At 43.6% G+C, this 72,089-nt stretch overlaps 8 non-coding genes across 8 annotated transcripts; all 8 read left to right on the forward strand.

Annotated features, from left to right (window-relative positions):
• Nucleotides 1–23,317: 23,317 nt before the first annotated feature.
• Nucleotides 23,318–23,400, forward strand: trnat-ggu (transfer RNA threonine (anticodon GGU)). Its single transcript has one exon. It is a non-coding gene; the product is annotated as a tRNA-Thr (tRNA).
• Nucleotides 23,401–29,253: 5,853 nt separating this feature from the next.
• Nucleotides 29,254–29,336, forward strand: trnal-uaa (transfer RNA leucine (anticodon UAA)). The gene has a single exon. It is a non-coding gene; the product is annotated as a tRNA-Leu (tRNA).
• Nucleotides 29,337–31,645: 2,309 nt separating this feature from the next.
• Nucleotides 31,646–31,728, forward strand: trnal-uaa (transfer RNA leucine (anticodon UAA)). Its single transcript has one exon. It is a non-coding gene; the product is annotated as a tRNA-Leu (tRNA).
• A 2,321-nt stretch (nucleotides 31,729–34,049) lies between these two features.
• trnal-uaa (transfer RNA leucine (anticodon UAA)) lies at nucleotides 34,050–34,132 on the forward strand. The gene has a single exon. It is a non-coding gene; the product is annotated as a tRNA-Leu (tRNA).
• Nucleotides 34,133–36,450: 2,318 nt separating this feature from the next.
• Nucleotides 36,451–36,533, forward strand: trnal-uaa (transfer RNA leucine (anticodon UAA)). Its single transcript has one exon. It is a non-coding gene; the product is annotated as a tRNA-Leu (tRNA).
• Nucleotides 36,534–38,860: 2,327 nt separating this feature from the next.
• On the forward strand, nucleotides 38,861–38,943 carry trnal-uaa (transfer RNA leucine (anticodon UAA)). The gene has a single exon. It is a non-coding gene; the product is annotated as a tRNA-Leu (tRNA).
• A 2,320-nt stretch (nucleotides 38,944–41,263) lies between these two features.
• trnal-uaa (transfer RNA leucine (anticodon UAA)) lies at nucleotides 41,264–41,346 on the forward strand. Its single transcript has one exon. It is a non-coding gene; the product is annotated as a tRNA-Leu (tRNA).
• A 2,326-nt stretch (nucleotides 41,347–43,672) lies between these two features.
• trnal-uaa (transfer RNA leucine (anticodon UAA)) lies at nucleotides 43,673–43,755 on the forward strand. The gene has a single exon. It is a non-coding gene; the product is annotated as a tRNA-Leu (tRNA).
• Nucleotides 43,756–72,089: the final 28,334 nt, after the last annotated feature.

Genomic DNA, 72,089 nt, shown 5'->3' on the forward strand with positions numbered 1-72,089 from the left:
AGACTGGAGTGCATCATTCCAGAGGGAACAGAATTGTAATTTTAATTCATTTGATTTGATTTGACAAATTACCTTTATGTTGAATTGTTAATTTGTGTTTTTGGTTCCCCTCAAAAAAACAAGGGGGCACTTTAATGAAAGTTTCTGGAGTGTGACCCCCGTCCACCCTTTAATCAGGGGGAACCTGATTATTGTTCTACTTAAAATAGTTGTGAACAATGTGGCCCACCCAATGCAGCTGGTCGAGTGTGGTCAGTGCTTCGATGATGGGGATGTTAGCCTGATCGAGGAAACACCAGGACTGGTTTGATGAGAATGACCAGGAGATGCAAGAGCTAATTAATCACAAGCACAGGGTATTTCTGAACCTAAAACAACAACCCAACTCGGGAGCAGCAAATCAGCATTACAGACGGCTTAAGGCCGAGGTCCAAGAAAAAAACCTGTGACCTAAAGCATAGATGGTGGGTGGAGAAATTAAAGGAGGCTCAGCAGCTGGCCGACAGCCATGATGTGCGAGGATTCTTCATCGCAGTCAAGGCCACCTATGGCCCAAGCACCCAAGGCACCACTCCACTGCTGGCCAAGAATGAGGAAACACTCATCAAGGACACTGAGGCCGTCAGGACTCGCTGGAAGGAGCACTTCGAAGATGTCCTGAACCAAGACTCTGCCTCTGATTCGAGTGTCCTCGACTCCATCCAGCAGCATGCTACCCGCCAACATCTCAGCAAAACCTCAGCCCTGCATGAGATAGAAAAGGCCATCCGCCAGCTCAAGAACAACAAGGCAATGGGAGCAGATGGAATCCCCACTGAGGCACTAAAGTATGGTGGAGAGGCAATATTGGCATGAATGCGTGACCTCATCTCTCTCATCTGGAAGGAGGAGAGCAGGCCTGGAGATCTCAGAGATGCAGTAATCGTGACCATCTTTAACAAAGGAGACAAGTCCGACTGTGGCAATTAAAGATAAGTCTCCCTGTTACCAGCCACTGGGAAAGTCATCGCTAGAATCTTCCTCAACCGTCTTCCCCTGTGGCTGAGGAGCTCCTCCTGGAGTCACAATGTGGATTTCGTCCTCTACGGAGTACAACGGACATGGAGTAGATACAGATTAAAGCTCCCTCTACACTGTCCCATCAGACATTCCCAGGGCAAGTACAACATGGGTTATGTTATGTATGCAACCTGATGAAATTAACAATCTACCGCCATCAGAGGGCATATCTGTTGGAGTCCCAAGGGATCCCAGTATCGCTTGGGAGCATTGTATATAAGCAGGCCCCCCATGCTGTACGTGCACTCTGGAGTTAGAAAAAAAGAGACCAAGATCACACATCCTCATGTCTACAGTACTCATTCACATTACTTTATTCTGGACATAACAATTGGCGACGAGATAATGAAACATCATGCAAAAATGCAGAGAACTGTTGGTATCCTGGAGAAATTTTCAGAAGGGGACGATTGGGATGTCTTCATGCAGCGACTCGACTAATACTTCATGACCAACTGGCAGGGAATGTGAATGCTGCCAAACAAAGGGTGATCCTCCTCACTCTCTGCGGGGCAACAACCTATGGCCTCATGAAGAATTTTCTTGCTCCAGTGAAACCAACAACCAAATCGCATGAAGAACTGTGTACGCTGGTCCAGGAGCACCTAAATCCGAAGGAGAGCATTCTGATGGCAAGGTATCGATTTTACATATGTCAACGGTAGAAGGCCAGGAAGTGGCGAGCTACGTCGGCGAAATAAGGCATCTTGCAGGACATTGCGAATTTGATGGATGCCTGGAGTAAATGCTAAGAGATTTTTTTGTGTTTGGCATTGGCCATGAGGATATCCTTCGCAATCTATTGACTGTTGAAACACTGCACCTAAGCAAAGCCATAATGATAGCCGAGGCATTTATGTCCACCAGCGATAACACCAAACAAATTTCGCAGCAATCAGATGTTTCGGCAAGTACTGTACACAAAGTAACATCGTTTTCAGGCAGGAATGCATATGGCAGAATGTACACGCCTGCAGCTGCATGATCTCAGATGACTCAGAGTCTGCCATCAAGCATTAATGCGAGGCAGTTAACAGCTTGTTGGCACTGCGGAGGTGATCATCGAGCCCATCAATGCTGCTTCAAACACTATGCGTGCAAAGGCTGTGGAACAATGGGACACCTCCAGCGAATGTGCAGATGAGCTGCAAATACTGCAAAGCACCATATTGCAGTGGAAGACCGATCCATGGTGGATCAAACTGAACTAGAGACTCAACCCGAGGAGGCAGATGTGTATGGGGTACACACCTTCACCACGAAATGTCCACCGATCATGTTAAATGTTGAACTGAACGGAATTCTGTATCCATAGAATTGGACATGGGTGCGAGTCAGTCCATCATGAGAAAACGGCCTTCGACAGGCCCAAGCTGAGCCCCATTCACACCAAGCTGAAAACGTGCACGAAAGAGCTGATTCCTATAATTGACAGCACAGCATATTAAAAGTCTCTTATGATGGAACAGTACACGAACTACCACCAAGGATCGTGTCAGGAGATGGCCCCACACTGTTCGGCAGAAGCTGGCTGAGAAAATTACGCTGGAACTGGGATGATATCCGAGCGCTTTCATCCATCGATGACGCCTCATGTGCCCAGGTTATGAGCAAGTTTCCATCATTGTTTGAGCCAGGGATCGGAAGTTTCTTGAGGGCGAAGGTGCAGATCCATTTGATTCCCGGTACATGACCCATCCATCACAAGGCACGGGCAGTGACATATATGATGCGAGAGAAAGTGGAGATCGAGTTAGACAGGCTGCAATGAGAGGACATCATCGCACTGGTGGAGTTCAACGAGTGGGATAGTCAGATTGTTCTGGTTTTCAAGGGTGATGTCACGGTCAGCATATGCGGGACTATAAATTAACGATTAAGCATTTTTCGCTGCAGGACCAGTACCAGCAACCCAAGGCAGACAATATATTTGCGACACTGGCAGGAGGAAAGATATTTACCAAGTTTGACCTGACCTCGGCCTACATGACGCAGGAGCTGGCGGAATCTTAAAAAGGCCTCACCTGCATCAACACGCACAAAGGTCTGTTCATCGACATTAGATGCCCGTTTGGAATTCGATCGATCGCGGCTATTTTTCAAAGGGACATGGAGAGTCTGCTAAAGTCGGTGCTGCACATCGTGGTTTTCCAGGATGATATACTGGTCACAGGTCGGGACACCATCGAGCACATGCAGAACGTGGAAGAGGTTCCAAATCGGCTAGATCATGTGGGACTCAGGTTGACACGCTCGAAGTGTGCTTTCCGGGCGCCAAAGGTCGAGTTCTTAGGCAGAAGAATCGTGGCAGATGGCACCAGGCGCACTGACGCCAAGACAGAGGCCATCAAGAACGCACCGAGACCACAGAACGTGACGGAGCTGCGGTCGTTCCTGGGCTCCTCAATTATTTTGGTAATTTCCTACTCGGGTTGAGCACCTTGCTAGAACCTCTACATATATGGCTGCACAAGGGAGATTATTAGGCATGGGGGAGATCAAAAGAGAATGCTTTTGAGAAAGCCCGAAATCTGTTATGTTCCAACAAACTGCTTGTCCTGTATGATCCATGTAAACGTTTAGTGCTAGCTTGCGATGCATCTTTGTACGGGGTCGGGCGTATGTTACAATAAGCAAACGAATTGGGAACATTGCAACCGGTCGCCTATGCGTCCAGGTGTTTGTCCAAGGCCGAAAGAACCGACAGCATGATTGAAAAAGAAGCTCTGGCATACGTTTACGGGATGAAAAAATACACCAGTATCTGTTTGGGCTTTAGTTCGATTTAGAAACTCACCATAAGCCGCTCATATCGCTATTCACAGAGAGCAAAGGTATTAAAACCAATGTTTCTGCTCGCATCGAAAGATGGGTGCTCACGCTGTATGCATATAAGTATGTAATTCATCACTGGCCAGGCACAGAGAACTGCACTGATGCCTTCAGTCGGCTACTTTTCCCACCACCGGGGTGGAAATGGCACAGCCTGCAGACTTGCTCTTGGTGAAGGATGCAGTTGAAAATGAAAAGTCACCCGTTACGGCCGCCAGATGAGGACCTGGACCAGCCAGGGTCCTTTACTGTCCCTTGTAAAAACTGTATCCTCCATGGGAGCTGGTCCAGCATCCCAGCGGAGATGCATGAAGAGATCAAGCTGTTCCAGCAGCGTAAAGACGAAATGTCCATACAGGTGGCCCGATATCGACTCAGATTTGGAGTCTTGCGTGTGCCAATGCACCACTTGCTCGTAACTGAGCAATGCACCCAGGGCACCCAAGTTTTTGGTCATGGCCCTCCAAACCGTGGTCTAGGATCCACGCTGACTTTGCTGGCCCATTTCTAGGCAAAATGTTCTTCGTTCTTGTGGATTTCTATTCCAACTGGATTGAGTGTGTAATAATGTCTGTAAGCACGTCCACTGCCACCCTCGAAAACCTACGAGCCACGCACGGCCAGCCTGATGTCCTTGTCAGCGACACGGGCCGTGCTTCACCAGCGCTGAATCCAAGGAATTCATGACACACAATGGGATCAAGCACATCACAACTGCCCCGTTCAAGCCCGCATCCAATGACCAGACAGAACGTGCAGTCCAAACCATCAAACAAAGCTTGAAACACCTGTCAAAAGAATCCCTGCAGACCCACCTGTCCCGAGTCCTGCTCAGCCACTGCACCAGACACCATTCTTTCACCGGGGTTCCCCAGCTGAGCTGCTCCTGAAAAGGGTGCTCAAAACAAGGCTTTCTCTCGTTCACCCTGATCTCCATGATCAAGTCGAGGGCAGGCGGCATCAATAAAGCATGTACCGTGATCGCACAAATTTGTAACGCAATATTGAAGTCAATGACCCTGTATTTGTACTCAACTATGGACATGGTCCCAAATAGCTTGCTGTAACTGCCATAGCCAAAGAAGGGAGGAGGGTGTTTCAGGTCAAACTCGCAAATGGAATAACTTGCAGAAAGCAAACCAAACTGCGATTCACAGACAGCCACAAGCAACCAACTTCGACCCTCCGACGCACACACAAGTGGCAGCCAACATCATGGTAGACCACGAAGCTGAACTCATCATCCCTAGCAGCCCAGCAAGGTCATCTGCGCAGCAGTCTAGCGAAGAACCAACCAACTCACCTGCACCTGTATTTGTACTGAGACGATCGACTCAGGAGCGAAAAGCCCCAGATCATCTCAGCTTGCAAATAAGTATACGATTGACTTTGGGAGGGAGTGATGTTATGTGTGCAACCCTATGTAACCAGAATTCTACCACCACAATAGGCCGTATCTGTTGGAGTCCCAAGGGATCCCAGCGTCCCTTGGGAGCACTGTTTATAAGCAGACCTTCCATGTTGTACGTGCACTCTGAAGTTAGAATAAAGAGACAGGTCACAATTACTCACGTCTACAGTACTCAATCACATTACTTTTTCTGAACTGAACAGGTTAAATATAGAATAAAACTCACTCTATACTGTTACACCAAACGTTTCCAGTGCAAGTACAGCACAGGTTAGACACAGACTACATCTCCCTCTAACTTGTCTCAGCCATTCCAGGGCCGATACAGATCTGTTAGATCTAGAGAAAATATCCCTCTATTCTGTTCCAGCGGATATTCGCGGTACAGGTGCAGCACGGGTGAGATACAGAGTAAAGCTCCATCTACACTGTCCCACTGTAATAAAAAGGCAAGCATGAAAGCTCGGTGCCTCAATGCGTGGAGTATTCGGAACCAAGAGAGGGCTCTGAGCTAGTTAGAGTGGGGGAGAGCTCAGATGAACAGGACCCCAAGAAAGAATGCAAAAGGCAGGAGGCAACAGAGCAGAGCAGCACTGGGGTAAGAGTAAACCACAAGGTGATAGGAAGGGACAATATTTATAAATATAAAGGGCTGCAGGAGGGGTCAAAACTAAAAATTATGGTTCAAAAACTAGTATTAAAACACTCTACCTAAACGCATACAGCATTCGAAATAAAATAAATGAGTTGACGGCACAAATCATTACAAATGGGGATGATTTGGTGGCCATTACAGAAACGTGGTTGCAGGGGGTCCAAGACTGGGAATTAAACATACAGGGGTATCTGACAATTCGGAAAGATAGACAAGAAGTGAAAGGAGCTGGGGTAGCTCTGTTAATAAAGGATGATATCAGGCCAGTTGTGAGAGACGATATTGGCTCTCATGAACAAAATGTTGAATCATTGTGGGTGGAGATTAGAGATAGTAAGGGGAAAAAAAGTCACTGGTGTGCGTAGTTCATAGGCCCGCAAATAATAACTTCATGGTCGGGCGGACAATAATCAAGGGAATAATGGAGGCATGTGAAAAAGGAACGGCAGTAATCATGGAGATTTTAACCTACATATCGATTGGTCAAATCAAATCGCACAGGGTAGCCTTGAGGAGGAATTCATAGAATGCATACGGGATTTCTTCTCGGAACAGTATGTTCCAGAACCTGCAAGGGAGCAAGCTATCTTAGTTCTGGTCCTGTGTAATGAGACAGGAATAATAAACGATCTCCTCGTAACAGATCCTCTCGGAATGAGTGATCACAGTATGGTTCTATTTGTAATACAGATTGAGGGTGAGGAAGTAGTGTCTCAAACAAGCGTAATATGCTTAAACAAAGGGGACTACAGTGGGATGAGGGCAGAGTTGGCTAAAGTAGACTGGAAACACAGCTGAGTGGCACAATTGAGGAACAGTGGAGGACTTTTAAGGAGCTATTTCATAGTGCTCAGCAAAATTATATTCCAGTGAAAAAGAAGGGCGGAAAGAGAAGGGATAACCAGCCATGGATAGCCAAGGAAATAAAGGAGAGTATCAAATTAAAAACCAATGCTTATAAGGTGGCCAAGGTTAGTGGGAAACTAGAAGATTGGGAACAGTTTAAACGACAGCAAAGAATGACTAAGAAAGCAATAAATAAAGGAAAGATAGATTACGAAAGTAAACTTGCACAAAACATATAAACGGATAGTAAAAGCTTTTACCGATATATAAAACGGAAAAGAGTGACTAAAGTAAATGTTGGTCCATTCGAAGATGAGAAGGGGATTTAATAATGGGAAATGTGGAAATGGCTGAGATCTGAAACAATTATTTTGCTTCGGTTTTCACACTGGAAGACACAAAAACCATGCCAAAAATTGCTGGTCACGGGAATGTGGGAAGGGAGGACCTTGAGATAATCTCTATCACTAAGAGGGTAGTGCTGGACAGGCTAATGGGACTCAAGGTAGACAAGTCCCCTGGTCCTGATGAAATGCATCCCAGGGTATTAAAAGAGATGGCGGAAGTTACAGCAGGTGCATTCGTTATAATCTACCAAAATTATCTGGGCTCTGGGGAGGTACCAGCGGATTGGAAAGCAGCAAATGTAACGCCTCTGTTTAAGAAAGGGGGCAGAGAAAAGGCAGGTAACTATAGGCCGGTTAATTTAACATCTGTAGTGGGGAAAATGCTTGAAGCTATCATTAAGGAAGAAATAGCGGGACATCTAGACAGGAATAGTGCAATCAAGCAGATGCAACATGGATTCATGAAGGGGAAATCATGTTTAACTAATCTACTATAATTATTTGGGGATATAACGGGCATGGTGGATAGAGGTGTACCGATGGATGTGGTATATCTAGATTTCCAAAAGGATAAGGTGTCACACAAAAGGTGACTGCAGAAGATAGAGGTACACGGAGTCAGAGGAAATGTATTCGCATGGATCAAGAATTGGCTGGCGAACAGAAAGCAGAGAGTCGGGATAAATGGGTCCTTTTCGGGTTGGAAATCGGTGGTTAGTGCTGTGCCACAGGGATCGGTGCTGGGATCACAACTGTTTACAATATACATAGATGGCCTGGAAGAGTGGACAGAGTGTAGTGTAACAAAATTTGCAGATGACACAAAGATTAGTGGGAAAGCGGGTTGTGTAGACGACACAGAGAGGCTGCAAAGAGATTTAGATAGGTTAAGCGAATGGGCTAAGGTTTGGCAGATGGAATACAATGTCGGAAAATGTGAGGTCATCCATCTTGGGAAAAAAAACAGTAAAAGTGAATATTATTTGAATGGGGAGAAATTACAACATGCTACGGTGCAAAGGGACCTGGGGGTCCATGTGCATGAATCCCCAAAAAGTTAGTTTGCAGGTGCAGCAGGTAATCAGGAAGTCGAATGGAATGTTGGCCTTCATTGCGAGAGGGATGGAGTACAAAAGCAGGGAGGTCATGCTGCAACTGTATCGAGTATTGGTGAGGCCGTACCAGGAGTACAGCGTGCAGTTTTGGTCACCTTACTTAAGGAAGGATATACTAGCTTTGGAGGGGGTACAGAGACGATTCACTAGGCTGATTCTGGAGATAAGGGGTTTACCTTATGATGATAGATTGAGTAGACTGGGTCTTTACTCGTTGGAGTTCAGAAGGATGAGGGATGATCTTATAGAAACATTTAAAATCATGAAAGGGATAGACAAGATAGAGGCAGAGAGGTTGTTTCCACTGGTCGGGGAGACGAGAACTAGGGGGCACAGCCTCAAAATACGGGGGAGCCAATTTAAAACCGAGTTGAGAAGGAATTGTTTCTCACAGAGGTTTGTGAATCTGTGGAAGTCTTTGATCAAGGAAGCAGTTGAGGCTAGCTCATTGAATGTATTCAAATCACAGATAGATAGATTTTTAACCAATAAGGGAATTAAGAGTTATGGGGAGCGGGCGGGTAAGTGGAGCTGAGTCCACGGCCAGATCAGCCATGATCTTGTTGAATGGCGGAGCAGGCTCGAGGGGCTAGATGGCCTACTCCTGTTCCTAATTCTTATGTTCTTATGTTCTTATCAAACACTCCCAGAACAGATACAGCGTGGGTTGGAGACAGAGTAAAGTTTCCTCTTCACTGTCTCATTAACCATTCCCTGGGCAGGTACAACCAAGCTCATGGTCTACAGGGCTGTCGTAATACCCGCCCTCCTGTATGTCTCAGAGGCATGGACAATGTATAGTAGACACATTTTCTCGCTGGAGATATACCACCAACAATGTCCCCGCAAAATCCTACAAATCACCTGGCAGTACAGGCACACCAACATCAGCGTCCTAGACCAGGCTAACGTCCCCAGCATTGAAGCACTGACCACACTCGATTAGCTCCGCTACGCAGACCACATAGTTCGCATGCCAGACACGAGACTCGCAAAGCAAGTGGTCTATGCGGAACTTCTTCACGGAAAATGAGCCAAAGGTGGGCAGCGGATACGTTACAAGGACACCCTCAAAGCCTCCCTGATAAATTGTGAGATCACCACTGATATCCCTGGCCAGGGAGTCCCTGGCCAAAGACCACCCTAAGTGAAGGAAGTGTATCCGGGAGTTTAATCGCCAAGAGCATGCAGAAAACAAGTGCAAGCAGAGGAAAGAGCGTGCTGCAAATCGGTCCCACCCACCCCTTCCTTCAACAACTATCTGTCCCACCTGCGACAGAGTCTGTGGCTCTCGTATTAGACTGTTCAGCCCCAATTAACTCACTTAAGGTGTGGAAGCAAGTCTTCATCGATTCTGAGGGACTGCCTATGATGATGATGATGATAACACATGTTAGATGCAGAGTAAAACTCCCTCTACAATGTCTCACCAGACATTCCCAGGCAGATACAGCTTTGTTTATTGAAGGTTAGATCTCCCTCTTGTCTGTCCCAAACACTCCCAGGGTATGTACAACATTGGTTAGATACAGAGTTAATCTCCCTCTACACTGTCCCATCAAACACTCGCACAATAGGCACAGCAGGGGTTAGTCAGAGAGTAAAGCTCCCCATAGACTGATCCATCAAATACTCGCATCGCAGTTACGTCATGGATTAGATAGAGAGTACAACTCTTGCAACACTGCCCCATCAAACACTCCCAGCGCAGGTATAGCACGGGTTACTAACAATGTAAAGCTCCCCCAACACTATCCATCAAACACACCCAGGGGAGGAACAACACGGGTTAGATACTGAGTAAAGCTCACCCTACACTCTCCTATCAAACACTCCGTGGAAAGATGCAACACGGAGTAGATGGAGAGAAAAGCTTGCTGTACACTATCCAATCAAGAACTGCCAGGGCAGATACAGCACGGGTTAGACAGAAATGTTTAGGTTGGGTTTTCCAGAACTTGGGGACTTGGCAACAGAAGGCACAGCCACCAAAGCCATCAATGGTTGAACAAGTATAATCAGGGATGCTCAGGAAGACAGATATCTCATGGGTGGGCGGGGGGCGGGGCGGTGTGGTGCTGGTTGGGGCTGGAGCAGTTTACAGAGCTAGGGAGGGGCGAGGCCATGGAGAGTTTTGAAAATTTATTAGAATTTTGAAAGCAAGGCGTTGCTGAACGAGAAGCCAATGTAGTTCAGCGAGCACAGGGCTGATGGGTGAGCTGGACTTGGTGAGAGTTAGGGCATGGGCAACCGAATTTTGGATCAACTCAAGTTTATGCAGGTGAGAATGTGGCAGGAATGCGTTGGAATAGTCAAGTCCAGAAGTAACAAAGGCAGGGATGACGGGTCAGCAGCGGATGAGCTGAGGCAACGGCGATGTTACAGAAGTGGAAATATGTATTCATAATTATGCTGTGGATATGTGGTCAAAAACATACTTCAGGGTTAAGTATGGCACCAAGGTTGCAAACAGTCCGGTTCAGGCACAGACACAAGTTGGGGAGAGGGATTGAGTCGGTGGCAAGAGAGCTGAGTTTGTGGCAATGACAATTACAAATATCAGAATATTTCACAGGCTATCACGTGCAAAATGTGTGGATGCATTTTAAAATTCAATCGGTTCCAAAACCAGGTTACAGAAAGTTACGGATTTCAAATCTTATGCAAGACAGTTCAATAAAGGGGCGGTTCAAAGGATTTCAGCTGAGTTTAAACTGCAGTTAAGTCTATTACAACGACAACTCGTGTACTCAAACGGAACACGTTTGGGGTTTGATATAATAGAAGGTGAACTAGGTGAGAAGTGATGTAAGTTAGATTAAGAAAAAGCACTAAAATGGAACAGTCGGTAACAGAACATCAATTAGTCTCGTCTGATCATGGAGCAATCAAAAAGTCGACACACTGTTTTTGAAACGAAGATAATTTGTTCAACATTTATACAAGATATTAATCTCCAGCCCATATATAGGGGTTATTAAGATAATCGGAAACAAACAAGAGCAGCCAGAATGAACATGGTTCAGTGCCCAAAGCAACCCCAGTAAATCCTGTTCTATTTACAAATGCAGCTTTTCTCCTCAGACCATTTAAAACTAAAATGAGGAGGAATTTCTTCTCTCAGAGGGTTGTAATCTGTGGAATTCTCTGCCCCAGAGAGCTGTGGAGGCTGGGTCATTGAATATATTTAAGGCTGAGGTAGACAGGTTTAACAGAGTTGTTCACAATCAGGAAGGCTTTAGATTGAGTCAGGGAACAGAGTAGTTCTGCTCACACAATCAAAGAATGATTACAGCACGAAAGACCATTCGGCTCGTCGAGCCCTTGCCGGCTCCCAACAAGTCTCACTGCCCCGCCCTTTCCCACCGGTCCTGCAAATGTTTTCTTTCAGATGCTTATCCAATTCCCTTTTTAAAGCTGTGATTGAGTCTGCCTCCACCACCCTTTCAGGCGGTGCATTCCAGATCCTAACGACTCACTGCATAAAATAGATTTTTCTTCCATTGTCTTTGGTTCTTCTTCTCATCCACTTTAAATCCGACTCCTCTGGTTCTCGACCCCTCCACCAATGGGAACAGTATCTCTCAATCTACTCTGTCCGGACCCCTCATGATTTTGAACACCTCGATCAATTCTCCTCGCAACCTTCTCTGCTCCAAGGAGAACAACCCCAGCTTCTCCAGTCAATCCACGGAACTGAAGTCCCTAATCTCGTGAATCATTCTTGTCAATCTTTTCTGCACCCTCTCTAAGGCCATCACATCCGAATCTGCGGTGCCCAGAATTGGACACAATGATCCAGTTGAGACCGAACCAGTGTTTTACAAATGATCATCACAACCTCCTTGCTTTTGGACTCTGTGATGCCCAGGATCCTGCAAGCTTTTTTAACTGCTTTCCCAACCTGTCCTGCCACCTTCAGCGATTTGTCCACATATACCCGCAGGTCTCACTGTTCATACATCCCCTTTTGGATTGTACCCTTTCGTTTATATTGTCTCTCCTTGTTCATTTAATCATGCTTTTCTAATTTTATTTCTTAACTCAGATTCACGGCCTCATTTTATTTCTTCCTCCGAACCCCACAACTTAATCTGGCAGCGTAATGTTGGCGAGTGGTGATTGATTGCCCTGGGAACCAACAGGAAGAGATGTCAGAGGCCGGAGGGCAGAGGGTGCAGCGTGTTCTGCAACAAATCACGGTGCTTGAGGGGTGGATCCTGAGTCGGCCCATCGGGTAAGTATGTTTCAACATCTGTTAAACAATTTATCTTTAAAAGTTAAATTGAGATTTCCTTTGTCAACAAAACAGTTTAACATCTGTCAGTATTTTATTTCCATTTATGAGTTCCTATTATGAGTTTCAGACACTTCAGTTCCAAGTGTACCAGGTATTTAAAGGTCATTCATTCCCTCTTTTCATGTCGCTGTTAGTTAAAGGGACAGAGATTGATTTCCTCTCATTATGCATTTGTTGTAGTAAAAGTAACATCCTTCCTGTTGGTAGTGATTTACATTCTGTGCTGGGCGAGATGACTGGTGGCATCAACCTTTAAAATACACATTCTCGTGTTCAAATCTCTCCAGGGTCTCACCCATACCTATCTCTGTAACCTTCTCCAGCCCACCAATCCTCTTAACAGAGGAGGCTGAGTGCAGACGTTAATGAGGTGCAGAAAATTATGAGGGACCTAGATAGAGTGGCTAGGAAGGACCTATTTCCCTTCGCAGAGGGGTCAGCAACTAGCTGAACCTTTTAACCAGTATGTAGCAAGCCCAGCAAGAGAGGGGGAAGTTCTGGACTTTGTATTAGGGATTGAAGCTGGGCAGGTGGAAGGGGTATCAGTGGGAGAGCATTGGTGCTATTGATCGTAATTCTCTTAGATTTAGGGTAGTTATGGAAAAGGACAAAGATAGACCAGGAATAAAAGTTCTCAATTGGGGGAAAGCCAATTTTACTGAACTGAGATGTGGTTTAGCCAAAGTGGACAGGAAACAGCTACTTGAAATGGTGAGAGATTGGGAAATGTTGGTGTTCAGAGGGACCTTGGTGTCCTTGTACACGAATCACTGAAAGTTAACATGCAGGCACAGCAAGCAATTAAGAAAACAAATGGTATGTCGGCCTTTATTACAAGAGGAGTTGAGGATAATAGTAAACATAAGAACAGGAACATAAGAAATAGGAACTGGAGTAGGCCATACGGCCCCTCGAGCCTGCTCCGCCATTCAATGAGATCATGGCTGATCTGATCATAGACTCAGCTCCACTTACCCGCGAGCACTCCATAACCCCTTATCCCCTTATCATTTAAAAAACTATTTCTGTCTCAAGTTTATTCAATATCCCAGCTTCCACAGTTCTCTGAGGCAGCGAGTTCGACAGGTTTACAACCGTCTGAGAGAAGAAATTCCTCCTCATCTGTTTTAAATGGGCAGCCCCTTCTTCTAAGATCATGCCCTCTAGTTCCAGTCTCCCCCCATCTTATACGTTTCGGTAAGATCACCTCTCATTCTTCTGAATTCCAATGAGTAGAGGCCAAAACTACTCAACCTTTCCTCATAATTCAACCTGCTGATCCCTTATATCAACCTAGTGAACCTTCTCTGAACTGCCTCCAAAGCAATTATATTCTTTCCTAAATATGGAAACCAAAACTGCATTCAGTATTCCAGGTGTGGCCTCACCAAAACCTTCTATAGCTGCAGCAAGACTTCCCCGCTTTTATACTCCATCCCCTTTGCAAAAAAGGTCAAAAATCAATTGGCCTTCCTGATCACTTGCTGTACCTGCATACTCTCCTTTAGTGTTTCATGCACAAGTAACCCCAGGGCCTGCTGTTTTGCGGCACATTGCAATCTTTCTCCATTTAAATAATAACTTGCTCCGAGATATCTTACTGCAATTATATAGGACCCTGCTGAGACGACACCTGGAGTATTGTGTACAGTTATGATTGCATACCTAAGGAAGGATGTACTTACCATTGAGGATGGCAACGAAGGTTCGCCAGACTGATACCTGGGATGGAGGGATTGTCCTGTGAGGAGAGATTGAGTAGACTAGGCCTATATTCTGTACAGGTTAGAGGAATGAGAGGTGATCTCAATTTAAAACATAAAAATTCTTACAGGGTTTGACAGTATAGATCAGGGGTGTCAAACATACGGCCCGCGGGCCGAACACGGTCCCGCAAGCCTCTTCCTCCGGCCCACCACGTGTTTTAATTTATATGAACCCTCCCCTCCCCCCCGCCCCGATCTTTTGCTTGCTGACTGGAACACAACTTGAATTTGACGGCCGTCACGGAACAGGAGGAGGGTGGCGGAGGAACGGGAAAGGTCAGTCGGTGTCCACGGGGCGCAATTCTGGGACAACGAGGGCACTCACATGGACTGTCAATGGGAGATAAGTTTTGAGTGAGGCAGTGAGTAGATAAACACCAAGAGAGAGGGGGAGGAGTGTCGCTGGAACTCCAGGTGATGTAACAGATGATGGGGGTTAGTGCAGGGTAGGTAGTGAGGGGGTTGTGTTCTTGCACTTCTCCCCCCTCCTCAGCCCCAGTGAGGCGCTGATTTTAAAATTCTCAGCTTCCTGTTCAAACCCCTCGATGGCCCCGCCCCTCCCTATCTCTGTAACCTCCTCCAGCCCCTACAACTTTCCCTCTCTCTGTAACCTTCTCCAGTCCCGACACCCCTCCCTATCTCTGTAACCTCCTCCAGCCCCTACTCCCTCCCTATTTCTGTAACCTCCTCCAGTCCCTACACCCCTACCTATCTCTGTAACCTCCTCTAGACCCTACACCCGTCCCTATCTCTGTAACATCCTCCAGCCCTACACCCCTCCCTATCTCTCTAACCTCCTTGAGCCCATATACCTCTCCCTATCTTTGTAACCTCCTCCAGCCCTACACCCTTCCCTATCTCTGTAACCTCCTCCAGCCCTACACCCGTCCCTCTCTCTCTAACCTCTTCGAGCCCCTCCACCTCTCCCGATCTCTCTAACGTTGTTAGGGTTAACTTCAACCCACCACTAGGATTCTGATAGCCTTAAAGTAAATGCAGGTTTTATTAATACAAGCCGGCAGGGGAGCTATCCTTGAAGGAATGCTCGAAGATAGAGCCAGAGACATATTACTTTATACAGTTTCAGATTATAGCATTAAGTAAATACGCAAGTTCGAATTAATAAATGCTGATTGATTAATACATGATTGGTACAGCGCTTCCTCCAATCTGGCTTCTATATGCCTTAATTGGCAATTCCAAATACATGTTGTTATGATTCTTTTTAATTAACTCTTATCTTGCTATACAATTCAAATTCTATGTTATATGTGTCTGTGCCCAGCTCCCAAGGCCTTTGGTCTATGAATTGGAACATCTGCTCCTCTGTGGAAGGCATCCCACACATGGTTCCCACAGTCTGAAAACAGGCTGTGGGATCCATTTTAAAAACCTCTTAACTCCATTTTAAAACATCGCAATTGTTATTATTAATTGTAATTTCAATTTGTAATCTGCCCTTTCAGTCCCTCCTGTTGATCCCTGAGTATTTCTAAATAATCAGCTGACCACATATATGTTCTGAGCAATCTGCTGGAAATGGTGTTATCAAGTCCATATTCCTGGGATCGCTCGTAGTTCCATCTTTTGCGGAGTCTTTACACACTACCCCTGACCATTCCCCTGGGATATTGGCACGCCATTTATATTTCTTTTTGTACATACAGTGCATAAGCTCGGGGGTCTTGGTTGTTTCCCTAACGCGTTACAAAATCATTCGCCTCCCTATCATGCCTACATTACATAATTAACAAGGCTGTTTGATGTTCGGCTAGAACCACGTGGTTGTATATCTCTCTGATCTGACACATCAGATATAGTTGGATCACGATACATGTCCCTTCCACTACCCTTATTATCTCAATTAAATGCCACATCAATTTGAGGACTGCGTAGGCTTCAGGTGACCAGACCTTAAAAATATCCCACCATGAACAACAATCTTCCTTTCCCTGCCTTATCCTAACCTGATTCCTATGTCTCCCGCCTCGGTTTCGTTGATCAGGCGATAGGATTGGGACACTCACGACTCAGATCAGGTGTTCATGCCGTTTTTTTTTGTTTGATTAACCCTCTTTGGATCTAGCAAAGGCTTTCTGCGTTCTTGGTTACGGGCCTTGGCCAACCTCTTCTTCCTGCATCTCTTGTATCTGCCTGTGCAGTCTCCCAGGAGCATCAACACCACTATCAGCTGCACTAGGACTAACACATGGGATATAATTCGAATCCCTATCTTGTAACTTTACTCGGGTAAGCCTCGCCTGTCTTTGCACTTGTTACATAACATCACCAACCAACTCAAGGCTATTACTATCTTTACTGCCACTAGGGTATGGGAAAGGATCCTTATCCAGGATTGTATAATCTCAAGTACCAAGGCGGGTTTTTCAGGTTATCCTTTATTTCACTGTCCAGTTCTTCAGCTTTCTCCTTCAGCTCTTAATATCTTTTAATGTTATTTCTTGAGCTCAGTTAAATCTTCAAGTAACAGGTGAATTGATTGTGCTTGCTCTTCCATGTAAACATCCATGCCTTGCTTAATCTCATCACTTATATTTCATGTCATTGTCTTCCTGGCATGTCATGTTTGCTCTTCCCACTGCCACCGACAGTCTTGGAGTAACGTAAGTTCCCAGGCTAGTTACCACACAATATTCTCCTCGCCCATGATAGGTGTAATGTGTGGGTTCGGTTCGGGCAGGGTTTATTCCCATGACACGTCCTTCCGTAGTATTGTCAAACCCGCAGCTATCCTTGCTCCCGTCTCCCACTGGGTGAGGGCATATAGTTAGACTCCCTTCTCTCCGGAACATGGATAAAGATATTCCCCTTATATTTCCATTATTTTTGATCTCATACTGGTCCATCGCGGATGCACTCTTCCCCTCGTATTATGTTTGTTTCCCCTCACATCCTCCTGTAACCGCATACACCCTTGTCATTCCTTTTAAAAAGGGCCACATTACAGCAAAAGTCTAAAGGGACAAAGTGTGTTAAAATGACAAGCCTGAAGGCTCTGTGCCTCCATGTGAGGAATATTCGTAATAAGGTGGACGAATTAACTGCACAGGCACCAATTAATGAATATGATATAATTGGCACCACGGAGACATGGCTTTCCTAAGGCTGTGTCCCCTGGTTCTGGACTTCCCCAAAATCGGGAACAAGCTACCCGCATCTAACCTGTCCCGTCCCGACAGAATCCTTATGTTTCTATGAAATCCCCTCTCATCCTTCTCAACTCCAATATATAAAAATCCAGTTGATCCAGTCTCTCCTCATATGATAGTCCAGCCATCCCGGGAATCAGTCTGGTGAACCTTCGCTGCACTCCCTCAATAGCAAGAACGTCCTTCCTCAGATTATGAGACCAAAACTGAACACAATATTCCATGTGAGGCCTTACCAAGGCCCTGTACAACTGCCGTAAGAATCTGTTGAATCTGCATTTTACTGTAACTCTATGACATTCTGAACCGATAAAGAAATCGAATCGTGAAATGTATCTGTGTCACTCAGTCTCTGCCTCACTCTCTACCTCTGTCTCATTAGAGATCTGTGCATGTGTTTGCGTGTTTGAGTCTTTGTCTCCCTCACGCTGCCTCTCTCTGACTCACTCTGTCTTTCCCTGTTTTTCTGTTTGTCTCGATCTCTCAATCTGCCCGTGTCTTTCTCACAGTGTCCAGTTCTGTTCCAAAGGGATTCTCACAGTCTCTCCGTCTGACTGTCTCTCTCTTTCCCATCATCACTGTCTGTCGATGTCTCTGCCTGTCTGTCTCTCTTTGCCTGTCTCTGTTCGACCCTGTCTCTAACCTGTTGAGTATTTCCATCATTTTCTGTTTTTATCTCTGTCTCTCGCTCTCACCTCTCACTATCTCTCTCTCTCTCTCTTTGACGCTCCCTTTTTCCATGACTTTGTCTTTGTCTCTGGCTTTTCTGTACTCTTTGCCTCCCTCTCTTTATGGAGCACACACACACACATATCTGTGTATGTGTGTGTTTGAGTCTTTGTTTCACTCAGTCTGCCTATCCCTCTCAGTCTCACACTTGCTCTCTCTCTATTTCTCTAGCTCGCTCTCTGTCTCTCCCTGTTCCTGTTTTTGTATCTGTCTCTCAATGTGTCTGTCTCTTTCTCATGGTGTCTAGTTCTTTTCACAGCTCGATTCCTGCTGTCTCAAAATCTACACCCGTCAGTACCTCGTTAGTATAGTCGTGAGTATCCCCACCTGTCATGCGGGAGGAAGCATTTTCGAAATGTAGAATTGTACTTCTGTTATTCGGTATAGATTCATATTAAAAGTTCCAGAGCAACATAGAAGAGTAAAAATACAGCAAGACGATATTGGCTCTTCCAGATTTTTAGGAAACGGAGACTTTTTCAGGACTCTGTGGTGTTCTGATGCAGAGAGATGGATGATTGAGTTATATCTTAGTAACATTTAAGAACACACAGACGCAGTAATCGTGGCCGAGTGGTTAAGGCGATGGACTAGATATCCATTGGAGTTTACCCGCGCAGATTCGAATCCTGCCGAATACGGATGTCAGCATTTTTCATTCAATTTCAGACTTTAACCAGGTTCCTGCAAAACGGATCCTGAGTTGGATGGAATAACGTCCCACACCTTTCAACACTGACATGTTATTCTCATTTTCATTAATCTGCAATATTTACGATACATACGGATAGAAAAACGCAAAAATCAGCTAAATTAGCGACAGTGATTCAGCCTGTCTATCCCTCTATATGTCTAAGGCACTCTGTGTATGTCCATTGGTGCATCTATATTTTTGGTTATGTATGCGTGTGTGTCTCTGTGTCTGTCTATCTGTGTGTGTGTCTCTGTGTCTGTCTATCTGTGTATATGTCTCTGTGCATGCGCAACTGTCTGCGGATATCATCACCATGAATTTGGTATGTCCTGGAACTTTTAAAAAAGATTTGGGGAAAATAATACGGTTGTGACATTTGATATCGGCTTTGCTTCAGCGACAGCATTTTCGACTTCAAGTCCCACTCCTGAGACTTGAGCATATAATCTTGGTTGACACTCAAGTGCAGTACTTGGGGAATTTTGCATTGTTGAAGATGTTGACTTTCGGATGAAATGTTAAATTGAAGCTCCATCTGCTCTCTCGGGTGAATGTGAATGTTCCGACAGCATTATTCGATAAAGAGTACTGAGTTGCCCCCATGTCACTTTTATATAAATATTCTGAAATGCTCACTGAAAACCTGTGTGTATGCGTGTGTCTGTGAGGGTGGAGCTCAAGCCCAGATTCTCACAGAGACAGAATGTGAAGGTTCACAAGTCCAGAATGGCCGAGTGTATAAGTCGTTGCATTTAAGATCCAATGGGTTTATAGTCACGTGGGTTCGAACCCCACTCCTGGTAACTCTTGAATTTAACACCGATTTTCTCCCATCCTGCTCAGTGATACCCTAATGCCTTCTGTTGAAACTGTAACTCTGTCACATTCTCAACTGACAAAGAAATGGGATTGTGAAGTGCCTCTCACTCTATGTCTTTAGAGAGCTCTGTATATCTTTACGTGTTTGAGTCTCTGACTCAATGTGTCTGAGGACCAACAAGCTGAATTCAGGGAGCTAGGAGTTAAATTAAAAAGTAGGATTTCAAAGGTCGCAAACTCATAATTGCTACCAGCGCCACCTGCTAGTCGGAGCAGGAATCGCAGGATAGCTCAGATGAATACGTGGCTTGAAGTGTGGTGCAGATGGGAGGGATTCAAGTTCTGGGACTTTGGAACCGGTTCTGCGGGAGGTGGGACCAGAACGAAACCGGACGGTCTGCACCTGGGCAGGACCAGAACCAATGTTCAAGGGGGAGTGCATGCTAGCGTTTCTGGGGAGGGTTTAAAGTAATATGGCAGGGCGACGGTAGACAGAGGGAAGTAGAATGGGCGCAGAAGTGAAAGAATAAAAGTAAAGGTGGAGGGCAGAGAAACCCACGGCAAAAATCAAATAGGGCCACTTTACAGCAAAATTCTAAAGGGTCAACGTGTGTTAAAATAACAAGCCTGGAGGTTCTGTGCCTCATTGCGAGGAGTATTCGTAATATGCTGGACGAATTAACTGCACAAGCAGCAATTACTGAATATGAAATAATTGACATCACGGAGACATGGCTCCAGGGTGACCAAGGCTGGGAATTCAACATTCAGGAAGCATAGACAGAAATGAAAAGGTGGTAGGGTAGCGTTGCTGGTTAAAGAGGAAATTAAGGCAATAGTGAGGAAATTAAGGCAATAGTAAGGAACGACATTAGCTTGGATGATGTGGAATATGAATGGGTGGAGCTGCGGAATACCGAAGGGAAGAAAACGCAAGTGGAGTTGTGTACAGATCAGCAGACAGTAGTAGTGAGGTTGGGGACAGCATCAAACAAGAAATTAGGGATGCGTGCCATAAAGATACAGCTATTATCAAGGGCGACTTTACTTTACATGTAGATTGGGCTAACCAAACAGGTAGCAATATGGTGGAGGAGTATTTCCTCGAGCGTATTAGGGATGGTTTTCTCACTCAGTATATCGAGGAATCATCTAGAGGGCTGGCCATCCTAGACTGGGTGATGTGTAATGAGAAAGGACCAATTAGCAATCATGTTGTGCGAGGCCCCTTGGGAAAGAGTGACCATAATAAGGTAGAATTCTTTATTAAGGTGGCGAGTGACACAGTTAATTCAGAGACTAGGGTCCTGAATTTAAGGAAAGATAACTTCGATGGTATGAGGCGTGAATTTGCTAGAATAGACTGGCGAATGATACTTAAAGGGTTGAAGGTGGATAGGCCATTGCAAACATTTAAAGATCAAATGGATGAACTTCAACAATTGTATTTCCCTGACTGGAGTAAAAATAAAACGGGGAATGTGGCTCAACCGTGGCTAACAAAGGAAATTAAGGATAGTGTTAAATCCAGGGAAGAGGCATATAAATTGGCCAGCAAAAGCTTCAACCTGAGGACTGGGAGGAATTTAGAATTCGGCAGAGGAGGACAAAGGGTTTAATTAGGAGGGGGAACATAGATTATGAGAGGAATCTTGCTGGGAACATAATAAAGTTCGATAGATATGTGAAGACACAAAGATTAGAGAAGACAAACGTAGGTCCCTTGCAATCAGATTCAGGTGAATTTATAATGGGGAAGAAGGCAATTGTAGACCAGTTGAACAATCACTTTGGTTCTGTCTTCACGAAGGAAGAAACGCATAACCTTCCAGAAATACTAGGGCACCAAGGATCTAGCGAGAAGGAGGAACTGAAGGAAATCCTTATCAGTCAGGTAATTGTGTTCGGGAAATTGATGGGATTGAAGGCCGATAAATCCCCGGGGCCTGATAGTCTGCATTGGAAAGTACTTAAGGAAGTGGCCCTAGAAATAGCGGATGATCATTTTCGAACAGTCTATCGACTCTAGATCAGTTCATATGAACTGAAGGGTAAATAATGTAACACCACATTTTAAAAAAGGAGGGAGATAGAAAGCGGATAATTACAGACCGGTTAGCCTGACATCAGTAGTGGGGAAAATGTACGAATCGATTTATTAAAGATGAAATAGCAGCGCATTGGGAAAGCAGTGACAGGATCGGTCCAAGCTGCATGAATATATGAATGGGAAATCAAGCTCGACAAAACTTCTGGAATTATTTGAGGATGTAGCTAGTATAATGGACAAGGGCAACCAGTGGATGTTGTGTATTTGGACTTTCAAAAGGCTTTCAACAAGGTCCCACACACGTATTGGTGTTCAAAGTTAAAGCACATGGTATTGGGGGTAATGTACTGACGTGGATAGAGAACTGGTTGGCAGACAGAAAGCAGAGAGTCGGGATAAACGGTCCTTTTCAGAAAAGCAGGCAGTGACTTGTGGGGTGCCACAGCGCTCAGTGCTGGGATCCCAGCTATTTACAATATACATTAATGATTTAGATGAAGAAATTGAGTGTAATATCTTCAAGTTTGCAGATGATACTAACAGGGTGGCGGTGTGAGCTGTGAGGAGGACGCTAAGAACTGCAGTGTGACTTGGACCGGTTAGGTGAGAGGGCAAATGCATGGCAGATGCAGTATAATGTGGATAAATATGAGGTTATCCACTTTAGTGGCAAAAACACGAAGGCAGAATATTATCTTTATGGCAGCAGATTTGGAAAACGGGAGCTGCAACGAGACCTGGGTGTCATCGTACATCAGTCATTGAAAGCTGGCATGCAGTTCCAGCAGGCAGTGAAGAAGGCAAATGGTATGTTGGCCTTCATAACTAGGGGATTTGAGTATCGGCGCAGGGAGGTCTTACTGCAGTTGTACAGGACCTTTGTGAGACCTCACCTGGAATATTGTGTTCAGTTTTGGTCTCGTAATCTGAGGAAGGTCTTTCTTGCTATTGAGGGAGTGCAGCAAAGGTTTACCTGACTGATTCCCGGGATGGCAGGACTGACATATGAGGAGAGATTGAATCGACTGTGTCTCTGTGTCTGTCTATCTGTATATATGTCTCTGTGTATGTGCAACTGTCTGTGGAAATCATCACCGTGAACTTGGTATGTCCTGGAACTTAAAAAAAAAGACTTGGGGAAAGTAATACGGCTGTGAACTTTTGTCTCAGCTTTGGTTCAGTGGCAACATTCTCGACTGAATCAGGAGTTTGTGTGTTCAAGTCGCACTCCTGAGACTTGAGCATATAATCTTTGCTAACACTCAACTGCAGGACTTGGGGAATTTTGCTGTTTTGAAGCTGTTGACATTCGGATGAAATGTTAAATTGAAGCTCCGTCTGCGCACTCGGGTGGATGTGAGAGGTCCCAGAGCATTACTTCAAAAAGAACAGGAGAGTTGCCCCCGTGTCAATATTGCTAAAAATGATCGGAAATGCTCCCTGAAACCCGATGTGCATGTGTGTGGCTGTGGGGGTGGAGATGAAGCCCAGATTCTCACAGAGACAGAATCCAATTGTGACGGGACCAGGATGGCCGAGTGGTTAAGGCGTTGGGCTGGTGATCCAATGGGTTTTCACGCTCGTGGGTTCGTATCCCAGTCCTGGTGATTGCTTAATTAAACAAAGATTCTTTTCCCATCCTGCTCAGTGATACCCGAATTTCATCTGTTGCATTTGCATTTTTCTGTAACTCGGTGACACTCTGAGCAGATAATGAAATGAAATTGTGCAATGTATCTGTGTCGCTAAGTCTCTGCCTCTCTCTCCCTTTAGAGAGCTGTGTATGTGTTTGTGTATTTGAATCTTTGTCTCTCTCAGTCTGCCTCTCTCTGATTCACTCTGTCTGTCCCTTTTACTTTGTTTGTCTCTGTCTCTCAATCTGTCTCTTTCTCACGGTGTCAAGTTCTGTTCCAAAGGGATTCTCTCAGACTATCTGTCTGACTGTCTCTCTCTTTCCATCATCTCTGTCTGTCCATGTCTTTGCCTGTCTCTATTACTCCCTGCCTCTAACCTGATGAGTATTTCCATCATTTTCTGTTTTTGCCTCTTTGTCTCTCTCTCTATCTCTCTTTTTCTCCATCTGTCTCCCTCTTTGTCTCTCTCTTTGTCCCTGGCTTTTTCTTTTCATTCCATCACTATTTGACTCCCTCTCATTTTGGAGCACGCAAACACATCTCTGTGTATGTATGTTTTCAAGTCTTTGTCTCACTCAGTCTGACCCTCCGTCTCAGTCTCAAACTTTCTGTCTCTCTCTGTCTGTATCTCACTTTCTGTCACTCCCTGTTTCCCTGTTTGTCTCTGTTTCTCAATGTGTCTCTCTCTTTCTCACGGTGTCCAGTTCTGTTCCAATCGGATTCTCTCAGTCTCTCTTTCTGACTATCTCACTCTTTCCCATCATCTCTGTCTGTCTATGTCTCTGCCTGTCTGTCTCTCTTTGTCTGTCTCTGTTAGTCCCTGTCTCTAACCTGATAAGAGTTTCCATCATTTTCTGCTTTTGTTTCTATCTCTCTCTCTCTATCTGTATCTCTCCTTGTCACTGTATTTATCATTGTCTTTCTCTCATTCTATCCCTCTCTCTCTTAATAGATCACACACACAGACCTCTGTATATGTATGTGTTTGAGTCTTTTTCTCACTCAGTCTGCCTCTCGTTTTCAGTCTCACACTTGCTGTCTCTCGTTGTCTCTATCTCGCTGTCTGTCTCTCCCTGTTTGTCGGTTTGCCTCTGTCTCTCAATGTGTCTGTCGACTTTTCATGGTGTCCAGTTCGACTCACAACTCGATTCCTGTTCTGACAGAACTGATGCTCGTCAGTTTCTCGTTTGTATAGTGGTGAGTATTCCCGCCTGTCATGAGGAGTCCGGGGATCAATTCCCCGATGGGGAGGCAGTTGTTTCAAAATGTTGAATTTTACTTCTGTTTCTTGGAAGAGATTCATATTAAAAAGTTCCTGAGCAATATAGAACTGTAAAAATACAGGTAGAGGAGATTGCCTCTTCCTGATTTTGAGCAAACGGAGACTTTTTCATGATTCTTTGGCCGTCTGCTGCACAGAGATGGATGACTGAGTTGTTTCTGCGTAAAGTTCAAGGAGGCAGAAATGCATTAGTCGTGGCCGAGTGGTTAAGGCGATGAACTCGAAATCCATTGAGTTTTCCCCATGCAGGTTCGAATCCTGCAGACTTCGATAACCAGCAGTTTTCATTGCATTTCACAATTTAACCATGTCTCTACAAAACTGATCCTGAGATAGGTGGAATAACATTCAACACTGACATCTCTTTCTGATTTTTATTAATCTGCAATATTAAAGATACACACGGATAGAAAAACGCAAAAAGCTGTCAAATTTTCTGCAGTGATTCAGACTGCCTATCCTTCTATATGTCTAATGCATCGGTGCATCTCCGCTGGTGCGTGTAACTGTCTGTGGAAATCACCACCATGAATTTGGTATGTCCTGGAACTTATAAAAAAGAATTGGGAAAAATAATACAGTTGTGAACTTTGGTATCGGCTTTGTTGCAGTGGCAGCAGTCTCGACTGAATCAGGAGTTTGTGTGTTCAATTCCCACTCCTGAGACTTAAGCATATAATCTTGGCTAACACTCTAGTGCAGCACTTGGGGAATTTTGCATTGTTGAAGCTGTTGACGTTCGGATGAAATGTTAAATTGAAGCTCCGTCTGCACCCTCGTATGGATGTGAAACATCCCAGAGCATTACTCGAAAAAGAATAAGAGAGTTGCCCCCGTGTCAATATTACTAAAAATGTTCGTAAATGCTCACTGAAAAACGATGTGTATGTGTGTGTCTGTGGGAGTGGGGTTGAATCCAGATTCTCGCAGAGACAGAATCCAGATTGTGACAGGACCAGGATGGCCGCGTGGTTAAGGCGGTGGCTTTAAAATTCAATGGACTTTTCCCGCGTGGGTTTGCACCCCACTCCTGGTATCTCTTTAATTTAACACGGATTTCCTCCCATTCCGATCAGTGATACCGGATTTTCATCTGTTGAATCTGCAATTTTCTGTACCTATGTGACACTCTGAGCCGATAATGAAATGAAATTGTGAAATGTATCTGTGTCGCTCGGTCTCTGCCTCTCTCTCTCTTTCGAGAGCTGTGTATGCGTTTGTATGTTTGAGTCTTTGTCTCAATCTATCTGTCCCTGTTTCTCGATTTGTCTCTGTCTCTCAATCTGTCTCTTTCTCACGGTGTCCACGTATGTCCCAATTGGATTCTCTCAGACTCTTTGTCTGATTGGCTCTCTCTTTCCCATCATTTCTGTCTGACCATGTCTTTGCCTGCCTCTGTTCGTCCCTGTCTCTAACCTGATAAGTATTTCCATCATTTTCATTTTTTGTCTCTATCTCTCTCTCGCTATCTGTCTCTCTCCTTGTCACTGTCTTTATCATTGTCTTTCTCTCACTCTTTCCCTCTCTTTCTTTATAAATCACACACACACATCTCTGTATATGTTTGTATTTGAGTCTTTTTCTCACTCAGTCTGCCTCAGACTCATACTTTCTGTCTCTCGTTGTCTCTATCTCGTTGTCTGTCTCTCCCTGTTTGTCGGTTTGTCTCTGTCTCTCAATACGTCGGTCGGCTTCTCATGGTGTCCAGTTCTGTTCACATCTCGATTCCAGGTCTGACAGAGCCACTATCTGTCAGTTCCTCGTTAGTATAGTGGTGAGTATCCCTGCCTGTCATGCGGGAGACTGGGGTTCAATTCGCCGACGAGGAGGCAGTTGTTTCAAATATACAAAGTTTTACTTTTGTTTCTTGGTATCGACTCATGTTAAAAAGTTCCAGAGTATATAGAACATTAAAAATACAGCAAGATCAGATTGCTACTTCCAGATTTTTAGCAAACGAAGACTGTTTCAGGATTCTGTGGCCGTCTGCTGCACAGAAATGGATGACTGAGTTTTATCTGAGTAACATTTAAAGAGGCAGCGGACCAGTAGTTGTGGCCGAGTGGTTAAGACGATGGACTGAAAATCCATTGGGGTTTCCCCGTGCAGATTTGATTCCGGCCGACTGCGTTTCTCAGCATATTTCATTCTGTTTGATAATTTAACCAGGTTCATGCAAAACTGATTCTGAGATAGATGGAACAAAAGCCAGCCAAAGTAGCGACAGTGAACCTGCCTGTCTATCCATCTATTTGTATAAGGCACTCTGTGTATATCTTGATCTGGGTGTCATGGTACATCAGTCATTGAAAGTTGGCACGCAGGTGCAGCAGGCGGTGAAGCAGGCAAATGGCATGTTCGCCTTCATAGCTGGGTGATTTGAGTACAGGAGCAGGGAGGTCTGACTGCAGTTGTACAGAGCCTTGGTGGGGTCACACCTGGAATATTGTGTTTAGTTTTGTTCTCACAATCTGAGGAAGGACGTCCTTGCTATTGAGGGAGTACAGCGAAGATTCACCAGCTTGATTCCCGGGATGGTAGGACTGACATATGAGGAGAGACTGGATCAACTGGGCTGGTATCCACTGGAGTTTAGAAGAATGAGAGGCGCTCCCATAGAAATATATAAAATTCCGACGAGATTGGACAGGTTAGAGGCGGGTAGAATGTTCCCATTGCTGTGGAATTCGAGAACCAATGGTGACAGTGTAAGATTAAGTGGTAAGGTATTTAGGACCGAAATGAGGAGAAACTTCTTCACTCTGGCATTCTCTACCGCAGAAAGTTGTTGAGGCCAGATCGTTAGATATATTCAAAACGGAGTTAGATATGGCCCTTACGGCTAAAGGGATCAAGGGGTATGGAGAGAAAGCAGGAAAGGGGTACTGAGGTTGAATGATCAGCCATGATCTTATTGAATGATGGTGCAGGCTCGAAGGGCCGAATGGCCTACTCCTGCAACTAATTTATTTGTTTCTATGTTTCTATGTTGATGCGTGTATATTTTTGGTTATTGTGTATGTGTGTGTCTGTGTATGTCTGTCTGTATGCATGTCTCTGTGTATGTGCAACTGTCTATGGAAATCATCACCATGAATTTGGTGCGTCCTGGAAATTTTAAAAAGCTTCGGGAAAATAATACGGTTGTGATCTTTGGTATCGGCTTTTTTTCAGTGGCTCCATTCTCGACTGAATCAGGAGGTTGTGTGTGTCAGTCGCACTCCTGAGACTTGAGCACGTCATCTTGGCTGACACTCAAATGCAGTGCTTGGGGAATTTTGCATTGTTGAAGCTGTTGACATTCGGATGAAATGTTAAATTGAAGCTTCATCTGCACACTCGGGTGGATGTGAAAGGTCCCATAGCATTCTCATGGTGTCCAGTTCTATTCACAGCTCGAATATTGCTTTGACAAAACCCATGCGCATCAATTCCTCGTGGGAAAGTGGTGAATATCCCCGCCTGTCACACGGGAGACCACGGTTCAATTTCCTAACGGGGAGGCTGCATTTTACAAAAGGCAGAATTTTGCTTCTGTTTCTTGGTATCGATTCATATTAAAAAGTTCCAGAGCAATATAGAGCAGCAAAAATACAGCCTCTTCCAGATTTTTCGCAAACGGTGACTTTTTCACTATTCTGTGGCCGTCTGCTGCACAGAGATGGATGGTTGAGTTTTAACTGAGTAACATTTAAAAAGGCAACGAGCCAGTAGTCGTGGCCCATTGGTTAAGGCCATAGATTAAAAATCCATTCGGGTTTCCCCGCATAGATTTGAATCCTGCCGACTCCGTTTCTCAGCATATTTCATTCTGTTTGACAATTTAACCAGGTCCCTGCAAAACTGATTCTGAGATAGACGGAACAACGTCCCACACCTTTCAATGCCGCCGCTATTTTCTTTCTTTCATTAATCTGCAATATTCACGATACATACGGATAGAAAATCGCAAAAATCAGCCAAAGTTGCGACAGTGATTCAGCATGTCTATCCCTCGAGATGTATAAGGCATCTGTGCATGTCCGTTGGTGCGTGTAAATTTTTGTGTGTGTGTCTCTGTGTCTGTCTATCTGTAAAAATGTCTATGTGTATGTGCAACTGTCTGTGGAAATCATCACCATGAATTTGGTATGTCCCGGAACTTAAAAAAACCCTTGGGAAAGTAATATGGCTGTGAACTTTTGTCTCAGCTTTGGTTCAGTGGCAGCATTCTTGACTGAATCAGGAGTTTGTGTGTACAAGTCGCACTCCTGAGACTTGAGCATATAACCTTGGCTAACACTCAACTGCAGCATTGGGGAATTTTGCATTGTTGAAACTGTTGACTTTCGGATGAAATCTTAAATTGAAGCTCCGTCTGCGCACTCGGGTGGTTGTGAGAGGTCACAGAGCATTGCTCGAAAAAGAATAGGAGAGTTGCCCCCGTATCAATATTCCGAAAAATGTTCGGAAATACTCCCTGAAACCCGATGTGTTTGTGTGTGTCTGTGGAGGTGGAGTTGAAGCCCAGATTCTCACATAGACAGAATCGAATCGCTGACAGCACCAGGATGGCCGAGTGGTTAAGGCGTTGGGCTTAAAATCCAATGGGTTTATACCCGCGTTGGTTCGAGCCCCACTCCTGGTAATTACTTAATTAAACAGTGATTTTTCCCATTCTGCTCAGTGATAACTGATTTTCATCTGTTGCATTTGCATTTTTCTGCAGCTCATTGTCAATCTGAGCAGATAATGAAACGAAATTGTGAAATGTGTCTGTATCGCTCAGTCTCTGTCTTTAGAGAGCTGTATATGTATTTATGTGTTTGAGTCTTTGTCTCTCTCAGTCTGCCTCTCTCAGATTCACTCTGTCTGTCCCTGTTTCAATGTTTGTCTCTGTCTCTCAATCTGTCTCCTTCACACGGTATCCAGTTCTGTTCCAATGGGATTCTGTCATACTCTCTTTCTGACTGTCTCGTTCTTTTCCACCATCTCTATCTTTGCCTGTCTCTGCTCGTCCGTGTCTCTAACCTGAAGAGTATTTCCATCATTTTCTATTTCTGTCTCGATGTCTCTCTCTCTCTATATATCTTTCTCTCTATCTGTCTCCCTCTTTGTCTCTCTCCTTGTCCCTGTCTTTCCCTCACTCTTTCCCTCCCTCTCTTTATAAATCAGACAAACACATCTCTGTATATGTATGTGTTTGAGTCTTTGCCTCACTCAGTCTGACTCTAACTCTCAGTCTCAAACTTTCTGTCTCTCTCTGTCTCTACCTCGCTGTCAGTTTCTCCCTGTTTTGCTGTTTGTCTCTCTGTCTCTCAATGTGCCTGTCTCTTTCTCACGGTGTCCAGTTGTGTTCCAATGGGATTCTCTCAGTCTCTGTCTGACTGTTTCACTCTTTCCCATCATCTCTGTCTATCTATGTCTCTGCCTGCCTGTCTCTCTTTGCCTGTCGCTGGTACTTCATGTCTCTAACCTGCTGAGAATTTCCAACATTTTCTTTTTATTTCTTTGTCTCTCTGTCTATCTGTCGCTCTCTCTCCATCTGTCTCTCTCCTTGTCACTTTCTTTATGATTGTCTTTCTCTCACTCTTTCCCTCTTTCTCTTTATAGATCACACACACAGATCTCTTTAGATGTATGTGTTTGAGAGTCTTTTTCTCACTCAGTCTGCCTCTCGTTTTCAGTCTCACACTTGCTGTCTCTCGTTGTCTCGATCTCGCTGTCTGTCTCTCCCTGTTTGTCGGTTTGTCTCTGTCTCGCAATGTGTCTGTCGACTTCTCATGGTGTCCAGTTCTATTCACAGCTCGAATATTGCTTTGACAAAACCCATGCGCATCAATTCCTCGTGAGAAAGTGGTGAATATGCCCGCCTGTCACACGGGAGACCACGGTTCAATTTCCTAATGGGGAGGCTGCATTTTACAAAAGGCAGAACTTTGCTTCTGTTTCTTGGTATAGATTCATATTAAAAAGTTCCAGAGCAATATAGAGCAGCAAAAATACAGCCTCTTCCAGATTTTTAGCAAACGGTGACTTTTTCACTATTCTGTGGCCGTCTGCTGCACAGAGATGGATGGTTGAGTTTTAACTGAGTAACATTTAAAAAGGCAACAAGCCAGTAGTCGTGGCCCATTGGTTCAGGCCATAGACTAAAAATCCATTCGGGTTTCCCCGCATAGATTTGAATCCTGCCGACTCCGTTTCTCAGCATATTTCATTCTGTTTGACAATTTAACCAGGTCCCTGCAAAACTGATTCTGAGATAGACGGAACAACGTCCCACACCTTTCAATGCCGCCGCTATTTTATTTATTTCATTAATCTGCAATATTCACGATACATACGGATAGAAAATCGCAAAAATCAGCCAAAGTTGCGACAGTGATTCAGCATGTCTATCCCTCGAGATGTCTAAGGCATCTGTGCATGTCCGTTGGTGCATGTAAATTTTTGTGTGTGTGTCTCTGTGTCTGTCTATCTGTAAAAATGTCTATGTGTATGTGCAACTGTCTGTGGAAATCATCACCATGAATTTGGTATGTCCCGGAACTGAAAAAAAAGACTTGGGAAAGTAATATGGCTGTGAACTTTTGTCTCAGCTTTGGTTCAGTGGCAGCATTCTTGACTGAATCAGGTGTTTGTGTGTACAAGTCGCACTCCTGAGACTTGAGCATATAACCTTAGCTAACACTCAACTGCAGCATTTGGGGAATTTTGCATTGTTGAAACTGTTGACTTTCGGATGAAATGGTAAATTGAAGCTCCGTCTACGCACTCGGGTGGTTGTGAGAGGTCCCAGAGCATTACTCGAAAAAGAATAGGAGAGTTGCCCCCGTGTCAATATTCCGAAAATTGTTCGCAAATACTCCCTGAAACCCGATATGTTTGTGTGTGTCTGTGGAGGTGGAGTTGAAGCCCAGATTCTCACAGAGACAGAATCCAATAGCTGACGGCACCAGGATGGCCGAGTGGTTAAGGCGTTGGGCTTAAGATCCAATGGGTTTATACCCGCGTGGATTCGAACCCCACTCCTTGTAATTACTTAATTAAACAGTGATTTCTCCCATTCTGCTCAGTGATAACTGATTTTCATCTGTTGCATTTGCATTTTTCTGCAGCTCGGTGACAATCTGAGCCGATAATGAAATGAAATTGTGAAATGTATCTGTATCGCTCAGAGTCTGCCTCTCGCTCTGTCTTTAGAGAGCTGTATATGTATTTATGTGTTTGAGTCTTTGTCTCTCTCAGTCTGCCTCTCTCAGATTCACTCTGTCTGTCCCTGTTTCAATGTTTGTCTCTGTCTCTCAATCTGTCTCCTTCACACGGTATCCAGTTCTGTTCCAATGGGATTCTGTCATACTCTCTGTCTGACTGTCTCGTTCTTTCCCATCATCTCGGTCTTTGCCTGTCTCTGCTCGTCCCTGTCTCTAACCTTTGAGTATTTCCATCATTTTCTGTTGTTGTCTCGATGTCTCTCTCTCTCAATTTATCTTTCTCTCTATCTGTCTCCCTCTTTGTCGCTCTCTATGTCCCTGTCTTTCTCGCACTCTTTCCCTCCCTCTCTTTATAAATCACACAAACACATCTCTGTATATGTATGTGTTTGAGCCTTTGCCTCACTCAGTCTGACCCTAACTCTCAGTCTCAAACTTTCTGTCTCTCTCTGTCTCTACCTCGCTGTCAGTTTCTCCCTGTTTTGCTGTTTGTCTCTGTCTCTCAATGTGCCTGTCTCTTTCTCACGGTGTCCAGTTGTGTTCCAATGGGATTCTCTCAGTCTCTGTCTGACTGTCTCACTCTTTCCCATCATCTCTGTCTATCTATGTCTCTGCCTGCCTGTCTCTCTTTGCCTGTCGCTGGTAGTTCCAGTCTCTAACCTGCTGAGAATTTCCAACATTTTCTTTTTATTTCTTTGTCTCTCTGTCTATCTGTCGCTCTCTCTCTCCATCTGTCTCTCTCCTTGTCACTTTCTTTATGATTGTCTTTCTCTCACTCTTTCCCTCTTTCTCTTTATAGATCACACACACAGATCTCTTTAGATGTATGTGTTTGAGAGTCATTTTCTCACTCAATCTGCCTCTCGTTTTCAGTCTCACACTTGCTGTCTCTCGTTGTCTCGATCTCGCTGTCTGTCTCTCCCTGTTTGTCGGTTTGTCTCTGTCGCGCAATGTGTCTGTCGACTTCTCATGGTGTCCAGTTCTGTTCACAGCTCGAATATTGCTTTTGACAAAATCCATGCGCATCAATTCCTCGTGGGAAAGTGGTGAATATCCCCGCCTTTCACACGGGAGACCACTGTTCAATTCCCTAACGGGGAGGCTGCATTTCACAAAAGGCAGAATTTTGCTTCTGTTTCTTGGTATAGATACATTTTAAAAAGTTCCAGGGCAATATAGATCAGCAAAAATACAGCCTCTTCCAGATTTTTAGCAAACGGTGACTTTTTCACTATTCTGTGTCCGTCTGCTGCACAGAGATGGATGGTTGAGTTTTAACTGAGTAACATTAAAAAAGGCAACGAGCCCGCAGTCGTGGCCCATTGGTTAAGGCCATAGACTAAAAATCCATTCGGGTTTCCCTGCATAGATTTGAATCCTGCCGACTCCGTTTCTCAGCATATTTCATTCTGTTTGACAATTTAACCAGGTCCCTGCAAAACTGATTCTGAGATAGACGGAACAACGTCCCACACCTTTCAATGCCGCCGCTATTTTCTTTCTTTCATTAATCTGCAATATTCACGATACATACGGATAGAAAATCGCAAAAATCAGCCAAAGTTGCGACAGTGATTCAGCCTGTCTATCCCTCGAGATGTCTAAGGCATCTGTGCATGTCCGTTGGTGCGTGTAAATTTTTGTGTGTGTGTCTCTGTGTCTGTCTATCTGTAAAAATGTCTATGTGTATGTGCAACTGTCTGAGGAAATCATTACCATGAATTTGGTATGTCCTGGAACTTAAAAAAAAGACTTGGGAAAGTAATATGGCTGTGAACTTTTGTCTCAGCTTTGGTTCAGTGGCAGCATTCTTGACTGAATCAGGAGTTTGTGTGTTCAAGTCGCACTCCTGAGACTTGAGCATGCAATCTTGGTTAACACTCAACTAGAGCATTTGGGGAATTTTGCATTGTTGAAACTGTTGACTTTCGGATGAAATGTTAAATTGAAGCTCCGTCTGCGCACTCGGGTGGTTGTGAGAGGTCCCAGAGCATTACTCGAAAAAGAATAGGAGAGTTGCCCCCGTGTCAATATTCCGAAAAATGTTCGGAAATACTCCCTGAAACCCGATGTGTTTGTGTGTGTCTGTGGAGGTGGAGTTGAAGCCCAGATTCTCACATAGACAGAATCCAATAGCTGACGGCACCAGGATGGCCGAGTGGTTAAGGCGTTGGGCTTAAGATCCAATGGGTTTATACCCGCGTGGGTTCGAACCCCACTCCTGGTAATTACTTAATTAAACAGTGATTTCTCCCATTCTGCTCAGTGATAACTGATTTTCATCTGTTGCATTTGCATTTTTCTGCAGCTCGGTGACATTCTGAGCAGATAATGAAATGAAATTGTGAAATGTATCTGTATCGCTCAGTCTCTGCCTCTCGCTCTCTCTTTAGAGAGCTGTATATGTATTTGTGTGTTTGAGTCTTTGACTCTCTCAGTCTGCCTCTCTCTGATTCACTCTGTCTGTCCCTGTTTCTCTGTTTGTCTCTATCTCTCAATCTGTCTCCTTCACACGGTATCCAGTTCTGTTCCAATGGGATTCTGTCATACTCTCTGTCTGACTGTCTCGTTCTTTCCCATCATCTCTGTCTTTGCCTGTCTCTGCTCGTCCCTGTCTCTCACCTGATGAGTATTTCCATCATTTTCTGTTGTTGTCTCGATGTCTCTCTCTCTCTATTTATCTTTCTCTCTATCTGTCTCCCTCTTTGTCGCTCTCCTTGTCCCTGTCTTTCTCTCACTCTTTCCCTCCCTCTCTTTATAAATCACACAAACTCATCTCTGTATATGTATGTGTTTGAGTCTTTGCCTCACTCAGTCTGACCCGAACTCTCAGTCTCAAACTTTCTGTCTCTCTCTGTCTCTACCTCGCTGTCAGTTTCTCCCTGTTTTGCTGTTTGTCACTGTCTCTCAATGTGCCTGTCTCTTTCTCACGATGTCCAGTTGTGTTCCAATGGGATTCTCTCAGTCTCTGTCTGACTGTTTCACTCTTTCCCATCATCTCTGTCTATCTATGTCTCTGCCTGCCTGTCTCTCTTTGCCTGTCGCTGGTAGTTCCAGTCTCTAACCTGCTGAGAAATTCCAACATTTTCTTTTTATTTCTTTGTCTCTCTGTCTATCTGTCGCTCTCTCTCCATCTGTCTCTCTCCTTGTCACTTTCTTTATGATTGTCTTTCTCTCACTCTTTCCCTCTTTCTCTTTATAGATCACACACACAGATCTCTTTAGATGTATGTGTTTGAGAGTCTTTTTCTCACTCAGTCTGCCTCTCGTTTTCAGTCTCACACTTGCTGTCTCTCGTTGTCTCGATCTCGCTGTCTGTCTCTCCCTGTTTGTCGGTTTGTCTCTGTCTCGCAATGTGTCTGTCGACTTCTCATTGTGTCCAGTTCTATTAACAGCTCGAATATTGCTTTGACAAAACCCATGCGCATCAATTCCTCGTGGGAAAGTGGTGAATATCCCCGCCTGTTACACGGGAGACCACGGTTCAGTTCCCTAACGGGAAGCCTGCATTTTACAAGAGGCAGAATTTTGCTTCTGTTTCTTGGTATAGATTCATATTAAAAAGTTCCAGAGCAATATAGAGCAGCAAAAATACAGCCTCTTCCAGATTTTTAGCAAACGGTGACTTTTTCACGATTCTGTGGCCGTCTGCTGCACAGAGATGATTGGTTGAGTTTTAACTGAGTATCATTTAAAAAGGCAGCAAGCCAGTCGTCGTGGCCCAGTGGTTAAGGCAATAGATTAAAAATCCATTCGGGTTTCCCCGCATAGATTTGAATCCTGCCGACTACGTTTCTCAGCATATTTCATTCTGTTTGACAATTTAACGAGGGCCCTGCAAAACTGATTCTGAGATAGACGGAACAACGTCCCACACCTTTCAATGCCGCCGCTGTTTTCTTTCTTTCATTAATCTGCAATATTCACGATACTTACGGATAGAAAATCGCAAAAATCAGCCAAAGTTGCGACAGTGATTCAGCCTGTCGATCCCTCGAGATGTCTAAGGCATCTGTGCATGTCCGTTGGTGCGTGTAAATTTGTGTGTGTGTCTCTGTGTCTGTCTCTCTATAAAAATGTCTATGTGTATGTGCAACTGTCTGTGGAAATCATCACCATGAATTTGGTATGTCCTGGAACTTAAAAAAAAGACTTGGGGAAAGTAATATGGCTGTGAACTTTTGTCTCAGCTTTGGTTCAGTGGCAGCATTCTTGACTGAATCAGGAGTTTGTGTGTTCAAGTCGCACTCCTGAGACTTCAGCATATAATCTTGGCTAACACTCAACTGCAGCATTTGGGGAATTTTGCATTGTTGAAACTGTTGACTTTCGGATGAAATGTTAAATTGCATCTCCGTCTGCGCACTCGGGTGGTTGTGAGAGGTCCTTGAGCATTACTCGAAAAAGAATAGGAGAGTTGCCCCCGTGTCAATATTCCGAAAAATGTTCGGAAATGCTCCCTGAAACCCGATGTGTTTGTTTGTGTCTGTGGAGGTGGAGTTGAAGCCCAGATTCTCACATAAACAGAATCCAATGGCTGACGGCACCAGGATGGCCGAGTGGTTAAGGCGTTGGACTTAAGATCCAATGACTTTATACCTGCGTGGGTTCGAACCTCACTCCTGGTAATTACTTAATTAAACAGTGATATCTCCCATTCTGCTCAGTGATAACTGATTTTCATCTGTTGCATTTGCATTTTTCTGTAGCTCCGTGACAATCTGAGAGGATAATGAAATGAAATTGTGAAATGTATCTATATCGCTCAGTCTCTGCCTCGCGCTCTGTCTTTAGAGAGCTGTATATGTATTTGTGTGTTTGAGTCTTTGTCTCTCTCAGTCTGCCTCTCTCTGATTCACTCTGTCTGTCCCTGTTTCTCTGTTTGTCTCTGTCTCTCAATCTGTCTCCTTCACACTGTATCCAGTTCTGTTCCAATGGGATTCTGTCATACTCTCTGTCTGACTGTCTCGTTCTTTCCCATCATCTATGTCTGTCCATGTCTTTGCCTGTCTCTGCTCGTCCCTGTCTCTAACCTGATGAATATTTCCATCATTTTCTGTTTTTGTCTCGATGTCTCTCTCTATTTATCTTTCTCTCTATCTGTCTCCCTCTTTGTCTCTCTCCTTGTCCCTGTTTTTCTCTCACTCTTTCCCTCCCTCTCTTTATAAATCACACAAACACATCTCTGTATATGTATGTGTTTGAGTCTTTGCCTCACTCAGTCTGACCCTCCCTCTCAGTCTCAAACTTTCTGTCTCTCTCTCTCTCTACCTCGCTGTCTGTTTCGCCCTGTTTCGCTGTTTGTCTCTGTCTCTCAATGTGCCTGTCTCTTTCTCACGGTGTCCAGTTGTGTTCCAATGGGATTCTCTCACTCTCTCTGTCTGACTGTCTCACTCTTTCCCATCATCTCTGTCTATCTATGTCTCTGCCTGCCTGTCTCTCTTTGCCTGTCGCTGGTAGTTTCTGTCTCTAACCTGCTGAGAATTTCCAACATTTTCTTTTTATTTCTTTGTCTCTCTGTCTATCTGTCGCTCTCTCTCCATCTGTCTCTCTCCTTGTCACTTTCTTTATGATTGTCTTTCTCTCACTCTTTCTCTCTTTCTCTTTATAGATCACACACACAGATCTCTTTAGATGTATGTGTTTGAGAGTCTTTTTCTCACTCAGTCTGCCTCTCGTTTTCAGTCTCACACTTGCTGTCTCTCGTTGTCTCGATCTCGCTGTCTGTCTCTCCCTGTTTGCCAGGTTGTCTCTGTCTCGCAATGTGGCTGTCGACTTCTCATGGTGTGCAGTTCTATTCACAGCTCGAATATTGCTTTTGACAAAATCCATGCGGATCAATTCCTCGTGGGAAAATGGTGAATATCCCCGCCTGTCACACGGGAGACCACGGTTGAATTCCCTAACGGGGAGGCTGCATTTTACAAAAGGCAGAATTTTGCTTCTGTTTCATGGTATAGATTCATATTAAAACGTTCCAGACCAATATAGAGCAGCAAAAATACAGCCTCTTCCATATTTTTAGCAAACGGTGACTTTGTCACTATTCTGTGGCGTCTGCTGCACAGAGATGGATGGTTGAGTTTTAACTGAGTAACATTTAAAAAGGCAGCGAGCCAGTAGTCGTGGCCCATTGGTTAAGGCCATAGACTAAAAATCCATTCGGGTTTCCCCGCATAGATTTGAATCCTGCCGACTCCGTTTCTCAGCATATTTCATTCTGTTTGACAATTTAACCAGGTCCCTGCAAAACTGATTCTGAGATAGACGGAACAACGTCCCACACCTTTCAATGCCGCCGCTATTTTCTTTCTTTCATTAATCTGCAATATTCACGATCCATACGGATAGAAAATCGCAAAAATCAGCCAAAGTTGCGACAGTGATTCAGCCTGTCTATCCCTCGAGATGTCTAAGGCATCTGTGTATGTCCGTTGGTGCGTGTAAATTTTTGTGTGTGTGTCTCTGTGTCTGTCTATCTGTAAATATGTCTATGTGTATGTGCAACTGTCTGTGGAAATCATCACCATGAATTTGGTATGTCCTGGAACTTAAAAAAAAGACTTGGGAAAGTAATATGGCTGTGAACTTTTGTCTCAGCTTTGGTTCAGTGGCAGCATTCTTGACTGAATCAGGAGTTTGTGTGTTCAAGTCGCACTCCTGAGACTTCAGCATATAATCTTGGCTAACACTCAACTGCAGCATTTGGGGAATTTTGCAGTGTTGAAACTGTTAACTTTCGGATGAAATGTTAAATTGAAGCTCCGTCTGCGCACTCGGGTGGTTGTGAGAGGTCCCAGAGCATTACTCGAAAAAGAATAGGAGAGTTGCCCCCGTGTCAATATTCCGAAAAATGTTCGGAAATGATCCCTGAAACCCGATGATTTTGTGTGTGTCTGTGGAGATGGAGTTGAAGCCCAGATTCTCACATAGACAGAATCCAATAGCTAACGGCACCAGGATGGCCGAGTGGTTAAGGCGTTGGACTTAAGATCCAATGGGTTGATACCTGCGTGGGTTCGAACCCCACGCCTGGTAATTACTTAATTAAACAGTGATATATCCCATTCTGCTCAGTGATAACTGATTTTCATCTGTTGCATTTGCATTTTTCTGCAGCTCGGTGACAATCTGAGCAGATAATGAAATGAAATTGTGAAATGTATCTGTATCGCTCAGTCTCTGCCTCTCGCTATGTCTTTAGAGAGCTGTATATGTATTTGTGTGTTTGAGTCTTTCTCTCTCTCAGTCTGCCTCTCTCTGATTCACTCTGTCTGTCCCTGTTTCTCTGTTTGTCTCTGTCTCTCAATCTGTCTCCTTCACACGGTATCCAGTTCTGTTCCAATGGGATTCTGTCATACTCTCTGTCTGACTGTCTCGTTCTTTCCCATCATCTCTGTCTTTGCCTGTATCTGCTCGTCCCTGTCTCTAACCTGATGAGTATTTCCATCATTTTCTGTTTTTGTCTCGATGTCTCTCTCTCTCTATTTATCTTTCTCTCTATCTGTCTCCCTCTTTGTATCTCTCCTTGTCCCTGTCTTTCTCACACTCTTTCCCTCCCTCTCTTTATAAATCACACAAACACATCTCTGTATATGTGTGTGTTTGAGTCTTTGCCTCACTCAGTCTGACCCTAACTCTCAGTCTCAAACTTTCTGTCTCTCTCTGTCTCTACCTCGCTGTCTGTTTCTCCCTGTTTTGCTGTTTGTCTCTGTCTCTCAATGTGCCTGTCTCTTTCTCACGGTGTCCAGTTGTGTTCCAATGGGATTCTCTCACTCTCTCTGTCTGACTGTCTCACTCTTTCCCATCATCTCTGTCTATCTATGTCTCTGCCTGCCTGTCTCTCTTTGCCTGTCGCTGGTAGTTTCTGTCTCTAACCTGCTGAGAATTTCCAACATTTTCTTTTTATTTCTTTGTCTCTCTGTCTATCTGTCGCTCTCTCTCCATCTGTCTCTCTCCTTGTCACTTTCTTTATGATTGTCTTTCTCTCACTCTTTCTCTCTTTCTCTTTATAGATCACACACACAGATCTCTTTAGATGTATGTGTTTGAGAGTCTTTTTCTCACTCAGTCTGCCTCTCGTTTTCAGTCTCACACTTGCTGACTCTCGTTGTCTCGATCTCGCTGTCTGTCTCTCCCTGTTTGTCGGTTTGTCTCTGTCTCGCAATGTGTCTGTCGACTTCTCATGGTGTCCAGTTCTATTAACTGCTCGAATATTGCTTTGACAAAACCCATGCGCATCAATTCCTCGTGGGAAAGTGGTGAATATCCCCGCCTGTTACACGGGAGACCACGGTTCAGTTCCCTAACGGGAAGCCTGCATTTTACAAGAGGCAGAATTTTGCTTCTGTTTCTTGGTATAGATTCATATTAAAAAGTTCCAGAGCAATATAGAGCAGCAAAAATACAGCCTCTTCCAGATTTTTAGCAAACGGTGACTTTTTCACGATTCTGTGGCCGTCTGCTGCACAGAGATGATTGGTTGAGTTTTAACTGAGTATCATTTAAAAAGGCAGCAAGCCAGTAGTCGTGGCCCAGTGGTTAAGGCAGTAGATTAAAAATCCATTCGGGTTTCCCCGCATAGATTTGAATCCTGCCGACTACGTTTCTCAGCATATTTCATTCTGTTTGACAATTTAACGAGGGCCCTGCAAAACTGATTCTGAGATAGACGGAACAACGTCCCACACCTTTCAATGCCGCCGCTGTTTTCTTTCTTTCATTAATCTGCAATATTCACGATACTTACGGATAGAAAATCGCAAAAATCAGCCAAAGTTGCGACAGTGATTCAGCCTGTCGATCCCTCGAGATGTCTAAGGCATCTGTGCATGTCCGTTGGTGCGTGTAAATTTGTGTGTGTGTCTCTGTGTCTGTCTCTCTATAAAAATGTCTATGTGTATGTGCAACTGTCTGTGGAAATCATCACCATGAATTTGGTATGTCCTGGAACTTAAAAAAAAGACTTGGGGAAAGTAATATGGCTGTGAACTTTTGTCTCAGCTTTGGTTCAGTGGCAGCATTCTTGACTGAATCAGGAGTTTGTGTGTTCAAGTCGCACTCCTGAGACTTGAGCATTAAATCTTGGCTAACACTCAACTGCAGCATTTGGGGAATTTTGCATTGTTGAAACTGTTGACTTTCGGATGAAATGTTAAATTGCATCTCCGTCTGCGCACTCGGGTGGTTGTGAGAGGTCCTTGAGCATTACTCGAAAAAGAATAGGAGAGTTGCCCCAGTGTCAATATTCCGAAAAATGTTCGGAAATGCTCCCTGAAACCCGATGTGTTTGTGTGTGTCTGTGGAGGTGGAGTTGAAGCCCAGATTCTCACATAAACAGAATCCAATGGCTGACGGCACCAGGATGGCCGAGTGGTTAAGGTGTTGGACTTAAGATCCAATGGGTTTATACCTGCGTGGGTTCGAACCCCACTCCTGGTAATTACTTAATTAAACAGTGATATCTCCCATTCTGCTCAGTGATAACTGATTTTCATCTGTTGCATTTGCATTTTTCTGTAGCTCGGTGACAATCTGAGAGGATAATGAAATGAAATTGTGAAATGTATCTATATCGCTCAGTCTCTGCCTCGCGCTCTGTCTTTAGAGAGCTGTATATGTATTTGTGTGTTTGAGTCTTTGTCTCTCTCAGTCTGCCTCTCTCTGATTCACTCTGTCTGTCCCTGTTTCTCTGTTTGTCTCTGTCTCTCAATCTGTCTCCTTCACACTGTATCCAGTTCTGTTCCAATGGGATTCTGTCATACTCTCTGTCTGACTGTCTCGTTCTTTCCCATCATCTATGTCTGTCCATGTCTTTGCCTGTCTCTGCTCGTCCCTGTCTCTAACCTGATGAATATTTCCATCATTTTCTGTTTTTGTCTCGATGTCTCTCTCTATTTATCTTTCTCTCTATCTGTCTCCCTCTTTGTCTCTCTCCTTGTCCCTGCTTTTCTCTCACTCTTTCCCTCCCTCTCTTTATAAATCACACAAACACATCTCTGTATATGTATGTGTTTGAGTCTTTGCCTCACTCAGTCTGACCCTCCCTCTCAGTCTCAAACTTTCTGTCTCTCTCTGTCTCTACCTCGCTGTCTGTTTCGCCCTGTTTCGCTGTTTGTCTCTGTCTCTCAATGTGCCTGTCTCTTTCTCACGGTGTCCAGTTGTGTTCCAATGGGATTCTCTCACTCTCTCTGTCTGACTGTCTCACTCTTTCCCATCATCTCTGTCTATCTATGTCTCTGCCTGCCTGTCTCTCTTTGCCTCTCGCTGGTAGTTTCTGTCTCTAACCTGCTGAGAATTTCCAACATTTTATTTTTATTTCTTTGTCTCTCTGTCTATCTGTCGCTCTCTCTCCATCTGTCTCTCTCCTTGTCACTTTCTTTATGATTGTCTTTCTCTCACTCTTTCTCTCTTTCTCTTTATAGATCACACACACAGATCTCTTTAGATGTATGTGTTTGAGAGTCTTTTTCTCACTCAGTCTGCCTCTCGTTTTCAGTCTCACACTTGCTGTCTCTCGTTGTCTCGATCTCGCTGTCTGTCTCTCCCTGTTTGTCGGTTTGTCTCTGTCTCGCAATGTGTCTGTCGACTTCTCATGGTGTCCAGTTCTATTAACAGCTCGAATATTGCTTTGACGAAACCCATGCGCATCAATTCCTCGTGGGAAAGTGGTGAATATCCCCGCCTGTTACACGGGAGACCACGGTTCAGTTCCCTAACGGGAAGCCTGCATTTTACAAGAGGCAGAATTTTGCTTCTGTTTCTTGGTATAGATTCATATTAAAAAGTTCCAGAGCAATATAGAGCAGCAAAAATACAGCCTCTTCCAGATTTTTAGCAAATGGTGACTTTTTCACGATTCTGTGGCCGTCTGCTGCACAGAGATGATTGGTTGAGTTTTAACTGAGTAACATTTAAAAAGGCAGCAAGCCAGTAGTCGTGGCCCAGTGGTTAAGGCAATAGATTAAAAATCTATTCGGGTTTCCCCGCATAGATTTGAATCCTGCCGACTCCGTTTCTCAGCATATTTCATTCTGTTTGACAATTTAACGAGGGCCCTGCAAAACTGATTCTGAGATAGACGGAACAACGTCCCACACCTTTCAATGCCGCCGCTGTTTTCTTTCTTTCATTAATCTGCAATATTCACGATACTTACGGATAGAAAATCGCAAAAATCAGCCCAAGTTGCGACAGTGATTCAGCCTGTCGATCCCTCGAGATGTCTAAGGCATCTGTGCATGTCCGTTGGTGCGTGTAAATTTGTGTGTGTGTCTCTGTGTCTGTCTCTCTATAAAAATGTCTATGTGTATGTGCAACTGTCTGTGGAAATCATCACCATGAATTTGGTATATCCTGGAACTTAAAAAAAAGACTTGGGGAAAGTAATATGGCTGTGAACTTTTGTCTCAGCTTTGGTTCAGTGGCAGCATTCTTGACTGAATCAGGAGTTTGTGTGTTCAAGGCGCACTCCTGAGACTTGAGCATATAATCTTGGCTAACACTCAACTGCAGCATTTGGGGAATTTTGCAGTGTTGAAACTGTTGACTGTCGGATGAAATGTTAAATTTCATCTCCGTCTGCGCACTCGGGTGGTTGTGAGAAGTCCTTGAGCATTACTCGAAAAAGAATAGGAGAGTGGCCCCCGTGTCAATATTCCGAAAAATGTTCGGAAATGCTCCCTGAAACCCGATGTGTTTGTGTGTGTCTGTGGAGGTGGAGTTGAAGCCCAGATTCTCACATCGACAGAATCCAATCGCTGACGGCACCAGGATGGCCGAGTGGTTAAGGCGTTGGACTTAAGATCCAATGGGTTTATACCTGCGTGGGTTCGAACCCCACTCCTGGTAATTACTTAATTAAACAGTGATATCTCCCATTCTGCTCAGTGATAACTGATTTTCATCTGTTGCATTTGCATTTTTCTGTAGCTCGGTGACAATCTGAGCAGATAATGAAATGAAATTGTGAAATGTATCTGTATCGCTCAGTCTCTGCCTCGCGCTCTGTCTTTAGAGAGCTGTATATGTATTTGTGTGTTTGAGTCTTTGTCTCTCTCAGTCTGCCTCTCTCTGATTCACTCTCTCTGTCCCTGTTTCTCTGTTTGTCTCTGTCTCTCAATCTGTCTCCTTCACACTGTATCCAGTTCTGTTCCAATGGGATTCTGTCATACTCTCTGTCTGACTGTCTCGTTCTTTCCCATCATCTATGTCTGTCCATGTCTTTGCCTGTCTCTGCTCGTCCCTGTCTCTAACCTGATGAATATTTCCATCATTTTCTGTTTTTGTCTCGATGTCTCTCTCTATTTATCTTTCTCTCTATCTGTCTCCCTCTTTGTCTCTCTCCTTGTCCCTGTTTTTCTCTCACTCTTTCCCTCCCTCTCTTTATAAATCAGACAAACACATCTCTGTATATGTATGTGTTTGAGTCTTTGCCTCACTCAGTCTGACCCTCCCTCTCAGTCTCAAACTTTCTTTCTCTCTCTGTCTCTACCTCGCTGTCTGTTTCGCCCTGTTTCGCTGTTTGTCTCTGTCTCTCAATGTGCCTGTCTCTTTCTCACGGTGTCCAGTTTTGTTCCAATGGGATTCTCTCAGTCTCTCTGTCTGACTGTCTCACTCTTTCCCATCATCTCTGTCTATCTATGTCTCTGCCTGCCTGTCTCTCTTTGCCTGTCGCTGGTAGTTCCTGTCTGTAACCTGCTGAGAATTTCCAACATTTTATTTTAATTTCTTTGTCTCTCTGTCTATCTGTCGCTCTCTTTCTCCATCTGTCTCTCTCCTTGTCACTGTCTTTATCATTGTCTTTCTCTCACTCTTTCCCTCTTTCTCTTTATAGATCACACACACAGATCTCTTTAGATGTATGTGTTTGAGAGTCTTTTTCTCATTCAGTCTGCCTCTCGTTATCAGTCTCACACTTGCTGTCTCTCGTTGTCTCGATCTCGCTGTCGATCTCTTCAAGTTTGTCGGTTTGTCTCTGTCTCTCAATCTGTCTGTCGACTTCTCATGATGTCCAGTTCTATTCACAGCTCGAATATTGCGTTGACAAAACCCATGAGCATCAATTCATCGTGGGAAAGTGGTGAAAATCCCCGCCTCTCACACGGGACACCACGGTTCATTTCCCTAATGGGGAGGCTGCATTTTACAAAATGCAGAATTTTGCTTCTGTTTCTTGGTATAGATTCATATAAAAAAGTTCCAGAGCAATATAGAGCAGCAAAAATACAGCCTCTTCCAGATTTTTAGCAAACGGTGACTTTTTCACGATTCTGTGGCCGTCTGCTGCACAGAGATGGATGGTTGAGTTTTCACTGAGTAACATTTAAAAAGACAGCGAGCCAGTAGTCGTGGCCCAGTTGTTAAGGCCATAGATTAAAAATTCATTCGGGTTTCCCCGCATAGATTTGAATCCTGCCGACTCCGTTTCTCAGCATATTTCATTCTGTTTGACAATTTAACCAGGTCCCTGCAAAACTGATTCTGAGATAGACGGAACAACGTCCCACACCTTTCAATGCCGCCGCTGTTTTCTTTCTTTCATTAATCTGCAATATTCACGATACATACGGATAGTAAATCACAAAAATCAGCCAAAGTTGCGACAGTGATTCAGTCTGTCTATCCCTCGAGATGTCTAAGGCATCTGTGCATGTCCGTTGGTGCGTGTAAATTTTTGTGTGTGCGTCTCTGTGTCTGTCTATCTCTAAAAATGTCTATGTGTATGTGCAACTGTCTGTGGAAATCATCACCATGAATTTGGTATGTCCTGGAACTTAAAAAAAAGACTTGGAGAAAGTAATATGGCTGGGAACCTTTGTCTCAGCTTTGGTTCAGTGGCAGCATTCTTGACTGAATCAGGAGGAATCATTTTTGATGCAGCGTGTTGTTGTGATCTGGAATGCAATGCTTGAAAGGGTGGTGGAGGCAGATTCAATAGTAACTTTCTAAAGGGAATTCGATAAGTACTCTAAGATGGAAATAGCACGGTTCCGAGAGGAGAACAGGGGATAGCTCTGTCAAAGAGCCTGCACAGGCACGATGGGCCGAATGGTTTCCTTCTGTGCTGTATCATTCTCTGCTTGGCCCTCGGCCTCCTACTTCAGATTCGAGCAACCCCTTCGTCATTTTACTGGAGCCGGTCAACCAGTGGCTCATTTGCTCCTCCAGGATATTTCCGTGTAACTTCTCATCCCATCTTCAAACCGGGAGCCAAAATACAAATTTAACCCGACCGTTCGTCATCCCTTGTGGAATGGTCCACATTCACCACCTCTGAAATGATTCACAACATTTAACGTGTCTTTTACAATCTGCTTCTTGTTGCATGTCCGATTCTGAATGGGTGGCTCCCATTAAGCTCTCCGTCACCACCTATCCCGCAGGCTATAAGCTCATCCACGACTGTCACTTAGTGGCTCCCATTAAACGCTCCCTCAACACGTTTCACGCAGGTTCTAGACAGATACTGGCTTTCACTGAGTGGCTGCCATTAAACGCTCCCTCACCAACTATGCCGCAGGTTATAAGCTCACCCCCGGCTGTCACTGAATGACTCACATTAAAGGCACCCTCACCACCTATCAAATGAGTTATAGACTCACCCCCAGCTCTCACTGAGTGGCTCACACTACACGCTCCCTCACTACCTATCCCACAAGTTATGGACTAACACCCGTCGCTCACTGACTGGCTCACACTAAACGCTCCCTCACTACCTATCCCACAAGTTATGGACTCACCCCCGGCTCTCATTGAGTGGCTCCCATTAAACACTCCCTCACCACCTATCCCACAGGTTATGGACTCACCCACGGCTCTCACGGAGTGGCTCACACAATACTCTCCATCACCTTCTATCCCACAGGTTATGGACTCACCCCCAGCTCTCATTAAGTGGCTCTCATTAAACGCTCCCTCACCACATATCCCGCAGTTTATAGGCTCACCCCCGGCTCTCAAGGAGTAGCTTACACTATACGCTCCCTCACCACCTATCCCGCAGTTTATAGGCTCATCCCCGGCTCTCAAGGAGTGCTTATACTATACGCTCCATGACCACCTATGCCACAAGTTATAGACTCACCCCCGGTTCTCACTGAGTGGTTCCCATTAAACACTCCCTCACCACCTATCCCGTAGGTTATAGACTCATCCCTGGCTGTCACTGAGTAGCTCTCATTAAACGCTCCCTCACCACCTAACCCACAGGTTGTGGACACACCCCCGGCTGTCACTGAGTGGCTCATGTTAAACGCTCCCTGAACACGTATCACGCATATTATAGACTGACCACGGCTCTCACTGAGTGGCTCCCATTAAACGCACCCTCATCAAGTATTCATCAGGTTATAAACTCACCACCGGCGGTCACTGAATGGCTCCCAATAAACGTGCCCTCACCACCTATCCAATGGGTTATAGACTCACCCCCAGCTCTCACTGACTGGCTGAGACTAAACGCTCCCTCACCACCTATCCCGCAGTTTATAAACTCACCTCAGCTCTCATGGAGTGGCTCACACTATATGCTCCCTCACCACCTATCCCACAGTTTATAGGCTCAATCCCGGCTCTCACTGAGTGGTTCCCATTAAACGCTCCCTCACCACCTGTCCAATGGGTTATAGACTCACCACCAGCTCTCACTGAGTGGCTCACACTAAATGCTCCCTCACCACTTTTCCCGCATTTTATAGACTCACCCCCGGCACTCATTGAGTGACTCCCATTAAACTCTCCCTCACCACCTATCCCGCAGTTTATAGACTCACCTCGGCTCTCATGGAGTGGCTCACACTATACGCTCCCTCACCAGCTATCCCACAGTTTATAGGCTCACCCCCGGCTCTCACTGAGTGCTTCACATTAAATGCACCCTCACCACCAATCCCACAGATTATGTACTCGCACCGGGCGCTCACTGACTGGCTCCCATTAAACGCTCCCTCACCACCTATCCCACAGGTTATGGACTCACCCCCGGCTCTCACTGAGTGGCTCCGATTAAACACTCTCTCACCACTTATCGCGCAATTTATAGACTCACCCCCAGCTCTCAAGAAGTGGCTCACACTATACGCTCCCTCACCTTCTATCTCACAGGTTATGGACTCACCTCTGGCTCTCACTGAGTGGCTCCCATACAACGCTCCCTCACCACTTATCCTGCAGTTTATAGGCTCAACCCAGCTGTCACTGACAGGTTCTCTGCAGTGCCGCCATTACAGTGATACTGGATACCATGACACTGTCTAATGGTCAAGGAACAACTGGACCGAGTGCTGGGAGTTGTGCCCTGACCAACATTTGTCCCTCAAACAATATCACAAAGGTGCAGTTTGCTGGTCAATGATCACATTGCCTTTTTTCACCGCCCATTAGCAGAATGGCTGCTCCATTAACCAGATAGCAACAATCGTAATTGGAGTCATTCCATATGGGAATTTTACGATTCTCCTGAGGTGTAAATAGCAGTCGATCGCACTCTTTCTACCATCAATTTTCAAGGTGACATTATGTTTAGCTTGTCCTATTTAATGTTGGGATACATTATTCATTAACTATTAGTTTATGTCTGTTCTTTACTATGGTCAGTTTCGCTCTCCTTCTCTTTTTGTGCCGAGTTCAGGCGATTATAGCTTCAAGTCTATCGAGCAAAACGCTTTCCCTGCGATTCCATATTGTTCCGTATTTAGTAAAGCTCTGCTGATCTGGCAAATTGATTGGTTTCCATCAACTGATCAGGTAATGAACTCAGAAACCAAGTCCAGTCAAACTAAGACTTTGAATGGCTATGGAGGCTGGGTCACTGAAGATAATTAAGGCGGAGATAAACAGATTTTTGAGCGATAAGTGAAAGAAGGTTTCGGGGGGTTCGGCAAGGAAGTGGAGCTGATCCATGATCAAATCAGCCATGATCTTATTAAATGGCGGAGCAGGCCCGGGGGAGGGGGGTGCGGTGGGAGGCAAATTGCCTACTCCTGCTCCTATTTCATATGTGCTTATGTTCTTATGATGGTAGTCTGATGTGTAATTTCCATTTTGCTCCTTTTTGCAGCGAACATCGCGGCGATTGTGATCCTGTCCCGAGGAAGGTGCGGTGTCTCCACGTGTATCACTCGGTACCTGGTGTTCATGGCGGTGACCGATCTCCTGGTCATTATCACCGCTGTGATATTGAATAGAATTGGTGGTATCTATTTCCGGAATAGCATTCTGTCCACCACACCAGCGTGCAGCATCAGCACTGTGCTCATTTATTCATCAAGTGACAGTTCTGTCTGGTTAACGGTCGCGTTCACCTTTGATCGATTTGTGGCCATTTGTTGCCAGAAGCTGAAAACAAAATACTGCACCGAGACAACGGCGGCTGTGGTGATAGGAGCGGTCTGTGCCCTGAGTTGTTTAAAAAACATCCCTTTCTACTTCACGTATGAGCCATTATTTACTATTAATAAGGTGGCCTGGTACTGCAACATAAAACTTACCTTGAATGTTTCACCCGCTTGGACAGCGTTTGACTGCCTGGACCGTATTCTAACCCCGTGTGCACCGTTCCTCCTGATGTTACTGCTCAATGCTGTGACCGTCAGATACATTCTAGTAGGGTCCCCAGGAGACTCCGGGCCCAAAACAATGGAGCGAGTCAGAGTGATCCAGAGATGGAGAGCCGGCGAAAGTCCATAATTTTACTCTTCACCATCTCGGGAAGTTTCATCCTGTTGTGGTTGACGTATGTTATCAATTTTCTCTATGTCCGAATTGAAAACAATAATTATTTCAATGACCCCAAATTTATTCTGCAGGAAAGTGGAAATATGCTTCAGCTCCTAAGCTGCTGCACTAACACGTTTATTTATACAGTGACTCAGAGTAACTTCAGACAGCGGTTAAAGAACGCGCTGAAATATCCATTGAATCTAGTTGTTAAATTACTTCTATAACGAAACTAGCTATTCCAGCACTCAACCTCCATTAAGCTCTGCACTGTAGTCTTTCGTTCCAATTCTCCAAACCCGCTGGTCATTCCTATTCTCCACAGTGGAAACATACACTTTATCACCCAATTTAATGTTGTAAACTGATTTAATTTATTTCCAAGTGACCCGTCATGTCCTATGGATGCTGACACTTACCTTAGTGCAGTAAGTCAGTTGTATCTTTAGGAATAACTTGGTTTTTGAGGTGGATGCACTCAGCCGTGGTAGCCCTCTTGCACCTCAGTTAGAATAATGTGAGTTCAAGTCCCATTACAGGCTGACCCGCCAGTGCAGTACTGATGGAATGCTTCTTTGTCAGATGGTGCTGTCTTTCAAGTGAGACTTTAAACGAGGTTCCGTCTTCTCTCTCAGGTGGATGCCAAGGATCTGAGTGTATTATTTTCAAGAAGTGAGTAAATGTTCTGCCGATGCCCTGACCAATGCTTATCGCTCAACAAATATCACCAAAACTGATTATCTGCGCCTGTATTTATTTCTCGGTAGGTGGAACTTTGCTGAGTGCAAATCCGCTGCCACGTTTCCCTGCATTACAACAGTGACTACACTTCAATATAAAGCACCTTGGAACCTCCCTGGGTGTGAAGCTCCATGGAACCTTCTTGGGAGTACATCGCCTTGGATCCTCCCTGGGAGTAAAACACTTTGGAACCTTCCTGGGTGTAAAAAATTTTGGATCCTCCCTGGGTCTGAAATACTTTGGAACCTCCCTGGGAGAAAAACAATTTGGAACCTCCCTGGGTGTAAAACACTTTGGAACCTCACTGGGTGTAAAGCTCCAGGGAACCTCCCTGGGTGTAAATCGCCTTCGAACCTCCTTTGGTGTAAAACATTTTGAAACCTCCCTGTGGGTGTCAAACACTTTGGAACCACCCCCCATCCCGGGTGTAATGCTCTTTGGAACCTCCCTGGGTGTAAAACACTTTGGAACCTCCCTAGGTGTAAAACACTTTGGAACCTCCCTGGGAGTAAAACACTTTGGAACCTCCCTGGGTGTAAAACACTTTGGAACCTCCCTGGGTGTAAAACACTTTGGAACCTCCCTGGGTGTAATGCTCTTTGGAACCTCCCTGGGTGTAATGCCCTTTGGAACCTCCCTGGGTGTAATGCGCTTTGGAACCTCCCTGGGTGAAATGTTCTTTGGAACCTCCCTGGTTGTAAAACACTTTGGAACCTCTCTGCATGAAAACACTTTGGAACCACCCTGGGTGTAAAACACTTTGGAACTTGCCTGGCTGTGAAACACTTTGGAACCTCCGGGTGTAAAACACTTTGGAACCTTGCTGGGGTTTAAGTATCTTTGGAAACTCCCTGGGTATAAATCTCTTTGGAAGCTCCCTGCGTGTAAAACACTTTCGATCCTCCCTGGGGATACATCTCTTTGGAAACTCCCTGAGTGTGAAGCACTTTGGAACCTCACTGGGTATGAAACACTTTGGAACCTCCCTGAGTGTAAATATCTTTGGAAACTCCCTGGGTGTAAATATCCATGGAACATCTCTTGGTGTAAAGCACTTTGGAACCTCCCTCGCTGTAAAGCTCCATTGAACCTCCCTGGGTATAAAGCCCTTTGGAACCTTTCTAGGTGTAAAGCACTTTGGAACGTCTCTGGGTGTAAAGCCCTTTGGAACCTCCCTGGGTGTAAAGCGCTTTGGAACCTCCATGGTTGTAAAGTTATTTGGTACCTTCCTGCATGTCACACTCTTTTGGTCAACCCTCGCTGCAACGCCCTTTGGAGTCTCCCGATAGGTTGGACAGACAAGTTCATTACTGCTCCCAGATGAGAACAGCTTCGTTGTTCTATCCTCCTATTGCCCACCGCTCAGCTGCAGTCCTTTGTCCGTACAGCTGAGATTGGACATTGCATCAGGAAAGGGAAAAGGATTGAAACTGCAGCGAGTGAGTTGTGTCCCGAAAATGGAATACTGTTACTTTGCCTCTAGCAGAGATAAGCTATAATTTTATTATCCCTCTTTCGTTCTCCTTTTTACCAAATTTGCTGTCTCCACTTTAAACACAAGTAGCTGTATCCATTAATGAGAGAGCTATGGGTCCGAATCTTAAACATAACACTGCCAGCTCACTTGGATGTACAAAATGTCCCTCGTTGTTTTCACTTTGAATAGCTTAAACGGGCAAGGAATAATTGCTCCATTACTGATACAGTAAATATAAGAAAATATATTCTCCATCGTTAGTTCTAGCGAAATTGAAAGAATGTTTGTACAATATTTCGCTAGAAATCTCCGAAAAATAAAACTGTAAAGTGTCTACACACAAAAGTGGGACTACATCTCGGTCGCAGCTTTTTCGTAATGTTGTTCTGTTGCATTAATCGTTGATTAATGTAAACAGCACGCACTTTTACATCGCAATCTCTGCCTGTTGTAATTTGAAGAACAACTCTTCAGTCTCACATGTGATGAACCTCCCCTATCCATTCCAGCTGCCTCTGTTCCAATGAAATGATAAGAATATATACACTGAGACTGTGAAATAGGAACGTGAAGGGTAAATGTTAGAGAAAACATGGTGATGTACTGGGCCAACTGATTACCAGGCACTGACTGGCACTTCTTCAATGTATAAATATACACTGTGAACTTTATGGCTTTAAAGGAATGTTTGCAATTCACCAAATCAACACGTTTCTCTTCCGTGTCCATTCGCTGATACCAAAAAATAAATGCTTCGTGTCATTCTGGCTAATATATCATTCCTCTTGCGCGGTGCACAACAACAATAAATTACATTGATTCAGCGCCTTTAACATAGTAAAGAATCTCAAGGCACTTCACAGGATCTTTATCGAACAAAATGTGACAACGAGTCACTTAAGGAGATATTAGCGCAGGTGATCAAAAGTTTGGACAAAGAGGTAGGGTATAAAGAGCGTGTTAAAGAAGGAGAAGGTGTCAGAGAGGCGTAGATGTTTAGGGAGGGAATTAGAAAGCTTATGCCTTTTCAGCTGAAGGTACAGCTGTCAAAGGTTGAGCGATTAAGAACACAAGAAATAGGAGCAAGCATAGGCCATTTGGCCCGTCTGATCACGGAATCAATTCCACTTCCTTGATCGCTCCCCATCACCCTTTACACCCTAATCACTCAAAAAGCTGCCTATCTCCGCTTAAAGATATTCAGTGACCCAGCCTCCACAGCTTTCCTTGGCAGACAAATCCAGAGATGTAAGACACACTGAGAGAAAAATTCCTCCTCATTTCCGCTCTGAATGGGCGACCCCTTATTTTAAAACTATGCCCCCTAGCTCTTGAATAACCCACGAGGGGAAAAATCCTCTCTGCATCTACCGTGACGAGCCCTCTCAGTATCTTGTATGTTTCAATAAGATCAACTCTCATTCTTCTAAACGCCAAGGAGTATATGCCCAACTTGCTCAACCTTTCTTCACAAGTCAACCTGTTCATCTCAAGAAGCAACCTAGTGAACCATCTCTGAATAGCCTCCAATGCAAGTATATCCCTGCTTGTATAATGAGACCAAATTCGTACACAGTACTCTAGGAGTGTTCTCACCAATACTTTACACAGATTTGTAGGACTTGTCTGCTTTTATACTCTTTACACCTTGCAATAAAGGTTAACATTCCATTTGCCTTCCCAATTATTTGCTGTATCTGCATACCAAATTTTTATGTTTCATGCACACGGACCCCAGTTCACTCTGTACTGCAGCATTTCGCAATTATTCTCCATTTAAATAATAATTTGCTTTTTTATGTTTCCTGCCAGATTTTCTGTGTCCTCCTCACATTTTGCTTTCCCACCCATCATTGTATCATTAGCAAACTTGACAACATTACATGGACCCTTCATCCAAATAATTATTATAGATTGTAAATAGTTGAGACACTTGCACCGCAGTCTTTATCATTTGCCAACCGGAAAATGTTGCATTATTCCAGACTCTATGTTTTCTGTTCGGTAGCCAGTCCGCTATCCATGGTAATATATTTCCCCAAACCCCGTGCACTCTTATCTTGTGCAGTAACCCTTTATGTGGCACTTTATAGACTGCCTTCTGGAAATCCAAACAAATCACATCCACTGGTTCCCCCTTTTATATCCTCAAACAACTCCAGAAAATTTGTCGAACATGATTTCCCTTTCATAAAACACAGCTGACTCTGCTTGACTTTATTATTGGTTTCCAAATGTCCTGCTATTGCTTGCTTAATAATGAACTCCAGCAATTATCCAACGACAGATATTAGTCTAACTGGTCTATAGTTTCCTGCTTTCTATCTGCCTCCTTTTCAAATAGGGGTGTTGCATTTGCGGTTTTCCAATCCACCGAGCCCTCTACAAACTCCAGGATATTTTACTAGATTAGAACCAATGCATCCTGTATCTCCGCAGCAACTTCTGTTATGATCCTAGGATGCAGGCCACGAGGTCCAGATGACTTGTCCATCTTTAGTCGCCATATTATACCGAGTGCTTTTACTTTAGTGATAAGGATAGTTTAAAGTTCCTCCCTCCCTATACCCCCTTGATTATTTTTATTGCGATGTTTTTATTCTACCATAAAAACCGATACAAAATATGTATTCAAAGTATTAGCCACTTCCCTGTTCCCCATTATTTTTTCACCAGTCTCATCATGTAAGGGACCAATATTTACTTTTCTACTCTCGTCCTTTGTTTATACCTGTTGAAGCTCTTACTATCTGTTTGTTTATATTTCTTGCTAATTTACTCTCATAATCTATCTTTCCTCTCTGAGTTTTTTTTTTAGTCATCCTTTGCTGTTAAAAAAAAATCCCAATCCTCTGGCTTCCCAGTTACCGGAGATATTCAAGAGGCCAGAACTGGAGCAGCGCAGAGCTCTCGTAGGAGTGTCGGGTTGGAGGAGACTACAGATGTCGGGAGAGGCGAGACCGTAGAGGGATTGGAAAACAAGAATTAATGTTATAAAATCGAGCATTTATCAGACGAGGAGCCAACGTGGGTCAGCGAGCACAGGGATGATTGGTAAGCAGGACTTATAGCGAATTAAGCCATGGACAGCAGAGTCTTGGATGATCTAAAGTTTACGGTGGGGTAGAATGTAGGTAAGCTGCAAGGAGTGCATTGCAAAGTCAAGTCTAGATGTCAAAAAGCAATGGCTCATGTTTTCAGCAGCAGCTGAGCTGAGGCAGAGATAGATTTTGCGAAGTTATGGAGTTCCGAGTAGGCGGTCGTGGTGATGGATCAGTAATGTGGTAGGGTGCACATCCAATGTTCAATTATGGCACCAAGATTACGATCAATCTCGTTCAGGCTCAGAAAGTTACCAGGTAGAGTCAGTAATTAGGGAACGGGGTTTGTGCCAGAGACCAAAGACAATGATATTTAGTACTGGATGTAGCACAGGCTGTTTGACAAATCTGAGAGAGTTTAGGTGTCGAGAGACCAGATGATGAGGTAAAGCGTGGTGTCATCAGCATACATGTGCAATCTGTAATATTGTGTTCGGATATAATCGCCGAGGGGCAGCACGGAGATGGGAAGCATGAGTTGCCAAGGATAGATACTTGGGGAACTCCAGAGGTAACAGTGCTGGAATGGGAATTGAAAGAGGTCCAGAATTGAACACAATACACTAAATGTGTTTTACCTACAGTCTTATATATGTACTTGTACTTCCATCTTTTTGTATTCCAGTTCGCTTGTAATAACTTGCGATAATGGCCAATATTCCATTAGCCTTTCTGAATATATTTTGTGCCTGTCCACTGAATTGTAGTGCTTCCTGTACGTGGGAACCTCTCTGTTCCTCTCAAGTTCCAAGCTTCTCACAATTTAGTAAATACTCTGATCTATCTCTCTTAGGTCCAATTGGATGATCTCAAACATACTCACGTTAAACTCCAACTGCCACAGTTTGCTCGGTTTTGGATTATATCTCAATGTATTGGCATTAAGTATGATCTCATTGAAAGACGTAAGATTCTCAGAGGGTTTGATAGGCTAGATGCTCAGACGGTGTTTCCCTTGCCTGGATGGTCTAGAAATAGGATGTTTCATCTTAGGAACAAGGGTTGACCATTGAGGACTGAGATGAGGAGATTTTGTTTCGCTCAGAGGGTTGCGATTCTTTGGAATTCTGTAACGCAGAGGACTGTGGATGTTCAGAGGTTGATTATATTCAATGCTTAGAGTGATAGATATTTGGACGCAAATGTAATCATGTGATATGGGGATCAGGTGGAAAATTGGGGTTGAGGTCGAAGAACAGCCATGATCTTATTAATTGGCGCTCAGGGTCAAGGGGCCGTATGGTCGACTTCTGCGCCTATTTATTATGTTCTATGCTATTCAGCATTCTTTGCCAGACTTTGCATCAATACAGTTCAATTCCAATAGAGTGCTTTCCCATTCATCTCGCATTGTAGGTGTGTGATCTCCATTGGGCTGGGAAATCATTTCCCCTTGCAGATTAGGTCAAGGAGCTATATCCAGGAACTGTGGGCTTTAGACTTTGCAACCAGACCGCATAATGCCCTCACCCCACATCAACATAAACCAGTTAACTGCTAGATTTGCATTTAAAATGTATTTCACATGGCTTCCTCCTGAATTTCGAGCAGGAATTTCCTGGATCTTAGTTACTTAACAATCACGCTGAACTATGAACCAGTATATGCCTCAATCTGGGCGCCAGTAACTTTCGCCCAAATTTGCATGGATCTTACAAGAGAGCATATACCCCATCCGATTTGATTCCCATTAACAAATAAATAAATTAGGGCGGGCTGTACAATCAACCTACTGCAGGATTTGATGCCCTGTAGAGGTTACAAGTTTTAATCTTGTTTTAATAAAGCTGTCAAAACTATACACCCGCAGCTAACCTTTGACTGCAGTGCATGCGTATGTCAATAATCAAACTTGTTAATAAATGAAACCTAATTTTCCACCAATCTATGTTGGTTCTTGATAGGGGCAACTGTCAGAAACCCGAATGTGAATTTTGCTACTGAAATATTTGACACCGAGCCGCATTAGGAGAAATTAGCGCAGGTACCAAAAGATTGGTCAAAGAGGTAGATTTTAAGGAGCGCCTTGAAGGAGGAAAGGGAGGTAGAGAGGCGGAGAGGTTTAGGGAGGGAGATCCAGAGCTTGAAGCTCAGGGAACAGAAGGCACGGCCAACAATGGTTGTGCGATTATAATCAGGGATGCGCAAGAGGGCAGAATTAGAGGCTGGAAGAAATTAGAGAGATTGGAGAGGCGATGCCATGGAGGGATTTCAAAATAAGGATGGTAATTTTGAAATTAAGGCATTACTTAACCAGAAACCAATGTAGCTCAGTGAGCCCAGGGACGATGGGTGAGCAGGAAACGGGCAGCTAAGTTTTGGATACCTATCGTTTATGTAGGGTAGAATGTGGGAGGCCAGCTATGAGTGCATTGGAACAGACACATCTAGAGGTAACAAAAACATGGATGAGGGCTACAGCACCGGATGCGCTGAGGCAAGTGCTGTGGCCACGTCGTCAGAAGCTCATTTCAGAGTCAAAATATGATATCAAGGTTTGCTTCAGTCTCAGACAGAAGTTGGGCAGAGGGATGGAGTCAGCTGCTCCAAGGAAATCACGTTTCACACATTTATTTGAGTTATGATATTCTTTTATCATTTCCTCAGTAATGTATTCCAGCATGTGCCCGACGACTGAGTTCAGGTTCCTGGCCTGTAGTTCCCTTTCTTTTTAATCTTTGCTCCATTTCTTGAATAGTGGCGTTATATTTATTACCTCCCAATCCACTGGGCCATTCTATTATCAGAAAAGTTTGGAAGATGACAACCAATGCATCCACTATCTCTGCAATCACCCCATTTAGAACCCTAGGATGTAGGCAATCCGGTCGAATGGATTTGTAGGCCTTTAGTCATTTTGGTTTCTCAAGTACTTTTTCTCTTCTGATATTAATGAATTTAAGTTCCTCACTCTTAATATTCCCTTGTTTTTCCATTGCTTTTTTATGTTTTTGTGTCTACTACTGTGAAGGCAGAAATAAAATATTTGTTTAAAGTCTATGCCATTTCATTATTTCACCTGTTCCAGCCTGTAAGGAACCAACACTTACTTTTGCTAATCTCTTCCTTTTTACATACTTGTAAAAGGTCTTACAATCTGTTTTTATCTTTCTTGCTACTTACTCAACATTTACCAAAAGATGTAGTAGAAAAACATCTATAAACTAGAAACTAGATGTCATAAAGATTAATCGTTGCGGAATACAAAAGGTCCAATGATGTCTAACCAATCTGCTTAATTTATTTGAGGAAGTAAATAAAGGGTAATGCAGTAGACGTAATGGCTCGGATTTTGCGGTTGCAATTGCAGCGAAACTGTCAGCGTTCACCACGTTTATCCTGTGAATCTGACAGCAACTTCTGTCTGATTCCTTCTCTTTCTAGACTACTCTTTATTCTAACGTGCCTTCTCTCCCAGTTATATTCTTGACATGTTTCTCCTCTCTGACACATCACCCTTGTTTCCCTCCCTCTGCCAAATAGGTTTGAACAGTAACAGTGTTACTGTGACCTCCTTTCATGTTTGGCTCTTTGTTTCACCATGGCAACTCCACAACAAGCTTTTCATAGAATCTCTTAAAATCGCTTTAGGCCTGTATAATTTCTATTTGAATCCAGTCTAATGCATCCAACCCATTCGAGTAAAAGTGACTCACATCTGCTTGTTCCATTCACTGTATTCAATTCCCATGCGTGAAAATCATTGTTAATTTGTTTGTTTAAATAACTGACAAAAATAAATTTATGATGTGATCAAATCGTCTCTCGGACGAGTAACACCAGATATAAACAAGGTACCTTTTTATGTGTCACAGAGAATGGCTCACAGAAAATGCATGCACCACAAAAGAGCCTGATTTATACCATTTACTACATCGTTCTTGCAGCTCTCGGAGTCCCATGTAAGTTATTGTATTAATGTATTATTGATACAAATCGCTTACTTGTTGGAGTTAAGTTATAATTGTCTCGTTGTCTTAACCACCAATTCCTCCCTTAAAGTTGTATCCTTTGAGACAATAATGTATCCCAGCTTTCTGTTTTTTATTTTTTTGAAACAATTAGTTAACTTCCGATTCACACTCTTACACACACTCATACACACTCATGCACATAATGGATACAGGATTATTCTCCTTCACAACCGATTTGAAGCCTCGTATCTGAACCCGGCCAGTTTATGGAACACAGCACTGATAGCCTTGCCGTTGTTTCTACAGGAAATCCGAGACATTGTGTCTTACTTCTGATCAGTGCCTTGAAATGAGGTTTAAAAGCTTTGGCCCTGACTTTGCTAAAACAATTAAAGGCGAGGCTATCAGCGCTTACTCTTATTAAAAGTAAATCGGACATCAACTTGCGGCGTCCCCACATGCAGAATCAAATGGTGAAATCAGAAAGTTGCCATCCGAGTTGCTTGGCTCCTACAGGAGCTTCCTGTATCCTTTAACCGGTTCTTGCCGACAGACTCGGCTTTCAAATACACTGCGTGAAGTAGGAAAAGTTATGTGATAGATACACACTTTACACCGCAGAATCATTTAGGGTAAGTCAATTGATATGTAAATTATTTTTAACGGCGAGATAATTATTAATGACTGTCAAGCTATCTCTCTGGGACTGTAACATAACGTTTACATATGCAGATTCCTGTTCCTTCAGTTGTTAATTTTTGTTGGAGATGTTCAATAAGTGTAAAAGATAAATATTTGTTATTTCTTTCACTTTTATCTCTCTCCCTTTATCCTAGCTTTCGTTGCTTCAATTTATTTCGCTTTACCTGATTGGTTTTGAAGTAACTATTCTAACTACACTTTTTGGTTCAGATTCTGCGGATTGTTCGATCTGATTGGTTAATTGTGGACAGCGTTCAACGAACAACGCTAGCCGTTCATTGTACTTACACTTGCCCACTTTATATGGATTTTTGCACTGGAACTTTTGGTCTGCAGAAATCCAACACAGCGCCGATCAGTGTGTGTAGAGGACCAGTAACTGCGTATCTCCTTAACCAACCAGACTGAAAGAAATCCTTACACAGACTTGCCAAGTTTGATCCAGGAAGTGTAAGTTATAATAGTTAATCAAAAGCCAAGTCATGGACACAAAGCAAAAGAAAGTGATGGAAAAAAAGGAGAGGATAAAGGAGAGGCATGGATTTTGCAGTTAGCTGCCCTCAATTAATACTGCCCACAATCATCTAGCGATCACTGTGGCATGGATTGCACCTTTCCCAACATTAATTTCATTCTGGTGTTACCTATAGGGGATCACTGGCGTGCAGCGACAGTGATGTCATCAAGCAGGCTAAGAAGACGGTGACAATGAATAATTCTTTAAACAGCAACCCAGGAAGTAGAAAGCATGGATTATCATTCACTTTTTACTCATTTAATAGCAAGCGAAAATGATATTGGGACATACTCATGGCATTAAGAATGAAGCTGAAATATAAATTAAAAAAACTTTAAATATATATTGTATTAATTTAACAATCTCGGATTTTTTTCACAATGCAGAAATCTAACAGTCAACAACGTATTTATCCAATGCAAGAGAGCGTTTTCAACAGTAATTATGACTTGCTATGCATTTAAACCCGCCGTTCGCCGCATTCAACAAGGCATAACGTTTTCAGTTTTTTAGATGCGATATTAGAGTGTAAAAGTGGAAGTTCACGTTAATTCCGATGATTTTAAGATTTCTTTCTTCGAGAGCTTCATCAGTGCATCCTATGGAGGAGCAGGGTATTACTTGCAGCAACTTCCAGATTTCGACATTTAAATCTGCGTCTTTGGACACTAGAATGTGCTGGTAGTTTCATAAGTTAATGAAGGCAAACGCTGAGAGTTTCGTCATTCTTACAAAGACAAAATCCTGGCCAAATTATTTGCTTGATTTTGAATTGATGATTCATTAAATTATTAATTCTTACATTGACGTTGAAAGCTCATTTTCTGTTTTTATATTTTCATCATTTACCGTTGCTTTTTAATTTATTGTGATTTCACAGTTTCTTATTTTCCAATTAACTTCAATGTTCCATGTACTGCAACAAACTACCTTCACTTTTAACCCATTATTTTTCACGTTATTTTACTTTCACTCAGGTCTTTTGACAAACTTCAGTTGTAATTTCAAATGTTACTGTATTATTCCATAAAAACATAAGAATATGTGAAAAAGAAGCAGGATTAAGCTACCTGGCCCCTCGAGCCTGCAACGCCAATTAATGAGATTATGGCTGATGTGATCAAGGACGTCCCTGCACGCTCCCCATAACCACTTCCGCTCAAAAATATGTCTCTGCCCGCCTTACATCTATTCAATGACCCAGCCTTCACAGCTCTCCGGGGTCGAGAATTCCTTAGATTTATAACACTCTGAGAGAAGAAATTCCTCCTCACCTCAATTTTAAATGGTCGGCCTTGATTCTGAATCTCTGTCCACTAGTTTAAGTTCCCCTATGAGTGGAAATATCCTTTTTTGAACACCGACTAATGCAAGTATATCTTTCCTTAAATACGGAGACCAAAGCTGTACGCAGTACTCAAGGTGTGGCCTCACCAATACCCTGTACAGTTGTTGGAGAACTTCTCTGCTTTATGTGATATCCCTCTTGCAATAAAGGTCAACATTCCATTTGCCTTCCTGATTACTTGCTGCACCTGCATACTCACTCTTTGTTTTTCATGCACAAGGACCCCACAGGTACCTATGTACTGCAGGTCTTTGCAATGTTTCATGTCCTCCTCACAATTTACTTTCGCACTTATACCACTTGGTTATATGCCATGCATCGGTATCAGTGGACACTATGTTAGTTCTGTAAAATAAAGAGGCTACTAACTTCAGACACCATTCACACAAAGTCATATTGGAATTCTAATCTGCCATTTCTCTTACTTGCAGCGAATTTTGTGACGAAAGGGATCCCTTCCCAAGGAAGGTGTGGTCTCTCCAGATGTATCATTTTGTATCTGGTGTCGATGGGGCTGACCGATCTCCTGGTCATTATCATCGCTGTAATATGAAATAGGATCAGTATTACTTATTCCCCAGGTAGCAACCTATCCATTACCCCGCTGTTTAATGTCAGTAGTGTATTAATATTTGCAGCCAGTTCGGCCTGGTTCAAACATCGCTTTCACTTTCGATCAATTTGTAGCCATTTCTTGCAAAATCGTAAAACAAAGTACAGCATCGAGAAAACGGCGGCTGTGGTTTTTGAACGGTCTGTGCGCTGTGCTTTACATCCATTTTGATTTTATCTATAAATCATCGTATATAATTAACAAGATATCGTGTTACTGCAACGTTCAGTTACTTTTTTATACGCCTCCTTTATGGACAGCGTTTAACTGGAGTGGCTGCATTCTAGCCCCGTGGCTCCCGTTGATTCTGATCTTGCTGCTCAATGCTCTGACCGTTAGACGCATTCTAGGCCAGTAGAGCCCGCAGGAGACTTCGAGCCCACGGCAATGAAGATACTCAGAGTGAGCTAGAAACAGAGAACCGCAGAAATTCCATCGTTTTACTCTTCGCCATGTCATGAAGTTTTAACTTTTTATTGATGGCTATGTTGCAAAGGTATTATTTGTTGAAATTACAAAAGGTAATTATTCCGTGGGTTTCAACTTCAATGAGCCAAAGTTTATTTTCAGGTTATTTGTAACTATGCTGAAGCTATTGAGTTCCTACACCAACACCTGTATTTATGCCATTATCCAGAATAAATTCAGACAACAGTTGAAGAATATGGTGACTTTTCCTCTCAATCTACTTGTTAAATGATTTACATAATTACATAGATTGTAACATTGATTCTGTCCAATATCCCACGATGCAGACCTTTACCAAACATATGCACTCACTACCTTTGCTTTCACACGGAACTCCCAGATTGCCTCTCGCTCCAAGATTGTTCCACATACACACAACGTGGGCATGTTTGAGGGTATTTTAACTATTTCTCCCAAATCGAATCTTGTAAAAGGCTCTGATTAGGTTTTCAGTAATTCTATCCATTCTGCAGGCGCTGTCTTACTTTTGCACAGATTTTAGAGCGCCAATCACCCTTGACAATCTCGACATTAATAATTGAGATAGTCAGATTATTGAATATAATCAGATGCACGTATAGATTATGAAATAAAATAACTTAGTTGGTATTTTGTGTAATTAAACGAAAGTACTGTAAGATTGTAAGGTTAAAACACACAACAGCGAGATGCAAAGCTGTAGAAGTGAGCTTTTATCAGAGGGGAGTGTGAAGAAGGAATTTCGAGTGCCAGCTTAGAAAAGAGAAAATCAATATTATGAAATAAAGGTTTGAAGAGATAAGACATCAACAGATGCACAACAAATGGTAACAGTTAAACTTAGGACAAAATGAGTGCAACTGTATCAATAGCATTTACGCAGAGAGGTAGTCCTAACATATGGTACAAACATTCTTTAGAAAAATACCACTGTCTGAAGCTGCTGGAAAATCTTCAATCTGCTTCTTCTGAGGCTAGTGTAAAAAGCAAACACAACACGCATGTGATCTCCTGATGACCAATCATTTGCAAATTATTTATAAATACTACCGATCTCATATGCATTGTGCATAATTGGTGCGTATTATTATCTCTTTGAATTGATTTCCTACATTACAACAGCGATTGTACTTCAGAAGAACTTTATTGATTGTAAAGCGCTTTGGTGCATCTGCGGTTCATGAAAGGCGCTATATAAATGCAGGAGCTTTAAATAATCTTTTAATTGTTTTCCATTTTTCGAACTTGTGTTACAGGTAAAGAATGCATGATGAATTTTAATACCTTCATATTAAAGCAATAAGGATAAATGACAATATTCTATAATACGTCTAAACATAGGCAATACAGATACATGACAATTATCAATAATGCCTCTACTTAAAGTAAATAGCGATATATGACACTAATCTTCACATAAAGCAATAAATATACATGACAATAACCAATAATATAAACGAATTAATCCAATAGTGTGATGTATAACCATATCCTATGTAAACGCAACAATGATGTGTTAGACTTTTAGTTTCATGTTAGTTTCATGATGTGGAATCTTTATGGGGAGAGCTGCATAACAGCAAAGGGCAAAAAACGTTAGTGGGGGTTGTGTACAGACCTCCAAACAGTAGTAGTGATGTTGGGGAGGGCATCAAACAGGAAATTAGGGGTGCATGCAATAAAGTTGCAGCAGTTATAATGGGTGACTTTAATATGCACGTAGATTGGGATAGCCAAACTGGAAGCAATACGGTAGAGGAGGATTTCCTGGAGTGCTTAAGGGATGGTTTTCTAGACCAATATGTCGAGGAACCAACTAGGGGGGAGGCCATCTTAGACCGGGTGTTGTGTAATGAGAGAGGATTAATTAACAATCTCATTGTTCGAGGCCCCTTGGGGAAGAATGACCATAATATGGTGGAATTCTGCATTAGGATGGAGAATGAAACAGTTAATTCAGAGACCATGGTCCAGAACTTAAAGAAGGGTAACTTTGAAGGTACGAGGCGTGAATTTGCAAGGATAGATTGGTGGATGATACTTAAGGGGTTGATTGTGGATGGGCAATGGCAGACATTTAGAGACCGCATGGATGAGATACAACAATTGTACATTCCTGTCTGGCGTAAAAGTAGAAAACAGAAGGTGGCTCAACCGTGGCTATCAAGGGAAATCAGGGATAATATCAAAGCCAAGGAAGTGGCATATAAATTGGCCAGAAATAGCAGCGAACCTGGGGACTGGGAGAAATTTAGAACTCAGCAGAGGAGGACAAACGTTTGATTAGGGCAGGGAAAATGGAGTACGAGAAGAAGCTTGCAGGGAATATTAAGACGGATTGCAAAAGATTCTACAGTTATGTAAAGATAAAAAGGTTAGTAAAGAAAAACGTAGGTCCCCTGCAGTCAGAATCAGGGGAAGTCTTAAACGGGGAACAAAGAAATGGCAGACCAATTGAACAAGTACTTTGGTTCGGTATTCACTAAGGAGGACACAAACAACCTTCCGGATATAAAAGGGGTCAAGGGTCTAGTAAGGAGTAGGAACTGAGGGAAATCCTTATTAGTCGGGAAATTGTGTTGGGGAAATTGATGCGATTGAAGGCCGATAAATACTCAGGGCCTGATGGACTGCATCCCAGAGTACCTAAGGAGGTGGCCTTGGAAATAGCGGATGCATTGACAGTCATTTTTCAACATTCCATTGACTCTGGATCAGTCCCTATCGAGTAGAGTGTTGGCAATGTAACCCCACTTTTTACAAAAAGAGGGAGAGAGAAAACAGGTAATTATAGACCGGTCAGCATGACCTCAGTAGTGGGTAAAATGAAGTAATCAATTATTAAGGATGTCATAGCAGCGCATCTGGAAAGAGGTGACATGATAGGTCCAAGTCAGCATGGATTTGTGAAAGGGAAATCATGCTTGACAAATCTTCTGTAATTTTTTGAGGATGTTTCCAGTAGAGTGGACAAGGGAGAAGCAGTTGATGTGGTATATTTGGACTTTCAGAAGGCTTTCGACAAGGTCCCACACAAGAGATTAATGTGCAAAGTTAAAGCACATGGGATTGGGTGTAGTGTGCTGAATTGGATTGAGAACTGTTTGTCAGACAGGAAGCAAACAGTAGGAGTAAATGGGTACTTTTCAGAATGGCAGGCATTGACTAGTGGGGTACCACAAGGTTCTCTGCTGGGGCCTCAGCTGTTTATACTGTACATTAATGATTTAGACGAGGGGATTAAATGTAGTATCTCCAAATTTGCTGATGACACTAAGTAGGGTGACAGTGTGAGCTGCGAGATGGATACTATGAGGCTGCAGAGTGACTTGGATAGGTTAGGTGAGTGGGCAAATGCATGGCAGATGAAGTATAATGTGGATAAATGTGAGGTTATCCACTTTGGTGGTAAAAACAGAGAGACAGACTATTATCTGAATGGTGACAAGTTAGGAAAAGGAGAGGTGCAACGAGACCTGGGTGTCATGGTCCTTACTACTAGGGAGATCAAGAGGTATGGCGAGAAAGCAGGAAGGGGATACTGATGTTGCATGTTCAGCCATGAACTCATTGAATGGCGGTGCAGGCTATAAGGGCCGAATGGCCCACTCCTGCACCTATTTTTCTATGTTTCTATGTTTCTATGTTAACTAAATGTTCGTCCTGCGAAGGATTCAATTACCAATAATAGGAAGGTTCCTGAATTTAGAACACCTACCATGCCCATCCGCTGTCTTTCCCTCATTTGTCACCACCACTCAGGCACGCCGCTGTGTGACTGAAATGTCCTTAAATATCTTTGTTGTGTACCCTCTGTACCTGCTGCGTTAGAAGTTGCCCCATGTCATCTGCAAGGACCAACTTCGGAAGCCATCTGGACTGGAAGATGACATTCTTTGCTGCTTCGAGAAGCTTTTATGAAGGATAAGAGCATAAAATATGACTCTGACATGTTAACTCTACTTCAGTCAGGTACTCCCAGATAACCGCTTTCCTAGATGAACGATATCGATGGGAGTCACAGTGAGTCACTGAGAGACAATATTCCCATTTATTTTACCAGGGATACAAACAGCCGCAGGAACAGGATGTGTTTGGAGTCGATCCCCATCTGCGTGTAAAACAGATTCTGACCAGTAACCCACCGATTTATCAGATTCATGTCATGTCGTAGATATATATCATAACGTTGACACCAAACATCTTACCAATGTTCGTCAAACTCTTTCCATCGCTGATTCTTCCAACATGCTTCGAGTTTGCACATGTCATTTCAGTATACAGAAATGACTTTATTTCTCCAGCATGGATGATCAGTCCAAGGAGTTGCGGTAGCACTGATATTAAAGAAAGAGGTAAAGGCAATAGGGAGAAAGGCTCTTCGCTCAGAACATCAGAATGTGGGCTCAGTATGGGTGGAGGTCGGATGAAACAAAGGGCAGTAAACAGTGGTGGGAGTACTTTATAGCTGCACTGAGAGTACTAATAGTAGTGGACAATATATAAATTGTGAATCATTATTAATCTTCATATGGACTGTGAGAAACACATTGGCAAAAAGTACTTGAAGGATGAGTTATTGGAATGCATTCGAGAGAGTTTACTAGAACAATGTGTCGATGAACCAAAAAGGAACAGGTTATTTTATATCTAGCATTGTGTGACGAGGCAGGGTTAATTAGTAATCTTCTAGTGAAGTATCATCTGGAGAAGAGTCATCAAATTATGATAGTATTCCATGTTCAGTCCGAAACATCAGTCTTAAATTTAAACAATGCCATTTAGAGGCGAGTTGGCTGAGATACATTCTAGTAATTAGATTAAAAAATATGATGGAAGATGAAGTGGAAAATATTTAAATAAATAATTCATGATTGTCAACGAGTATACATAACGTACGGGAAGAAACTCCATTGGAAAATCACGACAGCCATGACGAACTAAACAAGTTATGGATAGTGCTTGGTTAAAAGAAGAGGCTTATAGTGTTTCAAAAACTACTAATAACCATAAAGATTGGAAAGGTTTTAAATATCAGCAATGATGAGTAATAACTTGATGAACAGGGAGAATATAAATTATGAGAGTTAAACAGAAATAAACTTTAAAAGATATTAAAAGCTTTTGCAAGTATGGAAAAAAACATATGAGCGAAATTAAACGTATGTCCCTGAGAGGCAGAGACATGAGAAATGTTAATTGTAATAAGAAAATCGCAGAGGGTTTCTACGAATGTTTTTTGTGTGTCTTCACAGTAGAAGACACAAAGATCATAACGGAAATTGTGGGGAATCAAATGTGTATTTATAGTGAGGAACTTAAAGTATTTATTATCAGTAAAGTAAAAGTATTGGAGAAATTAATGGACTGAAAGACGACAATCCCCTGGACCTGACGGCCTATCTCATAGGGCTCTAAAAGAGGTAGCTGCAGAGATAGTGGATGCATTGATTCCCCAGAATCTAGAACGGTACCAGTGGATTGGAAGGATGAAAATATATCCCGGCTATACAAGAAAGGAGGGAGAGAGAAAACAGGAAACCATAAACTGGTTTGCCTGAGATCAGGAATAGGGAACATGCAAGAATCCAATATTAAGGGCATAGCAACATGGCACTTGGAAAAACTCAAAAAAGTTACGTAGAGCCAAAATTGTTTAATGAAAGGAAATTAGTGTTTGACAAATATATTCATGTTTTTTAAGGGGTAGATAAGGCGGAACCGGTGGATGTAGTATATTTGCACTTCCATAAGGCATTCAATAAGTTGCCACACAAGAGGTTTTTACACAGGATTAGGGATCATGCAATTGCAAAATGTAGCATGGATTGAGGATTGCTTACGGCCAGTAAAAATGAAAAAGAAAGACTTGCATTTATAGAACACGCTTCATGAACACCGGACATCACAAAGAATTTTACAGTCAATAAAGGACTTTTGAAGTGTAGTTATTGTTGTATTGTAGGAAACACGGCAGCCAATTTCACACAGCAATCTCTCGCAAACATCAATGTGCAATGTCGAGATAATCTGTTTTAAGGGATATTTATTAAGGAATACATATTGGCAAGAACAACGGGGAATATTGCCCTATTCAGTGCTGTGGGATCTTTTACATAGACCTGAGAGCACAGCAGGGGCCTCAGTTTATTGTCTTATCTGAAAGACGGCAACGCCAACAATTCAACACTGCTTCAGCCTAGAGCTTTGTGCTGAACTATTTGGTGTGGGACTTGAAGCCAGAAGCTCTGATTCAGAGGTGAGTGTGCTGCCTACCGAGCCACGGCTGGAAAGGAGAGCAGGAATAAACAGGTGTTTTTCTGAATGGCTGTTTGCAACTTGTGGGTTACCAAGAAGACGAATGCTTTGGCTTGAGCAATTTCAAATCTACATCAATGACTAAATGAGGAGACGTGCAGAAATATATCCAAGTTTTCTGATGAAACAATGTGACGTGGGAAGATAAGTTATGGGCAGGATGCAAGGAGGCTCAAAATGGATATAGACCTTTAAATGAGGTTAAATGATTCGGCAAATCGTGGCAAACCCTGCAGTTCACGGGCTGATTCATGTTAACAGAGGCTGAGTTCTATGTTAAGTGGCCGAGTTCATTTTAGCAGAGGCCGAAAACTTTGGTCAGGGGCCGGCTTCATGTTAGCTTAAGGGGACAATTCTACAGGAGGTGCATGAATAGCGAGACCAGGGGTTATATGTGCATAAATCATTGAAGATGGCAGAGCAGGTTGAGAAAGCGTGAAAAGATACTGGGCTTCAAAATAGAGGCATAGAGTACAAAAGCATGGAAGCTTTGACATACCTTTATGAAACACTGGTTCGGCCTCGACTGGATTATTGTCTCCAATTCTGGACAACTATTTTACGAAGGCTGTTAACGCCTTAGAGAAGGTGCAGAAACAATGTACGTCAAAGGTTCCTGGGTGAGGGAATTGAGTTACATGGATAGACTGGACATACTGTGGTTGCTCTCCTCAGAAGAACATGGAAGTTGAAAAAGTGACTGGATTGAGGTGTTCAAAATTATGAGTGGTCTGTACAAAGTAGTTAGAGAGAAACTATTCCCATTGGCAGAATGGTGGAGAACCAGAGGACAGGTGATTTAACGTGATTGGCAGAAGAACCAAAGGCTACATGAGGATAAAAATTTTTTATCCAGCTAGTGATTAGAATCTAGAATGAACTGCCTGAAAGGGAGTGGAGGTAGTTTCAACCACTGCCTTCAAAATGGAGTTGGATAAGAACCCGAAGGAAAAAAAAACTGCAAAGATACGGGGAAAGGACGGGGTAGTGGAGCTAGCTACATTTTGAACACCTCAATCTCGTCACTTTTCCAACTTCCATGTTCTGAGGAGAGCAACCACAGCTTGTCCAGTCTCTCCATGTAACTCAATTCCCTCACCCAGGAACCTTCGACGTACTTTGTGTCATAGAGGTGTAGTGGTAAACATAGTTGCTTTCCAAGCAGTTGACCTGGGTTCAATTCCCAACCATCATATTTTTTACTTTTTGAGGATGTTTCCAGTAGAGTGGACAAGGGAGAACCAGTTGATGTGGTATATTTGGACTTTCAGAAGGCTTTTTACAAAGTCCCACACAAGAGATTAACGTGCAAAGTTAAAGCACATGGGATTGGGTGTAGTGTGCTAACTTGGATTGAGAACTGGTTGGCAGACAGGAAGCAAAGAGTAGGAGTAAGTGGGGACTTTTCAGAATGGCAGGCAGTGACTAGTGGGGTACTGCAAGGTTCTGTGCTGGGGCCTCAGCTGTTTACACTGTGCATTAATGATTTAGACGAGGGGATTAAATGTAGTATCTCCAAATTTGCTGATGACACTAAGTTGGGTGGCAGTGTGAGCTGCGAGGAGGATGCTATGAGGCTGCAGAGTGACTTGGATAGGTTAGGTGAGTGTGCAAATGCATGGCAGATGAAGTATAATGTGAGGTTATCCACTTTGGTTGTAAAAACAGAGAGACAGACTATTATCTGAATGACGACAGATTAGGAAAAGGGGAGGTGCAACGAGACCTGGGTGTCATGGTACATAAGTCATTGAAGGTTGGCATGCAGGTACAGCAGGCGGTTAAGAATGCAAATGGCATGTTGGGCTTCATAGCGAGGGGATTTGAGTACAGGGCAGGGAGATGTTATTACAGTTGTACAGGGCCTTGATGAGGCCACACCAAAGTATTGTGTACAGTTTCGGTCTCCTAACTTGAGGAAGGGCATTCTTGCTATTGAGGGAGTGCAGCGAAGGTTCGCCATACTGATTCCCGGGATGGCGGGACTGACATATCAAGAAAGATTAAATCAACTGGGCTTGTATTCACTGGATTTCAGAAGAATGAGAGGGGATCTCATTGAAACGTTTAAAATTCTGACGGGATCAGACAGGTTAGATGCAGGAAGAATGTTCCCAATGTTGGGGAAGTCCAGAACCAGGGGTCACAGTCTAAGGATAAGGGGTAAGCCATTTAGGACCGAGATGAGGAGAAACTTCTTCGCCCAGAGAGTGGTGAACCTGTGGAATTCTTTACCACAGAAAGTTGTTGAGGCCAATTCGCTAAATATATTAAAAAATGAGTAAGATGTAGTCCTTACTACTAAGGGGATCAAGGGCTATGGCGAGAAAGCAGCAATGGGGTACTGAAGTTGCATGTTCAGCCATGAACTCATTGAATGGTGGTGCTGGATCGAAGGACAGAATGGCCTAATCCTGCACCTGTTTCCTATGTTTCTATGTTTCTATGATCTGGCAGAGACCCGGTACCGGCTTATCTGGCAGAATGGCCTCCTTCTGCGTTGTAACTATTCTATCATTTCTGATGAAAAGACGAGTCCTGTGTTAAAGGAGCCGAGGTCATGTTAACAGAGACCGAGTTCTGTGCTCAGAGGGCCGGTTTCATATTAACAGAGATCGATTTCTGTGCTCAGAGCCGCGTTCATGTTAGCGGAGACCCAGTCCTGAGGTCAGTGACCGGGTTCATGTTAACAGAGGCTGACTCCTGCGACCAGGGGCCGGGTTAATGTTAACAGAGGCCGAGTACTGTCTTTAAAACCGAGTTTGTGTTACCAGCGACCCAGTCCTGAGCTCAGGGGCTGTTTTAATGTTAACTGAAGGTTATAATCCTAAAGTGGGTGCATGAACAGAGAGAGCTAGCTGTATATGTGTGCAAATCGTTGAAGCTGGGCAGGGTAGGTTGACAAAGCGGTTACAAGTCACACGAGACACCGGGCTTCAAGAATACAGGTATAGAGTACAAAGGACATTGTTATGAACCCGCCCAAAACACTGGTTCCACCTCAATTGGAGTATTGTGTCCGATTCTGAGCACTGCATTTTAAAAACGATCCGAAAGGTTTCGAGAAGGTGCAGAAAAGTTTTACAAGACTGATTCCACAGATGAGGGACTTCAGTTACCTGGACAGACTAGAGGATCTGTGGTTGTTCTCCTTAGAGCAGAGATGTTTGGCAGGTGATAGAGGTGTCCAAAATCATGAAGGTTCTGCACAGAGCAGATCGAACGAAACGGTATGCATTGGCAGAAGGATAGAGAACCAGAGAACACAGATTTAAGGCGATTGGTAAA

Source organism: Pristiophorus japonicus, chromosome 23 (genome assembly GCF_044704955.1).
Source record: "Pristiophorus japonicus isolate sPriJap1 chromosome 23, sPriJap1.hap1, whole genome shotgun sequence".
Classification (NCBI taxonomy): Eukaryota; Metazoa; Chordata; class Chondrichthyes; family Pristiophoridae; genus Pristiophorus; species Pristiophorus japonicus.